The sequence below is a fragment of the Salmo salar genome, chromosome ssa19 (genome assembly GCF_905237065.1).
Source record: "Salmo salar chromosome ssa19, Ssal_v3.1, whole genome shotgun sequence".
NCBI classification, from domain to species: domain Eukaryota; kingdom Metazoa; phylum Chordata; class Actinopteri; order Salmoniformes; family Salmonidae; genus Salmo; species Salmo salar.
Genome location: NC_059460.1, coordinates 53,525,679 through 53,596,542, shown reverse-complemented (window position 1 = coordinate 53,596,542; position 70,864 = coordinate 53,525,679). Strand labels below are relative to the sequence as shown.

The 70,864-nt window shown below is 42.7% G+C and overlaps 5 protein-coding genes and 1 long non-coding RNA gene across 15 annotated transcripts in view; 2 read left to right on the top strand and 4 right to left on the bottom strand.

Annotated features, from left to right (window-relative positions):
• Positions 1-8,101, bottom strand: part of dusp3a (dual specificity phosphatase 3a) — a 14,592-nt gene extending 6,491 nt beyond the window's left edge. The window contains exon 1 of the mRNA XM_014159162.2: positions 7,656-8,101. Within this exon, the coding sequence (XP_014014637.1) occupies positions 7,656-7,831 (176 nt within the window). The 5' untranslated portion in view covers positions 7,832-8,101. The remainder of the gene's footprint in view (positions 1-7,655) is intronic.
• A 33,613-nt stretch (positions 8,102-41,714) lies between these two features.
• LOC106579387 (ADP-ribosylation factor-like protein 4D) lies at positions 41,715-45,973 on the bottom strand. Of its 2 annotated transcripts, none has more exons than XM_014159230.2 (2): positions 45,304-45,973; positions 41,715-43,016 (listed from the first exon to the last, which is right to left on the bottom strand). In XM_014159230.2, the coding sequence occupies exon 2, from the start codon at positions 42,888-42,890 to the stop codon at positions 42,285-42,287; it is 606 nt and encodes a 201-aa protein (XP_014014705.1). In that variant the 5' UTR covers positions 42,891-43,016; positions 45,304-45,973; the 3' UTR covers positions 41,715-42,284. The 2 variants fall into 2 exon arrangements, with proteins under 2 accessions (XP_014014705.1, XP_014014704.1); XM_014159229.2 differs by lacking the exon at positions 45,304-45,973 and adding an exon at positions 43,962-44,275.
• On the top strand, positions 44,216-45,925 carry LOC123729014 (uncharacterized). Its single transcript, XR_006760736.1, has 3 exons — positions 44,216-44,284; positions 45,670-45,763; positions 45,860-45,925. It is a non-coding gene; the product is annotated as an uncharacterized lncRNA (long non-coding RNA).
• Positions 45,974-46,184: 211 nt separating the features above from the next.
• Positions 46,185-52,470, bottom strand: LOC106579335 (transmembrane protein 106B). 4 transcript variants are annotated; one of them, XR_001322628.2, is made up of 9 exons: positions 52,266-52,465; positions 51,228-51,434; positions 50,917-50,977; positions 50,527-50,680; positions 50,276-50,416; positions 49,900-49,943; positions 49,402-49,455; positions 46,851-47,139; positions 46,185-46,788 (listed from the first exon to the last, which is right to left on the bottom strand). XR_001322628.2 is itself a non-coding variant. In XM_014159165.2 (8 exons), exons 2-8 carry the CDS (start codon positions 51,409-51,411, stop codon positions 47,013-47,015), a joined length of 765 nt encoding a protein of 254 aa, XP_014014640.1. In that variant the 5' UTR covers positions 51,412-51,431; positions 52,266-52,470; the 3' UTR covers positions 46,185-47,012. The 4 variants fall into 4 exon arrangements, 3 of the variants coding, with proteins under 3 accessions (XP_014014640.1, XP_014014639.1, XP_014014642.1); XM_014159165.2 differs by having other exon boundaries at positions 46,185-47,139; positions 51,228-51,431; positions 52,266-52,470; XM_014159164.2 differs by having other exon boundaries at positions 46,185-47,139; positions 51,228-51,431; positions 52,327-52,420.
• A 2,399-nt stretch (positions 52,471-54,869) lies between these two features.
• On the bottom strand, positions 54,870-64,214 carry LOC106579336 (next to BRCA1 gene 1 protein). 3 transcript variants are annotated; one of them, XM_014159171.2, is made up of 21 exons: positions 63,936-64,214; positions 63,145-63,207; positions 62,922-62,940; positions 62,711-62,733; positions 62,405-62,593; positions 62,107-62,184; positions 61,735-61,982; positions 61,465-61,584; positions 61,062-61,331; positions 60,598-60,757; positions 60,061-60,309; positions 59,672-59,806; positions 59,447-59,522; positions 59,198-59,308; positions 58,765-58,932; positions 58,395-58,562; positions 57,672-58,221; positions 57,318-57,403; positions 56,917-56,998; positions 56,461-56,560; positions 54,870-56,215 (listed from the first exon to the last, which is right to left on the bottom strand). In XM_014159171.2, exons 5-21 carry the CDS (start codon positions 62,561-62,563, stop codon positions 56,036-56,038), a joined length of 2,940 nt encoding a protein of 979 aa, XP_014014646.1. In that variant the 5' UTR covers positions 62,564-62,593; positions 62,711-62,733; positions 62,922-62,940; positions 63,145-63,207; positions 63,936-64,214; the 3' UTR covers positions 54,870-56,035. The 3 variants fall into 3 exon arrangements, with proteins under 3 accessions (XP_014014646.1, XP_014014644.1, XP_014014645.1); XM_014159169.2 differs by lacking the exon at positions 63,936-64,214 and adding an exon at positions 63,446-63,728; XM_014159170.2 differs by lacking the exon at positions 63,936-64,214 and adding an exon at positions 63,446-63,728 and having other exon boundaries at positions 62,426-62,593.
• On the top strand, positions 63,808-67,169 carry LOC100195835 (proteasome activator subunit 3). Of its 4 annotated transcripts, none has more exons than XM_014158504.2 (11): positions 63,808-64,076; positions 64,522-64,554; positions 64,676-64,738; positions 64,863-64,937; positions 65,029-65,077; positions 65,312-65,430; positions 65,563-65,631; positions 65,905-65,972; positions 66,053-66,107; positions 66,291-66,377; positions 66,484-67,169. In XM_014158504.2, the coding sequence occupies exons 1-11, from the start codon at positions 64,035-64,037 to the stop codon at positions 66,562-66,564; spliced, it is 741 nt and encodes a 246-aa protein (XP_014013979.1). In that variant the 5' UTR covers positions 63,808-64,034; the 3' UTR covers positions 66,565-67,169.
• Positions 67,170-70,864: the final 3,695 nt, after the last annotated feature.

Below are 70,864 nucleotides of genomic sequence, written 5' to 3'. Positions count from 1 at the left end.
CTGTTTTCCGCTAGACACTGGGAGATTAATTCACCTTTCAGCAGGACAAAAACCTAAAACACAAGGCCATATCTACAATGTAGTTGCTTAGGAAGAAGACAGTGAATGTTCCTGAGTGGCTGTGTGACAGTTTAATATAAATATATTTTTTTATATTGCAGATAGATTGTGGCTTCCCTCAATGTAATTGTCAGCATCATTTCCAATCCCCCATATATTTTTTCATATATATTACACACACATACACACACAGTACCAGTCAAACGTTTGGACACAGCTACTCATTCAATGGTTTTTCTATATTTCTTCAAGTGCAGTCGCAAACACCATCAAGCGCTATGATGAAACTGGTTCTTATGAGGACCACCAGATGAAAGGAAGACCCAGAGTTACCTCTGCTGCAGAGGATAAGTTCAATTGTTACCAGCCTCAGAAATTGAAGCCCAAATAAATGCTTCAAAAATCAAGTAACAGACATCTCAACATCAATTGTTCAGAGGAGACTGCGTGAATCAGGACTTGTGCGAATTGCTGCAAAGAAACCACTACTAAAGGACATAAATAATAAGAAGAGACTTGCTTGGTCCAAGAAATACGAGCAATTGATATTAGACTGGTTGAAATCTGTCCTTAGGTCTGATGAGTCCAAATTTCAGATTTTTGGTTCCAACCGCTGTGTCTTTGTGAGATGCAGAGTAGGTGAACGGAGGACCTCGGCATGTGTGGTTCCCACCGTGAAGCATGGAGGAGGTGGGATGGTGTGGGGGTGCTTTGCTGGTGACACGGTCTGTGATTTATTTAGAATTCAAGGCACACTTAACCAGCATGGCTACCACAGCATTCTGCAGCGATTCACCATCCCATCTGGGTTGCGCTTAGTGGGACTATCATTTGTTTTCAACAGAACAATGACCCAACACACCTCCAGGCTGTGTAAGGACTATTTGACCAAAAAGGAGAGACTTTTTTTCCACCTTTATTTAACCAGGTAGGCTAGTTGAGAACAAGTTCTCATTTACAACTGCGACCTGGCCAAGATAAAGCAAAGCAGTGTGATACAAACAACAGAGTTACACATGGAATAAACAAACGTACAGTCAAAAATACAATAGAGAAAGTCTATATACAGTGTGTGCAAATGAGGTAGGATAAGGGGGGTGAGGCAATAAATAGGCCATAGTGGCGAAATTATTACAGTATGGAAAATTAAACACTGGGGTGATAAATGTGCAGAAGATGGGTGTGCAAGTAGCGGTACTGGGGTGCAAATGAGCAAAAATAAAATAACAAAATAATATGTTGATGAGGTAGTTGGATGGGCTATTTACAGATTGGCTATGTACAGGTGCAGTGATCTGTGAGCTGCTCTGACAGCTGGTGCTTAAAGTGTGATGGAGTGCTGCATCATATGACCTGGCAATCCACAATCACCCAACCTCAACCCAATTGAGATGGTTTGGGATGAGTTGGACTGTAGGAAAAGTAGCCAAGAAGTGCTCAGCATATGTGGGAACTCCTTCAAGACTGTTGGAAAAGCATTCCAGGTGAAGCTGGTTGAGAGAATGCCAAGCGTGTGCAAAGCTATCATCAAGGCCAGGGGTGGCTATTTAAAGAATCTCAAATATAAAATATATTTTGATTTGTTTAACACTTTTTTGGTTACTACATGATTCCAAATGTGGTATTTCATAGTGTTGATGTCTTCACTATTATTCTACAACATAGAAAATAGTAAAAATAAAGAAAAACCCCTCCAAACTTTTGACTGGTACTGTATATATTTTTACAAACGTTCACATTATTCTTACACTTTGACAGAGTATTTTTTATTTTTTTTACAATTAAATCCATTTTAATCCCACTTTGTAACACAACAAAATGTCAAGGGGTCTGAATACTTTCTGAAGGCACTGTACCTACCTACCTAATTGAATACAGTTTCTGTTAATTGTACTTACTATGCTCTACATCATCTCCCCCCCGAGTGCTCTACAGTTGGATAAGCATATCATCCGGCTCCAGGCAGGGATGTGGAGAGGCTGAGTGACCCTGGATGGGTCCCCTGAGACAGAGGGTCAACACACCCACGCTGCCGGGCTGACTAATAAAGATCCAGTCTGCCACCATCTTTCTTTATGACTGGGGATGAGGCAGCCCATCTGTCTGCCTGCCTGTAGGCCAAGGCTCCTCCGAGGTGCTGGAGCGATGGCTTCTGTACATGGGGCTCAGCCACTCAGATCTGTCCACAGAGACCCATAACTCACACACTCTCTCACTCTCCCCCTTGCGCTCACTCGCTTTTTCTCTCCCCACTGTGTCTATCCATCTCTCTCCCTACTGTGTCTACCCTTTTTTCTTCTCTCTCTCTCTCTCTCTCTCTCTCTTCCTGCTGTGAGGCTTTGTCTATCTTGGTGGAGCCATGGAAGATTGTGGTGATATTTCTCCTGTAATGACGATGACTGTGTGAGAGGAAGGTGTGTGTGTGTGTGTCACATTGAGCATGTGTTTCAGAGTAAGTGCCTGTAAGCTCCTGAGTCTACAGATATAGCCAATATTATTTGAGCATCTATATGCGAGTGTGTACACCAGTGCCTGCCCGCATGTGTATGCATACCTGCTTGTGTGTGTGTGTGTTTACATGTCCTCCACTCATACTCCTCCTCTCTGCAGTCCCAGTCTATCCATTATTAATACAAGCCCTTACAAAGAGCCAAAGTGTGCCATCAACCAGGGGCTGCCCAGCGCTTTTATATTAAAGCCTGAGTGGGCGTCGACGAAAGCATTTTAGCACACCTTACATCATGGCTTCCATCAACATCCGGGTTCCATGGATGGTGGTTTCTTTCGGAGAGCAACTCACTACTCAAGTTTGTGTTACGAGCCTACTAGACTTTTCAAGCAGAGAGTGTTTTAACATGATAGCTTTAGAAGCTAACGGAGATCTGTTGGCAAATATTACGAGTATTTTGGTGTCAAGGTCCCACATGTACAATGAAACTTAACTCATAATTAAATAATGCCAATTATAGGTTAAAATAAAAAATCTTCTATAATATATATATTTATTTTTTTTACAGTGAAAATGTATCAATCTGCCCCCTCAGACTTAATGGGCATGACACTGTGTGTGTGTGTGTGTGTTTGTCTGTCCATTGTTTTAAATTAACAGCAGCCAGCTACTTATCAGCTTGAGCTATGAGGCAACAGTGGTCTAATCATCACACAGATTCTGTTGCAAAACGTTTAGTCTGTTTCAATTGGACAAATTCAGGTAGGTCCCACCCCGTTTCGTTACGTTACGTTTGCCCTGTTTGCTTCCGCTTGGTTCTTAGAAACGGTAAACGGTTTCTGTAGTGAATACACCCCTTCTCTGGCTGACCTTCAACATAGAACATGTGAGAAGCCACTGGTTCCTGTGGAACAGACAGTGGTGTGAGTGGTCAGTGTGTAGACCTTAATCAATAGGCAATCCATACATATTCCTGGTACCTCTGCCATAAACCCTTTACTCTACATTGGACGATGATGCTCTTCAAGATATAGGAGGTCATTTTAAGCATCTGTTGTTTTCTCACAAATACAATGAATATGACAGTGAAATGTTTTGTCATGAAATTTACTGTAAGCAGAAAGGATATACACATATTCTATTTACTGTGTTGTCTCCAATATCCAAGGGTCTTCTTTACACATTTCAAAATAAAGGTAAAAAACCCCAGACGACATTTAACCACTTAGAACAATGACCATTGTGTAAACTTAGTCGAAGACAAGATGTCTTGTCAATGTGTCAAGTTGTATCTTGGCCCGAGAGAGTGGCACAATCAAATTGATTTTGTTGTAACACAGAGGTAATGTGCTTGCTTTCTATCCAGCTCACCCTCTTAATACTCTCTTGGCAATGACTGGAGCCAAGTGATGGATATCATTAGACAAGAGGGAGAGACTTAGGAGCTTCCTGTACATGGGTAAAGGAAAACTATACAATCTACTATTGATTGTCAAATTCTGTATATTAAAGTTGCACTATTCAGAAATTGTTCCTCTATTTCCTGGTTACTAAAACTCGAATAGTTCGCCTAATTTCAGTTTATGTGACAAAATAAGCTGGTATAGTGTAGAGAATCATTGTACAATCTAAACCGCTGTGAAATACATTTTCCATAACCAAATATATTGTTGTTTCAGCTGTTTGAAGCTGGTGTACATTTTGGTCAGGTCACCCAAAAAGTTACATATTGCCACTTTAAGACTGAGCTATTTCAAGTTACTGTGCATGTCCTCAATGTGGATTTCTTTCACCCAAGTACATGTAAAACACAGGCCATGCATGGACTTTATTCATGACATCATCTCGACTAGGTATGTGCAGCGTATGTGTGCTGGACTTTACATATACATTGGGACCAACACACATCCTACATGCGCACAGCATAAGGGATTACTAGGTACTGACCTTACTGGAATGGTGGGCTGTAAATTGTGGGGAAGACACGGCACCCTCATTACATAGTACTCAGTCAACCAACCACATTGCATTTATAGCTGGGTCGTTCCACGAAATGTGTGCCTTTTGCCTGCCTTGGATATTGTAGCCCTTTACACTCGTACCTGTACAAGGGTCGAAAATGGCAGCGTAGTGGCTGTACAGTAACATGCTATTCATGATGTCAGAGCTCTGGCTCTGCACTTTAAAGCGCTGTATGGGTTTTGACTGACAGCCATTCTGAATTTGAGCACCGCACGCGACAAGAAGTTGCCCCCATCCCTTCCCCTAACTGGGCAGCTTTTGCACATTTTTTGTTGTCAGAGTGAGGGAAATTCTGTACATTAAGAGGACTATATATTTTTAAAGATGAAACGTTGAGGATTATAATATATAACGCTTTGACGTCATACAAGCAAGCCAAACACAGAGAGTCCAAATGTGCAATTCACATTTCCAAATCATAAAACTCATGTCATAATGTGTCAACGTTTCTGATCACTATGCTTGATGTACAGTTACAAGATGACATGGCATCACACCCTGGGTTGTTCTGAACAGAATGAGCCTGTTCGTTTATTGGGAAGAAAAGTCACCACGGCATATGCACCTGAATGCACTCATGACTTTCTATGCGCACCAAAATTACCATCTGTTTCTCTGAATTGCGTTGTGAAAGCATAACACTAAGATCGTATACAGTGTATTCGGAAAGTATTCAGACCCCTTGACTTTTTCCACATTTTGTTACGATACATCCTCATTCTAAAATGTATTAACTTGGTTTTTTCCTCATCAATCTACATACAATAACCCATAATGAGAAATAAACAGGTTTAGAATTGTATCATAAAGGCCTGATTGGTGGAGTGCTGCAGAGATGGTTGTCCTTCTGGAAGGTTCTCCCATCTCCACAGAGGAACTCTAGAGCTCTGTCAGAGTGACCATCAGGTTCTTGTTCACCTCAATGACCAAGGCCCTTATCCCCCGATTGCTAAGTTTGGCCCGGTGGCCAGCTGTAGGAAGAGTCTTGTTGGTTCCAAACTTCTTCCATTTAAGAATGATGGAGGCCACTGTGTTCTTGGGGACCTTCAATGCTGCAGAAATGTTTTGGTACCCTTCCCTAGATCTGTGCCTTGACACAATCCTGTCTCGGCGCTCCACGAACAACTCCATCAACCTCATGGCTTGGTTTTTGCTCTGTCATACACGGTCAATTGTGGGACCTTATACAGACAGGTGTATGCCTTTCCAAATCATGTCCAATCAATTGAACTTACTACAGGTGAACGCCAACCAAGTTGTAGAAACATCTCAATGATGATCCATGGGTAACCGGATGCACCTGAGCTCAATATCGAGTCTCATAGCACAGGGTCTGAACACTTATGTAAATGTGATATTTCAGTTTTTCCATTTTAGAACAAGGCTGAAAAAGACACAGGGTCTGAATACTTTATGCACTGTAGAACACTTTGAAAATTCTATTTTTTATCAGATTTCTATTTTAATAAAGACTTGGTAATGTGCCAAAATTCTGCATTTTGACATGTCCCTCTGTGCACCCTCTGAATTCTAAGAAGATTTTAACCCACTTAACCCCAACATTTCTCCAAGTATTTAACATTATTTTAAATACCGAGTTATTTTGTTACTTTGACAAAGTTATTTCTGAAGGTTATTATTTATTTCATGTGATTAGTGATTCATTCAATATTATTTTTAAATTAGTCAAATCATAATGTAAAAGCAGGGGGGGGCTGGTTCTACTCTTTTCGCCAATTTTCTGGTGTTTTGTGGTGGAAATCTGAGCGGGTTAAGCTAAACACATCAACCCTGTCACCCATACTGTTGCTGGACAGGCTAGAATTGTTTTAACAAATGCAATTTTCTTGTTAAGCTTGCATTCAATTGCCCCTCCCTGTTGCACACAAGCTTCCTGTTCCAAGGGAAGTGATGGCTGATTATGCATTATTCTGACACTACTCAAAAGACACCTAATGGGTGGTACGACCCAGTTAAGGGAACAGCATGAGAGACTGGTCTAGCCCTCCACCCCCCTTTGAGAAAGAGTGTATGTGTGTGTGTGTGTGTGTGTAAAGGTAAGTAAGAGATGAAGGTGTGTAGAGGGGTGTTATCAATTGAAAGGTGTTTCAATATCGGAAACAATATTGAAAACCCCAGTGGAGCCTTGGGGACCAGTGTGCATATGTCAGCATTATTTACACAGGTGGAATTAAACTGGATTGAAGAGCGAGTGTATTCGTTAAATATATATAATAATGAAAATGTTGTCTCGTCTGCTTCATTCATTTAGGTTGCACGATGTCTAGTTCCCTGATCAATATTGCCTACATTGACACTCACAATCCAACAGTTTGAGAAAATTGTGTGTATGGATTCCATATCCGATTCTTTGTTTCGTACAAACATTTAAAACCAGATTATTTCAGCACTGCTGTATATGTAAATGTCTAATAGAATAGAATAGGGGCGTTGAATGAAACCGCGGGAGATCATCCACAGACTAGATGGTACCGATAATATAATGGAGTCGTTTCAAATAAAATCGGGCGTTTTGTATCGCCCTTCAAATACGAACGTTCGAAAGGGAACATGTGCCTGTAGAATATTCACTATTTCCTTCATCTATTCAGAGCGATGTGACTCTAGAAAATACACTATTTTCTTAATCTATTCTGAACGAGAGAACAGCCTCCTTCCATGCTCGTGACAAATATTATGAATGAAGAGATTGCATATCAACACCAACCCCCTTCATACTGTTAGTAGTCAAATCCATTTGAATCCTAAAACACTTTTTATTGATGATGGTAGATTGCTATAGCCTTTGTTGCTGGAATTCTGCAATTTGTTAAATTGGAAAATATTCGTTTACAGTAGGGTTTTAATTCATGGGTGTCAACAATGAAATTCTATAGCCTGCAAATATTGTTATATATTATTCTGACATTTTCTGTGCTCAATATTGTCATGAACGTGTCTGTCTGAACAGATAGGGATGCGTTGCTAGGGACGATGAAGCAAAGAATACCCTACCTGTCGGTGCCATCTGATAAATATCGTAGGTTACTGTTTGTTTAAAGGGAAACGAATTAACTAACGTGCACATATTCCTCTGAATGTTGGTCAAATAAAAATAACTTACGCGTTACCAACGTATATTCTAGGGAAGACCTCGTTGAAATGCTGTGTTGGTAAACTGTAAAATCCGCTGCTGTTTGACAACAGCTCGTTCAGTTGTTGCACAGTAACCTCGTTATCTGGCACGGTGACTTCAGCCGGTGGCGGTGGTAGTTGCTTCGCCGGGCTCGATTTCTTCATGGTTCCAGGCAGTCTCTCTCCGAACTGGCGAACAAACAAGTGTCAGATTACCGCTAGACTCCGAGTCGTGTCAATTTCAGATTTTGCAGCATTTTATTCTCACTCGAGTCGTGTTGTGTACAAGGAGTCTGAACCGCAAGCTCTCTCCGCTCGCAGACACACCCCACTCGCCCACCGGCGGTCAGACACTCCAGACAGGAATCGGTTGACGACAGTGGCACGCGCGCGCAAGGCTGGTAAACGAAGACACTATAAACAAGGCAGAGAGGGCGCCATTGGAGAGACCTCTCAATTACGTTTGTTTTGCTTTTCGAATGGCATCTCTTATGCTCTTGCTGAAGCTGGGAAGAGGTAACGCCCGAGAAACTACTGGAAAATACTGGTGACCATAATGAATGATGATGATATGAAGCATCCCAAAACAGCATCACTGTCATTCAGTTACAGTAGACTGATTCACGATGCAGGTTTTTTTTTTCAATCTCAGCCTACCTAATTGAGTCAATTAGCTAATTAGGGCTGCTACTGATGTCTAAGGGATATTTTTTGCCTGCATACATTTTGATAAGCCTAGTAACATTTAGTCAGTATTCAGCAGTTCTATAGGCCTAATGCAAAAGCTTTATATTAGCTTAAGATTATATTGGTTGTTAGTGGAGAGGTCCATTGTATTTCCATTGCTGATCCAACAAGTAGCAATAACCAACAGGATAATGAACATAGCATATTCTCTCTCAAACAATATTTTACATGTTTGGAATATAGCCCTTTGTCTACTTTTTTCAAATAATATAATGTTCTTATGATTCCACGGAAAGGTTGCAGTGCATCGTTGACTTTGCAGAAGTTTATTAAGACTTAAATAGCACCTTCATAAGCAATGAATAACGCAACATTAGTCTACACAGTAACACTATTGCAAAATGCGCAGACCTGCTGCTGTTGTCCTTGTAACGTTTAATGAATCATTGCACATATAGCCTGCAGTGCATTCACCTATTCAGTCATGATAACCCATGTCCATGCATTTTTACTTAAAGGTCCAATGCAGCCATTTTTTATTTATTTAACAACTAAATACCTTACTGTGATTGTTTTTGACCATTTTAATTGAAAACAAACAAAAATAGCTTCTTAGAAAAGTTCAATTTCACAAGCAAGAATTTTGCTTGGACTGTCTGGGAGTGGTCTGAGTGGGGAGGGGGAAACTGGAAATTAGCTGTTATTGGCAGAGATTTGGAACTCTTTCTTATTGGTCTATTAACTAATTTACCACCTGGTGATGTCTCCATGGAAGGCCAAATCTGTCCCACCAAAACAGGCAGTCTTTTCAAACAGCTCTTACACTAAAAGGGCATTATCATAATTTTCACAGTATAATTCCAACCTCATAGTGTGTAAATATATATATGTGGAAATATGTATAAAACACAGAAAAATCTAGTTTTTGACTGCACTGGGCCTTTAAGTTGGGACATTGGGTCTTATGGGTCTTTAAGTAAGACATTGGGTCTTATGACTCCAGTATAATATCATTGGTGCCTTAAAGATTTTACTAAGTTACACAACCCTGTTGCATCACAGCCAGTCTTGCATTCCTGGGACTTATAGTTTCTGCAGTCTCCACGAATAGTGACCGAAACTACATTGATCGCACCAGACAGTGAGGTCACACTAGAGCTATAGTTATATAGACATATAGGCCTTTCTATGGCTCTGCATCACACAGCATGGATAAGCACGTTGCCAATGGATGGGGAAAATGGAATGTGATTGATATTTCCAGATTATGTAAGTGCCAAGATAGATACAAGTAATTGCGAAAATAAAGGAAACACCAACACAAAGTGTCTTAATAGGGCGTTGGGCCCACCACGAGCCGTCAGAACAGCTTCAATGCGCCTTGTCATAGATTCTACAAGTGTCTGGCACACTATTAGAGGGATGGATGTGTTTTGTTGATGGTGGTGGAAAACGTTGTCTCAGGCGCCGCAACAGAATCTCCCATAAGTGTTCAGTTGGGTTGAGATCTTGGCCAAGTTTTTCACAAGTTATCTGGATTTTGCCTGTCGGATAGGATTAAATGCATAAAAATAGAATGAATAGAACGGACAAGTCACAGACCTGAATGGGGAGTCCTGTTCTATTCATTCGATTTCTATGCATTTAATCTCATCCGATAGCCGGAATCCAGATAGATAACTTTTGAAAAGCTGGACTGAGACACACACACACACACACACACACCCTTTGAACCCGCTATGCTCCTTTGAGACCCCTCTTTCAAAGTCACTGAGATCTCTTTTTCTAGCCATGGTTGCCAAAATAATGGGCAACTGGGCATTTTTATACATGATAGGATGTTAATTGCTTAAAATGAATGAATGAAATCCTCTTGAAACTTTACACATTTGATCCAGAGTGAAGTTAAATGTTTAGGACATTTTGTGTGGATGACTTGACAGCTTGTGGAGAGCTATCCAGAAACCTTAAAGCCCGATAGAAAAGACCCAGAGGTGGTCGAATGAGGACAGCAAGACGTCTGTCCAAGCATCACGTCCTAGCCTAACTGTAGGACTTGTCAGTGGAGATGCCATGACCCCAGATTTACTGGCCTGCCCAACTGGGATGAATGGGCAGTGGGAGAAACAGGGGGCCTTACCCCAGAAACTACACAGGCACCATTGGGATGGAGTCTTCATTGAGGTACAGATAAACCACTACACTGATTTTGGGGTCATGTTCAATTGGAACGAAATGGGATAAAACATTGAATTAACTCAGGAACCACACCTGTGTGGAAGCACCTGTTTTCAATATACTTTGTATCCCTCATTTACTCAAGTGTTTCCTTTATTTTGTCAGTTACCTGTATATTCTAACATAATCTACCAAAATGATGGACAACATGTTCATGCATACATGTGCAGGTCAATATTCAACACAGGAGTTTCCATAGTAGCGTGTTCTATGACAGGTGTATGCACCTGCTGTAGCTTACAGTGAAGCTCTCTGATTTTTGAGTCCATATTCTTCCCCACAAGGGGTCAGTGTACCCCATTCTTGGCATACTGAAACCTCCAGAAATGTAGTTTACCCCTACAAAAAGATATTGCATCTAAAAATTGTGTCTATTACATCATAACTTTCTCTTTCCACTTTGCCCCATCAATGATATTTCAACTTAATTAACATAGTAGACTGTAACGAAGTACTTTCGATAAATAAGTTATTAGTGCCGATATAGTATACAGTAGGTCCCTCAAAATACATATTTTTTTGTGGTCGGTATCATGAGTTCCAGTCTCTTCTGGGTCTGGCTGTAGTCATGGCTTTTGGCCAGTCTATGCATCTTCCCATATCACCACAAGATGGAGTTGCAACATCATTATTCCATGAAATGCCGTCATCTCTCTCTCTCTCACTCCAACACTAACATACAGGGCTCATACTGATTAAGCTCTAGCTGTACATCCGAAACGCCAGTAAGATAAGATTTCAATCTTATTGTGTAATAATGGTCCATTTACACTGAGTGTACAACACATTAGGTACTTCCTAATATTGAGTTGCACCCCCCCACCCCGAAAGCATTCCACAGGGCTGCTGGCCCATGTTGACTCCAATGCTTCCCACAGTTATGACAAGTTGGCTGGATGGCCTTTGGGTGGTGGACCATTCTTGATACACATGGGAAACTGTTGAGCGTGAAAAACCCAGCAGCGTTGTAGTTCTTGACACAAACTGGTGCACCTTGCACCTACTACCATACCCTGTTCAAAGACATTAAAATAGTTTGTCTTGCCCATTCACCCTCTGAATGGCACATATACATAATCCATGCCTCAATTGTCTCAAGGCTTAAAAATCCTTCTTTAACCTGTCTCCTCCCCTTCATCTACACTGATTGAAGTGGATTTAACAAGTGACATCAATAAGGGATCGTAGCGTTCACCTGGATTTACCTGGTCAGTCTATGTCATGGAATAAGCCTGTGTTCCTAATGTTTTGTACACTCAGTGTATGCTATTGGGCATAAGCCATCAGGTAAATTAATCTATGACTTCATTCTTTAAGTGAGTCCATCTAAGATGATTTTTCTAGATGAGTGATATTTCTAGCTGAGAGGGAAGGGCCCATAGAATAATGAATTAGAATACTAATTTAATAGGATCTATATGGAAGATCCCATCTGGCTGATAGGATACTGGCAGGGCATTGATTTAATAGCATCTCTATTGACAGTTTCCTCCGGGTCATTCCTCATACTGACCAGCTGATTGGAACGTTCACCACCTGGGTCCAAGCTGTAAATCTAAGAGTCCATCCAAATTCTATTCAGGGTAAATCATGTTAGCTGCTGCATGAGTTTGATAAGCTAACATGAAATGTGAACAGCACGTTTACAGGTACCATCCATTAGATTCCCCAATCATGTCACATAGGCCTCTGTCTCTCCACCTTGCCCTCTGATCGGCTGGATGGAATATGCGCATACCAGTCCAATCCTTTCAGAGCTGCAGTACACAAGTGCCTAGGGGATCGGTAGGGGCTAGGGATAGTTTCTGTTCCAGGGCATACTCTTGCCCTTCATTGTCCTTGACTTGGTCCCAGGCAGGGACAGTACATGTCAGTTAATCATGAATAAAGACCTTTCCCACAGGGAGGGATATAATCTCAGCACACACCAGCAGGGTCTCTGTCTGACTTTGGAGGAGGGGGTGGGCTTGATTGATAGGAAACGTTTTAGTGACAGCAAAAGGAGTATCTCTTGTAATGTTCATACTGCTTTGTTCAACCATACCATTCAAGGATACAGTAAATGCGGCACAGCTGTGTCTGTCTTATACCGTTTTTGCCTTTGAATGCATGTGCATTCCGGACTAAATTCTCAACACTTAAGCTCCTGACATTGACTAACCAATAGGGGTCTCTCTTATGAAAACAAAACAACAACAAAAAACAACCCAAACTACACTTGATTCTAAAGACCTTAAATGCAATCATCAAGTTGGTCTCTGCATGTGCAGTACTCTATCGTTGTATGCACCCCCTCTATGTGTTATTATTCCATTGTGATGCACTAAGCATGGGATGTTTTTTAGCTTATACTCCATTCATATCAGTGGAGACTGCTGAGAGGAGGACGGCTCATAATAATGGCTGGAACGGAGGGAATGTAATGGCATCTAACACATGGACACCATGTGTTTGATACCCTTTCACTGGTTCCACTCCAGCCATTACCTCCCCAATTAAGGTGTCACCAACCTCCTGTGATTCATATTAAAATAAGTGCATCCCAACTGCCATGTGCACACATAGGGCTCTACCTGTGCAGAGCACATGGCACTTTGCCCTTCCAGTCTCTAAATTGCCCTTTTATTTTGGGTAAAAACCATGTACAGTACCAGTCAAAAGTTTGGACACACCTACTCATTCAAGGGTTTTTCTTTATTTTTTATAATTTCTACATTGTAGAATACTAGCAAAGACATGAAAACACTCATATGGAATCATGTAGTAACCAAAAAAGTGTTTTATATTTTAGATTCTTCAAAGTAGTCACCTATTGCCTTGATGACAGCTTTGCACACTCTTGGCATTCTCTCAACCAGCTTTATGAGGAATGTTTTTCCAACAGTCTTGAAAAAGTTCCCACATATGCTCAGCACTTGTTGGCTGCTTTTCCTTCACTCTGCGGTCCAACTCATCCCAAACCATCTCAATTGGGTTGAGGTTGGGTGATTGTGGAGGCCAGGTCATCTGATGTAGCACTCCATCACCTCTCCTTCTTGGTCAAATAGCCCTTACACAGCCTGGAGGTGTGTTGGGTCATTGTCCTGTTGAAAAACAAATGATAGTCCCACTAAGCGCAAACCATATGGGATGGTGTATCGCAGCAGAATGCTGTTGTAGCCATGCTGGTTAAGTGTGCCTTGAATTCTAAATAAATCACAGACAGTGTCACCAGTAAAGCACCCCCACACCATCATACTTCCTCTTCCATGCTTCACGGTGGGAACCACACATCACCTACTCTGCATCTCACAAAGACACAGCGGTTGGAACCAAAAATCTCACATTTGGACTCATCAGACCAAAGGACAGATTTCCACCGGTCTAATGTCCATTGCTCGTGTTTCTTGGCCCAAGCAAGTCTCTTATTTTTTAATTTTTATTTCACCTTTATTTAACCAGGTAGGCTAGTTGAGAACAAGTTCTCATTTAAAACTGCGACCTGGCCAAGATAAAGCAAAGCAGTGCGACACAAACAACAACACAGAGTTACACATGGAATAAACAAGCGTACAGTCAATAATACAATAGAAAAAAATAAAGTCTATATACAGTGTGTGCAAATGGCGTGAGGAGGTAAGGCAATAAATAGGCCATAGTAGCGTAGTAATTACAATTTAGCAAATTAACACTGGAGTGATAGATGTGCAGATGATGAAATACTGGTGTGCAAAAGATCAGAAAAGTAAATAAAAACAATATGGGGATGAGGTAGGTAGATTGGATGGGCTATTTACAGATGGGCTATTTACAGCTGCAGTGATCGGTTAGCTGCTCAGATAGCTGATGTTTAAAGTTAGTGAGTGAAATATAAGTCTCCAGCTTCAGCGATTTTTGCAATTCGTTCCAGTCATTGGCAGCAGAGACCTGGAAGGAAAGGCAGTTCCTTCCCAAACTAAACAGTAACTTGACAGACATGAATATTTACGATAGAAAAGGAAACAAACTCCACCCCCCCCACAACAATTATTACAAGAAGAAAAAAAGAGACCCTACCAGTCATCTATGTATGTCTGTAGTCTATCAGTTCATTCCTCTTTTTATCTCTGAGAGAAAGGGTTCCCTGATGGGCCAAAAAGCTAGCAAATTTACCATTCATTTTACAAGTCAATCTTTCATATGAAGCTGTTTCTGCCAGAGCTATGTACCATTCCTTATATGAGGGAGGGTCCTTCTCCCTCCAGTGTCTCAATGTGAATCATTTGGCTGTAGTTAGAGCAACTTGTAGCCAGTTTAAACATTAGCTTCTCAGTCTATCACTATCCTTAGTGATATGCAGTAATAGACAAGCAGGATTTGGGGTATCACCAATCTTTTCCATTACCCTCTGCCAAAAGGTACCCACATTTGGACAGTTACCGAACATATGGATTATGTCACCTGTACTCTCCAGCATAGATTGGATTCTATCAAACCTATTATGTTCAGCCTCAGAGGAGTCCAATAAATCCTATTGAATACTTTAAATTGAATCAGCTTGGACAGGGCATCTCTCATAGAGAGGAGCATCTGTTGTACTTTTTTGTTCCATTCCTCCTCTCCAAATGTTACCTCTAGGTCTTTTTCCCATGTGTCCTTTAGAAGTTCCATTAAATCCACCTTTAAGGACTCTATATAAAAGCCCTGCGGTATGTGGTAATTTTCAGAGGATTTCTATCTTAACACTTATATCAGAATGTACAGGGAATTTGTTAAACATGTAAGCTGCACTCTTTGAAAAAAAGGTGCTATCTAAAACTTAAAAGGGTTCTTTGGCTGTCCCCATAGGAGAACCCTTTGAAGAACCCCTGAGGGTTCTACATGGAACCCAAAAGGGTTATACTTGAAACCAAAAAGGGTTCTACCTGGAACCAAAAAAGGTTCTCCTATGGGGACAGCCAAAGAACCCTTTTGGAACCCGTTTTTTCTAAGAGTGTGGAGATATCTCAAAAAGACTAGTTTCTGTAAATTCTACTCTGACCTAAGTTCTTCAAAAGAGGTAATGTGCTTGGTTGATATAGACAACAGGTGTATGTTTTTTATTAGGTCGACGATTGGTTTACTGTTTCGTCTCGTCTTCTTCAAGATATGCTATCAAAGCCTTTTACCGATAGAAAACTAGTCATTTTGAAAGAAAAATAGACAATGAAGGAACCTATTTTTCTTTCAAAATGACTGGTGTTCTATCCTTAAAAGGATTATAAAATGGAAATAGATTTAACAAAAATAGAAAAAGTGAGAGAAAAAACAGCTACCAGGATGTGTATCCTGTAGATAGGGTGGGGACAATCAGAGCCTGACATCACAGCAAGATGAGATGACGTCTACTATTACTCAGACCTTGTCCCGTTCAAAATGTTGCATGCAGAAATCTGCTGTGACAGTGTTGTCAATAGCAGTGAGGCATGTGTGCAGCCACTGGACCTGCTCGTACCTTGCTTTGCCCAGTGGCTCATACCAGTTCACCACAAGTGGCTGCTAGATTCATAGGGGTTAATCAATGTTGTCTTGTACTACAGACACAGGAGGAATTGGCCTCCAGTTAATGGCTTTTGATTCTATGAGAGAGGAATTATTCTGGCTGTATATAGCCACCCACACGACTCGGTTGACTGAGGATAATATTATTCCCTGCAATAAAGCAAAATTAATTAAAACCATTATTAGTCATACACGCCATATTCTTTTGTCTGCCGTTCTTTTTTATAGGCTAGATTTTGTATTATTTTATAATACGGAACAAGGTTTTTGTGTCATATGAGCTAATATCTAGCTAGTGCCTAAAAGGATGACTCATTTTGGGCTTTTGACATTGACATTTGTGTGGAGTTACAGCATTCGCTAGGCAACCAAGCGAATAAATGGCATCAGCAAACGAGCTTGTTTGTGGAAAGGATTTCTAGCATTTTCTGCCATCTAATTTACAACCCCTGTGTCAACGTGGCTGAACAATGGCCCTGTTTTCAACCCCTGATTAATTCTAATCCTATTTCAACTATCAGGTGGTTATCAAAGCAACCCAGCGTTGAGCCAAGTCGTATCTGTGTTTGTGGGTAATCAAATATTGATTGCAGCAAAAGTGTTTGTGGGAGTGTGGGTAGTAAGTAACAAGGCAGGCCGTCATTGTAAATAAGAATTTGTTCTTAACTGACTTGCCTAGTTAAATAAAGGTTAAATAAAACAATGGAATCTCTTTTTCTAGGCCGACAATGGGTTGCTGTCAGATCATAGTGGAATCAGTGCTTGACTTGGGCAGAAGTGCACCGCAGCTGAATACAGGCACCTCGAGTTTTCTACTGCTTGAGCCTCTGTTCCTCTTATAGAATATTAGCTCAGAACTATTGTGGAGCTCCAGCACCTAAATATAAACAGTACCAGCACCCAAAATGAGTCCAAGTCAAACACTGCATGGAGTGGACTTAAATAACATCATGCAGGCATGTATTTTTCCACATTATCAATCCACTGTACGGACTGGTCAATATGTACATTTTGCCTCCTACACATGCTAATAGCATCTTGTTGTTTTCCAGAATTTTATAACGTATGTAACTGGATTTTACATAGAATGGATGAGTGCATTGTTTTCACTCAACATCTACTGGGTAATTTATTTTCTGTGTCAGACATCCAAATCCACAGCTGAGCATGAACATTTGTCATTGCTTTTATAAGAGCCTAATGCTGTATTTGCATGTTGTTCTATTTGTTGTATGTCTTAAAGAAAATGCATTGCATGGTGTGCCAATAGGTTTTCTAACTTCCATAGAATTTTATCTTGGACTGGCTGATTACGTCCCAGCCCAATATTTCATTGATTTTAGTTATATGTTTTCTCTTTCCGTACGGGTTTCCTCGTGATTGTCAGTCATTTTGAAAATGAGCTGGCCATGTTCCAATGTTCTGTGATCCACTCTATGTAAAGATATGAAGATATGATTACAAATCTATTTATTTTTAACACTGGACTGACTTTGAGCAAATCACTGTCGAGCCATTTGTTAAATATAGGCTATCCCACCAGAGCCGGTCCTGACCTCCCCGGGGCCCTAAGAAAAATTCTGCTAAGGGGCCCTCCTACCTGACCCGTGAGCCATGTAAACCATTTGCCATTGCCACACACTTACACCTGACTGTCACGCCTTGACCTTAGAGATCTTATTTATTCTCCATGTTTGGTTAGGTCAGGGTGTGACTCGGGTGGGAATATCTATGTTTTCTATTTCTTTGTTTTTGAGCCAGTGTGGTTCCCAATCAGAGGCAGCTGTCTATCGTCGTCTCTGATTAGGAATCATACTTAGGCAGCCTGTTTTCCAGGAGTTTTGTGGGAGGTTATTTTCTGTTTAGCGTATGTGCCTGACAGAACTGTGCGTTTTCCCTTTTGTTATTTTGTTTGAGTGTTTCTTGAAAATAAATAATCATGAGCACTTACCACGCTGCGCTTTGGTCCACTTCTTCAACTACAAACGACGAGCGTTACACTGACACTCAAAGCTTCCACTACAATCCTCCCTCCTTTAAAACAGTTTGGTCCATCTGTCGGTCTAAGAATAAGTAGACCTGTACAGAACAGAATGAGGTATAAACAAACAATATTTATTGAATACAATATTTTCTATAGAATCTTAAGATAAGTGAATATTAACATAAATAACAAATTGTAGAAAATATAAAATGTAGAACATAATCAAATATAACCCTGAGCTTTGGCTCTGCTGCCTGGTAATTAGTCCAGTCCTCACAATAGTATACAGTTAGCTTTGTCTATACAATGTAAACATAAGCCTATAGACTATGGCTGCAGCTATATGTCTCAAAATAGTCAAATAAAACCTATACATCTGTGTGATTAACTTTGGTTCCCTCTACAGCCTGGGCATTTTCAGCATCAGTATGGGCACCAGTCTATCTGCACTGTCTTGAAGAAATTGAGAAAGTATGTCACATAGTTAGTTAAGCAGTCATTTACACAAATGCACTTCTGCCATACAATCTTAAATGTTATTAAGTGTGTAAACATTTGAATGTTTGAATTAAAATCTTAGCATCAAAATGTTCCTCTTCTGCACTTTCTTGAGGTAAAATCATCAATGATGTCATCATAGGACATGTGTTTCCCCATGTCATGATTTATGCTCATGATGGCCAGACCACTCAAACGTTCCTGTGACATGGAAGACCTCAGGCAGCTTGTGATGAACTTTCATTTTGAAAAGCTCCTCTCTGACGATGCTACTGTTACTGGTAGGGGGACTGCAATTCTTAGGGCTATCCTAAGGTTAGGATAGAGTTCCTCCAGGTTTTTCTCATAGAGAAAAGAAAGCAGCTCAAAGGCAGTCATCTTGTCTGATGGCAGATCAGGTAAATTCTGAATCTCGTGTGCCAGATCCATTCCACTGATGTCACAGTCATCTCTGAAGGTTAGAGTGTTTTCAACTTCCATGCAGTGAGCCTTTAAAGATTCACTGGACATCTGAGAGGCAGTGCTGAAGTTCAGCAGCACTCCATATTTGGCTTTCACCTGGTTGAGTGTTTCAAATCTCTCATCCATGGATGTCACAGCAGAGTTGACCACAATGTTGAAGTAGTTGACTTCAAGGTTTTTCAGTGCATCAGTCACTGGTTCATCAAGAGCCTCATAGCTGAAATGCTTCTTGCTGTTTCTCAGTCTCTTCTCTTTCAGAACAGCCTCCACATTCATTTCTTCACAAATGCTTTTGGCTGTTGTCTGGGCCTCAGAGAATCCACTTTCCCGGTATGTAGTGAGGGAGGCCTTTGCATTTGAGATTCAATTCACTGCATTGAGGCAGATTAGAGGAGCATGTTCACCTTGTTTGTCATTATCAGTATCTCACACCATACGACACAGCAAATCAAGAGGTGGTAGGACCCAACTTCCTCTGCAAGTGCTTGTGCCTCCACTTTGGCCACAGGATCGTTGATCATCTGTCTAGCTTCCAGTAATACCTCCCGAATCTCAGAATCCTGATACCTGATTGCATGAACACTTTGGAGCCTACTCTCCCATCTTGTGTCACTCCATGACTTCACGGTTATGTTCACGTGTTGAAAAGCTGAAAAGAAGGTGAAGAGCTTTTGCACATGCCCGAAAAACCCAACTGCATCTTTAGAAAATTTGGCAGCATCTGCAATGGCAATGTTTAGAGTATGTGCTCCACACACGAACACAGCTCTGGGATTTCTTTGGAGCAGGGCTGGCTTGTACTCCTAGGTGCTTGTCCTTCATGTTGGCCCCATTATCATAAGCTTGCCCTCTGCAATCTTGAAATGGAATCTTCAGCTCGTTCAGTTTATCTAAGATGACAGTGGACAAATTCAAGCCTGTTGTAACCTCAACATTTACAAAGCTGAGGAAGTGCTCCTTGATCTCTGGCTTTCCCTTTAAAGCCACGCTTCTCAGAATAATGGACATTTGCTCCTGGTGACTAATGTCAGGTGTACAGTCCAAGTTAATGGAGAAGTACTTTGAGTCACTATTGCTTCCAGAATCTTGTCACTCACAATCTGTATCACCTCTTTGCCAGTAATTCAACCTCTTTTAGGAAGTTTCCATTATCTGGTTGGAAGAGTTTGTCTGATGAACCCCTGAATGCTACGTTTCTTTCAGCCAGAGACTGGGTGATACTTATTAAATGTGTAAGGACATCCCGCCATCTCTTTCTTTCAGCCTCCAAAATTGTCATATCTATCTGGTCAAGAGTCTGTCCCCGACTTAGGCACAGATCAAGTTCTCTCCACTTAATCATATTGCTTGTGTGTTCAGGACTACCCTCATGGTGTTTCAGAATGGCGTTGACATTTGACCAGTCATTCACGACTTCCTTTATTATTTTGTAGTCTTTTGTAGAAAAGAGCTTACAGCAAAAACAATACACAGTGTTGTTTTTGATTGAGTATGAAAGCCAGCTCCTGGTAATCTTTTCCCCATTTGACAGCTGTCTCTGTAATAAGCCTGAATGGAAACCTGTTCTAGTGTCACGGATCCCTCTGGAACTTTCATTGCGCACACCTGGCCCCTATTCCCACGGATTGTATTTGTATATATGTGCCCTTTGTTCACCATGGTGCTGTTGATTATTGTTACAATGTCCGTTGGTGCACGTGAGTACCTGTGCTGTGTGTTTTGGGCTTCCGTGCCCTTGTGGATTGCGCAGATGATTACGGGTCTCGTCGTGTGCGTTAATCATTGTGGGCTGGTGTTATTTATCCGAGGTACTCCTCGCTCTTTTGTTTGGGTTTCAACCCTGTGTTTTTGTTAAGTGTTTGTTTGGTCTTCGTCCCCGTGCCTTTACACGGCACGCCGTCATTTGGGTGAGAAAAAAATATATATATATTACGCATTCCTGCATCTGTCTCCCGAATCATTCATACCAACGTGACATCTAGACTTGTCTTTAGGGTAAGAAAAATCCAGTCCTGGTTTGAATGGACCTCAGCGCACTAACTCAGTCCTCATAAAGTCTGTTAAGACTGGGGGCTAATCTGCTGGGTCATTTGGTGGAGCAGCAACTGTTCTATTAGGGTCTGAGCTGCTTGTATCTGATGCTGGCTGTACACCTCTGGTTGTGCTAGTACTGGCTGAGGCTGTCTGTACTTCACCTGGGTCTGTGTTAGTACTTGCTGAAGATGGCTGTATTGTGTCTGTGTTAGTATTTGCTGAAGCCAGCTGTACTGGGTCTGTGTTAGTGTAACAGTATAGCTTCCGTCCCTCTCCTCGCCCCTACCTGGGCTCGAACCAGAGAACCCTCTGCACACATAGCGTCTGCACACATACACACCCTCGAAGCATCGTTACCCATCGCGCCACAAAAGCCACGGCCCTTGCAGAGCAAGGGGAACAACTACTTCAAGGTCTCAGAGCGAGTGACGTCACTGATTGAAACGCTATTAGCGCGTACCACCGTTAACTAGCTAGCCATTTCACATCGGTTACATTAGTACTTGCTGAAGCCGGCTGTACTGGGTCTGTGTTAGTATTTGCTGAAGCCGGCTGTACTGGGTCTGTGTTAGTACTTGCTGAAGCCGGCTGTACTGGGTCTGTGTTAGTACTTGCTGAAGCCGGCTGTACTGGGTCTGTGTTAGTATTTGCTGAAGCCGGGTGTACTGGGTCTGTGTTAGTATTTGCTGAAGCCGGCTGTACTGGGTCTGTGTTAGTATTTGCTGAAGCCGGCTGTACTGGGTCTGTGTTAGTATTTGCTGAAGCCGGCTGTACTGGGTCTGTGTTAGTACTGGCTGAGGATCAATTGAGTCTGTGCTTGTACTGGCTGATTCTCCAGCATCTCTTCTACTGATAAACTTAAGCATAGCACCTGTAAATTATAGATAACAATACTATTATTAATTTAATCAGCTGCATCAGGCCTATTCAAACTGGCTCCCCCAGATTTCCTTTTATACATTTTCAAATATAAAATACTATTTATTCTATGGCTTGGCTGAATACTTGATGGTTATTATTTACTGAGAGATGTGTATCCATATTGTCCAGTATGCCCAGCTAATCAACATTTGAAATTCTAAATCAATAGTCAATGTCAATCCATTGCTTTCCATCTTGCATTAGTCCAGAGTTGTAACGTAACCTTGACTGAGAGACTAGATCATCATTGTCTTGTTTTAAAATGATGTGCGCCTATGAGGAGTGCCATCACGCCCATATATTGTCTGGACTGGTCCCCACAGAGGTTGCTGCTGGAAAGCGCGAGTTTCATTTCGTGCACGCGCATATGAACGCATGTTCACGCGCGACGCGGTTATCTTTTCCGAGCTGCAGTTTATAAACACCGTTGCCTGTTGATCAAACGTAATAAATAATTGAATTTCACTCTCACTTTTGTCAGGCACAAAGTCACAGAACACATCCCTGGAAGTGACTGGCTAGCAAGCAAGACACAGACAGACCAAGAGATGCACTGCCCAGCTAGGTTAGCAAGACAGACAGACTAGAGAGAGATGCACTGCAAGCTAGCACATCAACTTAACGTTACTGTTATTGGCTGACATCAAACTTGGAGAGGAGAGAACACAAGTTTACCTGATTGCTGTTCCCGCAATACACTATCATGGTGGTTTTTTCTCTCTCTTTTCGTGACCAGAGGGATAGTTCCGCTTCATCCTCTCATCGAAGTTGTGAACATTGACACCCGCTTTGACACGAGGGGGAGGCGGGGCCTTAGCGTAATTTCTGGGGCCCTACGCAACTTGCGTAGTGAGCATATTGGGACGCCCAGCTCTGGCGGTAACAGAATAAGACTGGAGTGGGTCAAAGGGGAGGAGAGACTGCTAGACAGTTAGCTAAAACAAGGTGTCTGAGTGGTTCTAAATAAATATTAGACTACCTGGCCAACACATCACACCACCACGCACCTCAGAGGTACCCACATCATCAACAGCAGCCACAGGGCCAGACAGGTGTCAGGCTGATTATCGAAGGTTTACCACCATAGCCCTATTTTGGAGTTGTTCAGTTCTATAGCTCCACAAGCTAATCACAAGCAGGTTACATAATATTCCACACAGCCAGTATCAGTCAACCATGTATACAGTCGTGGCCAAAAGTTTTGAGAATGACACAAATATTAATTTACACAAAGTTTGCTGCTTCAGTGTCTTTAGATATTTTTGTCAGATGTTACTATGGAATACTGAAGTATAATTACAAGCATTTCATAAGTGTCAAAGGCTTTTAATGACAATTACATGAAGTTGATGCAAAGAGTCAATATTTCCAGTGTTGACCCTTCTTTTTCAAGACCTCTGCAATCCGCCCTGGCATGCGGTCAATTAACTTCTGGGCCACATCCTGACTGATGGCACCCCATTCTTGCATAATCAATGCTTGGAGTTTGTCAGAATTTGTGGGTTTTTGTTTGTCCACCCGCCTCTTGAGGATTGACCACAAGCTCTCAATTGGGATTAAGGTCTGAGGAGTTTCCTGGCCATGGACCCAAAATATCGATGTTTTGTTCCCCGAGCCACTTAGTTACCACTTTTGCCTTATGGCAAGGTGCTCCATCATGCTGGAAAAGGCATTGTTCATCACCAAACTGTTCCTGGATAGTTGGGAGAAGTTGCTCTCGGAGGATGTGTTGGTAGCATTCTTTATTCATGGCTGTGTTCTTAGGCAAAATTGTAGTGAGCCCACTCCCTTGGCTGAGAAGCAACCCCACACATGAATGGTCTCAGGATGCTTTACTGTTGGCATGACACAGGACTGATGGTAGCGCTCACCTTGTCTTCTCCGGACAAGCTTTTTTCCGGATGCCCCAAACAATTGGAAAGGGGATTCATCAGAGAAAATGACTTTACCCCAGTCCTCAGCAGTCCAATCCCTGTACCTTTTGCAAAATATCAGTCTGTCCCTGATGTTTTTCCTGGAGAGAAGTGGCTTCTTTGTGCCCTTCTTGACACCAGGCCATCCTCCAAGAGTCTTTGCCTCACTGTGCATGCAGATGCACTCCCACCTGCCTGCTGCCATTCCTGAGCAAGCTCTGTACTGGTGGTGCCCCGATCCCGCAGCTGAATCAACTTTAGGAGACGGTCCTGGCGCTTGCTGGACTTTTTTGGGCGCCCTGAAGCCTTCTTCACAACAATTGAACCACTCTCCTTGAAGTTCTTGATGATCCGATTAATGGTTGATTTAGGTGCAATCTTACTGGCAGCAATATCCTTGCCTGTGAAGCCCTTTTTGTGCAAAGCAATGATGATGGCACGTGTTTCCTTGCAGGTAACCATCGTTGACAGAGGAAGAACAATGATTCCAAGCACCACCCTCCTTTTGAAGCTTCCAGTCTGTTATTCGAACTCAATCAGCATGACAGAGTGATCTCTAGCCTTGTCCTCGTCAACACTCACACCTGTGTTAATGAGAGAATCACTGACATGATGTCAGCTGGTCCTTTTGTGGCAGGGCTGAAATGCAGTGGAAATGTTTTTTGGGGATTCAGTTCATTTGCATGGCAAAGAGGGACTTTTCAATTAATTGCAATTCATCTGATCACTCTTCATAACATTCTGGAGTATATGCAAATTGCCATCATACAAATTGAGGCAGCAGACTTTGAAAATGAATATTTGTGTCATTCTTAAAACTTTTGGCCACGACTGTACAGTACATTCATTTATATTTTAGTCATTTAGCAGACGCTCTTATCCAGAGCAACTTACAGTAGTGAATGCATACATTTCATTTCATGCATTTTTTTTGTACTGGCCCCCCGTGGGAATCAAACCCACAACCCTGGCATTGCACACACCATGCTCTACCAACTGAGCCACAGGGAAGACCATTACTGGGAGAAGTTGACATTCCTGAATTTTATACTGTAAGCCCACCATTAATTCTGTGAAGCCTACTCTCCGACCAGCAGTAGTTCTACATCAGCAATTCAATGAGGGCCCTCAATGTAGAAGTGTGTGTGTGTGTGTGTGTGTGTGTGTGTGTGTGTGTGTGTGTGTGTGTGCGCTGTAACCTTGAGAGAGCCTATGGTCAGAGTGACTGGGAGAGCATGTGCTATCTTTAGCTTTTGTAGATTGTTTTTCTACTGGCCTCTTCCTCCTGTACTTCTCTTCCTCCATCTCTTTCCCCTTTAGCCTACATCACTCACTCGCTGCGAACCAGACTAATGTGGGGAAACACGTGCCACGTTATTCTTTTTTTTTTCAGAGTGAATGACTCAGCACTCGCACTCACTGGCCTTGATTCCTGCCAGCAGGCATATGTCAGGCCTGGCCAGAAGATCCTCCAATATACAGTAGGATCTGAAATTATTGACACCTTTGATAAAGATGAGCAAAAATGTTTTTCAAATACTGACATATATTGTATAAAAAAAAGGAAATTCGATTATTTTATACTAATACAATTGTTCAGAGAAAGATAAGTTGTTTAACAAGTAATGATTTTTTCTTAAAAAGGTAGGGTTAAAAAATATTGATACCCTGTTTTCAATACCTTTCAATACCTCACCTTGATCTTAGGCCATTCCTCCATACAGAATCCTTCCAGATCCTTGACATTCTTAGTTTGCACTTATGGACTGCCCTCTTCAATTCAAACCACAGGTTTTCAATGGGTTTTAGATCCCGGAGACTGAGATGGCCATTGCAAAATGTTGATTTTAATGTGTGCTTGGTGTTATTGTCTTGCTGGAAGATCCACTTGCAGCCAAGTGTCAGCCTCCTAGCAGAGGCAACCAGGTTATGCCTAAAATATCCTGGTACTGGGTAAAGTGAATGATGCCGTTGACCTTAGCAAGATCCCAGGACCAGTGGAAGCAAAATAGCCCCATAACATCAAAGATCATGAATTATTATGCGTTTTCATTTCAATGCTAAACCCACCACTGGTGTGTGGCCACAGAACTCTATTTTAATGTCATCTGACCAATGCACTGGTTCCAGTCCAAGTGCCAACGCCTTTTTTACAAACTCCAGGTGTTTGGATAACATGAAAATACAGCTCTTGGCCACGCACACCAGTGGTGGGTTTGGCATCGAAATGAGAATGCATGAACAGAAAATAACCACATACCTACTGTAAAATATGGTGGTGTATTTTTAATGAACGAGAAAGGGAGACATGGGAAATGTCCAGCATCTCAAGGGGTACACATTATTTTACACTAGCACTACATAGCTGTTCCAACTATTTAAAGCTTGATGATGAGTTGATCATTTAAATCAGCTGTCTAGTTCTTGGGCAAAAAACAAAATGTGTAGCCCTTGGGGTCCACAGGACTGAGTTTGGAAAACGCCCATGCCCCTGTTTCTCTTTTCAGACCTGCCTATCTGATATAAGTACTGCATTTCAAGTGGTTATCAGAATGTGTGTTACGAGAGCTTGACATTCCCCTGAGCTACAGAACTTTTTTTCATGTAATGTCAATCTGATGTTGCATACAGTGCATTCAGAAAATATTTAGACCCCTTGACTTTTTCCACATTTTGTTACGTTACAGCCATGTTTTTTCCCCCTCATCAGTATATACACAATACCCGATACTGACAAAGCAAAAACAGGTTTTTAGAAATGTATATAAAAAAAAATGAAATATGACATTTACATAAGTATTCAGACGCTTTACTCAGTACTTTGTTGAAGCACCTTTGGCTGCAATTACAGCATTGCGTCTTCTTGGGTATGACGCTACAAGCTTGGCACACCTGTATTTGGGGAGTTTCTCCCATTCTTCTCTGCAGATCCTCTCAAGTTCTCTCAGGTTGGATGGGGAGCATCGCTGCACAGCTATTTTCAGGTCTCTCCAGAAATGTTTGATCAGGTTCAAGTCCGGGCTCTGGCTGGGTTACTTAAGGACATTCAGAGACTTGTCCCGAAGCCACAACTGTGTTGTCTTGGTTGTGAGCTTAGGGTCATTGTTCTGTTGGAAAGTGAACCTTCGCACCACTTTGAGGTCCTGAGCGCTCTGGAGCAGGTTTTCACCAAGGATCTTGCTGTACTTTGCTCCGTTCATCTTTCCCTCAATCCTGACTAGTCTCCCAGTCCCTGCTGCTGAAAAACATCCCCACAGCATGATGCTGCCATCACCATGCTGCACTATAGGGATGTTGCCAGGTTTCCTCTAGAAGTGATTATTAGCATTCAGTCCAAAGAGTTCAATCTTGGTTTCATCAGACCAGAGAATCTTGTTTCTCGTGGTCTGAGTTCTTTAGGTGCCTTTTGGCAAACTCCAAGCCGGCTGTCGTGCCTTTTACTGAGGAGTGGCTTCCGTCTGGCCACTCTACCATACAGGCCTGATTGGTGGAGTACTGCAGAGATGTTTGTCTTTCTGGAAGGTTCTCCTATCTCCACAAAGGAACTCTGGAGCTCTGTCAGAGTAACCATCGGATTCTTGGTCAAGGCCCTTCTCCCCCGATTGCTCAGTTTGGCCAGTCGGCCAGCTCTAGGAAGAGTCTTGGTGGTTCCAAACTTCTTCCATTTAAGAATGATGAAGCCACTGTGTTCTTGGGGACCTTCAATGCTGCAGAAATTTGCTGGTACCCTTCCCCAGATCTGTGCCTCGACACAATCCTGTGTCTAGGCACAGATCTGCACTGTCAACTGTGGGACCTTATATAGACAGATGTGTGCCTTTCCAAATCATGTCCAATCAATTTAATTTACCACAGGTGGACTCCAATCAAGTTGTAGAAACATCTCAAGGATGATCAATGGAAACAGGATGCACCTGAGCTCAAATTTGAGTCTCATAGAAAGGGTCTGAATACTTATGAAAATAAGGTATTTCTGGTTTTTGTTTTTAATAAATTAGCAAAAATGTATGAACCTGTTTTTGCTTTGTCATTATGGGGTGTTGTGTGAAGTTTGAGGGAATTCCATTTTAGAATAAGGCTGTAACATATCCAAATGTGGAGAAAGTCAAGGGGTCTGAATACTTTAGAATGTACTGTAACTAGTCGCAAACAGCTGAGCACAATATCCATTCCTAACCTAAAAATGACCCAATATCTATTTCAAGTACCTTGGTTAAGTGTCAATCATGTAGGTGTAGAATTGTATATCAGAGTTCACAGAGCAGAATAAGACCCTGTAGGTCTTCTGTATCAATTGGTAATACCTGTGATAATGTGTTCCACTTCCTGTCTCTCTTATCTCTCCTCTGCATTGTAGTAGAGTGTGGAGCTGTCAAGAGAGCATATGCGCCGGCTGTATCTGTGGCCTCTGCCTGTCATCTCTGCCCTAGCCACAGACAGCACATCAGTAATATGATACACAGACCCTTTCCTTTGTCCTTTCGCTTCACCTTTTGAGCAGTGCTCCCCTGGCACGTACTGAACTGAATTGTGAGCAGTACTACTTGCCGCAGTAGAGAAGAGAAAAGAGAGAGTCTTTTTGTTTAGCCAGTCAAATCAAATCAAATGTTATTTGTCACGTGCACCGAATACATCAGGTCTAGTAGACCTTACCGTGCTACAAATGCTTACAAGACCTTAACCAACAATGCAGAGTAAGAAAATATTTAAATAAATAAAAATGATATAAATAAATTATATAAAGTAACACAATAAAATAACAGTAATGAGGCTATATACATGGGGTACCGGTACCGAGTCAATGTGCAGGGGTACAGGTTAGTCGAGGTAATATGTACATGTAGGTAGGGGCAAAGTGACTCTGCATAGATAATAAACAGCGAGTAGCAGCCGCATGCCACAGTGGCGAAGAGAAAAGAGATATTTGTGTTTTGTTGTTTAGCCACCCAGCTACTGTATGTGTCACGGCTGTCGAAGAGAGGGGACCAAAGTGTAGCGTGGTTGTCCACATTTTATCAAATCCGTGAAACTTTGCAATACACAAATAACAAACCGTGACGCGAGAGAAACAAACACTACTCAAAATATAATAACCCACAAAACCCAGGAAGAAAAACCCCTACTTAAATATGATCTCCAATTAGAGACAACGAGGACCAGCTGCCTACAATTGGAGATCAACCCCAAAAACAACAACATAGAAATAGAAAACTAGAACTAAACATAGATATAGAAAACATAAAACAAAACACCCCCTGTTACGCCCTGACCTACTCTACCATAGAAAATAACCTCTTACTAGGGTCAGGACGTGACAGTACACCCCCCCCCCCCCCCAAAGGTGCAGACTCCGAATGCAACATAAAACAAAAAAAGAAACCACAAAACAAAAGGGAGGGTAGGGAGGGTGATAATTGTAATCCCCCACTCCACCCGCTGATCCCTCTGCTTTAGTACCACCGGACCGTGGATCGTCGTCGGAGAAACCGGACTGTAGATCATCGCTGGAGGTTCCGGGCTGCAGGCCGCCGCTGGAGGTTCCGGGCTGCAGGCCGTCTCAGGAGGTTCCGGACTGCAGGCCGTCTCAGGAGGTTCCGGACTGCAGGCCGTCTCAGGAGGTTCCGGACTGCAGGCCGTCGCAGGAGGGACCGCACAGTGGACCCGTCACTGCAGGCTCCGTGCCATGGATCATCACTACAGGTTCCGCGCCATGGATCATCACTGGAGGCTTCGTGCCATGGATCATCTCTACAGGCTCCAGGCCATGGATCATCCCTACAGGCTTCTTGCCATGAATTATCCCTACAGGCTCCGGGCCATGGATCATCCCTACAGGCTTCGGACCATAGATCATCACTGAAGGCTTCATTTGTGGAGCTGGAATAGGTCTCACCGGACTAGGGAACGTCTCTGGGAGTTCTGGACTAGGGAACGTTGCTGGAGGCTTCCTTCGTGGAGCTGGAATAGGTCTCACCGGACTAGGGAACGTCAATTCTTTTTCACGCTGCTTGGTCCTTTTATGGTGGGTTATTCTGTCACGGCTGTCGAAAGGAGCGGACCAAGGTGCAGTGTGTTTGTAGTTCCACATTTTATTAAATCCGTGAAACCTTGCAAAAACATAACTGCATTTGACAAAACAACAAACCTTGACGCAGAGCGAAATAAACACTACTCAAAAGATAATAACCCACAAAACCCAGGAAGAAAAACCCCTACTTAAATATGATCTCCAATCAGAGGCAACGAGGACCAGCTGCCTCCAATTGGAGATCAACCCAAAAAGCAACAACATAGAAATAAAAAACTAGAACTAAAACATAGAAATAGTAAACATAGAAAAACACAAAACACCCCCTGTCGCGCCCTGACCTAAACTACCATAGAAAATAACCTCTTACTAGGGTCAGGACGTGACAGTACACCCCCCCCCCCAAAGGTAGCCCTCTTTGGTAAAAGACCAAGTCCATATTATCGCAAGAACAGCTCAAATAAGCAAAGAGAAATGACAGTCCATTATTACTTTAAGACATGAAGGTCAGTCAATCCAGAAAATTTGAAGAACTTTGAAAGTTTCTTCAAGTGCAACTGCAAAATCCATCAAACGCTATGATGAAACTGTCTCTCATGAGGACCACCACAGGAAAGGAAGACCCAGAGTTACCTCTGCTACAGAGGATACGTTCATTAGAGTTAACGACACCTCAGATTGCAGCCCAAATAAATGCTTCACATAGTTTAAGTAACAGACACATCTCAACATCAACTGTTCAGAGGAGACTGTGTGAATCAGGCCTTCATGGTCGAATTGCTGCAAAGAAACCACTACTAAAGGACACCAATAAGAAGAACAGACTTGCTTGGGCCAAAAAACACGAGCAATGGATATTAGACCGGTGGAAATCTGTCCTTTGGTTTGATGAGTCCAAATTTGCGATTTTTGGTTCCAACCGCTGTGTCTTTATGAGACGCAGAGTAGGTGAACGGATGATCTCCACATGTATGGTTCCCAACCAGCGTGGCTATCACAGCATTCTGCAGCAATACGCCATCCCATCTGGTTTTCACTTAGTTGGACTATCATTTGTTTTTCAACTGGACAATGACCCAAAACACACATCCGGGCTGTCTAAGGGCTATTTCACTAAGAAGGAGAGTGATGGAGTGCTGTATCATATGACCTGGCCTTCGCAATCACCCGACCTCAACCCAATTAAGATGGTTTGGGATGAGTTGGACTGCAGGAAAAGCAGCCAACAAGTGCTCAGCATATTTGGGAACTCCTTCAAGACTGTTGGAAAAGCATTCCAGATGAAGCTGGTTGAGAGAATGCCAAGCATGCGCAAAGCTATCATCAAGGCCAGGGGTGGCTATTTGAAGAATCTCAAATATAAAATATATTTTGATTTGTTTAAAACTTTTTTGGTTGCTACATGATTCCATGTGTGTTATTTCATAGTTTTGATGTCTTGACTATTTTTCTACAATGTAGAAAATAGTCAAAATAAAGAAAAACACTTGAATAAGTAGGTGTGTCAAAACTTTTGACTGGTACTGTAGATCAGTCAACAGGAGCCCAAAAAACAGTAGAGTATGGTCCTTCTCTATTCTAGGGTAAAACGTGATGTCCATTCTCTGAACCGAACCAGCTGGCAGTCTGTTCCAAAACCCTCCAACAGTACAATCATTGATTGAACAATCAAAAAGGAGACCAAAACAGAGCTTAATGGCCTCTAAAAGACTGGAACGCAACTGTGATGAACAAAGGAAGCACTATTGATGTCTCCTTTGAGAGACAAGGGGAGACAAGGGCCCAAATACCAAATCTTCTCCGCATGGATTCCCCTTCACAGTCCGGGCCAGAAACCCTGGGTCTTACCACAAAGTCTAATCTAGTCCTGACACGCTACACTCACAGGATGTAGAGCTACTGTACCTGAACGGTTGGTTTGTCACTTGACTCAAACACTCAGTTACTCAAGGATGTGAAGGAGCAGTGCTATTGTCAAATGATGAAAAGCTAATTTCAAAGAGGATAAAACAGGACAGCATTATTCTTTGCCTATCAGCGTAAGTTAATGTGTTAAGAATTCTAATGTGCTTCTACTAGAAGTTCTGCATTATCTCCTAGTGTGTTTCCACTTGGACCTACAGTATTTGTTTAAATCGCAACAGATCCATAGAGCTGGTTTCCCCCATGTCAGGGCCCAAATATTACCAATAGTACATGTAAAAGCCGCTAGCTTACAAAACACCCCGATCGCTACTGCTACCATCCTCTGCATTTAGCTTTCATCTACAGAACACAGTGGGAGGAGAGTTAAGGTCAGAAATAGATCTAGTCCTGGGCAATGGGAGATGTTTAAGTAACAGCGAGGCGGTATTTTTAATCTAACCTGGAAAGGGTTGAGAGGTTCCCTCCAAAGTTGCTGACAGCCAGAGTTGTCCTATGAGCTCCTCGGGTCACGTGGGCGCTCCTTCACAAGTGCGCTCCCTTTTTTTAACAAGGTCTTGCTCACCCACCAGTATTCACGGCTGACGGAGCATGCAGAGGCGGAGTGTGCACTAGTACTACAGTGTGCATGGCTAGCAAGGCTGTAGCACTAATTGAAGTGACAGGATCCTGGGGGAGATGGAGAGAAGTCACGTATTTCTTCAGTCAGGGATGGTCGACACAGTACAGGAGGGATGGAGGGATCACACACGTGATACTGTGGTGAGCCTGATCTCTCAGACAGAGACCAGTGAAAACAAACGCCACGTGGAGAGGCACTGGATAGAGCCCAAGGCAGGTGCATTCATTTGGATTACATTAATTTGTCTCTGTGCAAGTCATTATGTAACTTTATTCATCGTTGTTATGCACATACAGTGCTTACCAGTATATTATATGAGTAAAATATGTGTATGTATATTCTACATTAATTTTTGTACAAATCCATGAAGTGGATTAAAAGTGATTACAGTAAGGCATACTTTCCCCACATATTCAGCAGATTTCCAAACCTGCCTGTTCCAATAACACAACAACAACAAGATAAAAATAGCAACAGATCACACCCAGTCCAGAGCAATCATCTTGTGAATCAGCCCCTACAGTTCCTCCGGTCTACATATAATTAATAGCAGAGATGAACAGTTGTGGTGTTTCTGCCAGGCAGCAGCAGTCCTACACACACCACTGTGGTAGCCAGGCAAGGCGGGTATGCTCCAGATGGGTTGTCTGTAGCCCAGTCGTGGGGAGATGAGACCTCTGGGGGGCTGGCTGGGTCTCAGCTGAATTTGGATGAATTAAAAAACATAATATCATAAACCTCACAAAACCATTATTCTAGGTAGCCTCAGCCAGACAAAGATAAATCCCAGGCTAACAGTGTCTGATGCATCACACCCAGCCAACAGTACGCAGAGGTACAAGTTGTGTTAATGAATATGAATGTCTGTGCCTTGATTTCCCGTAGCAATATCAATTATTCATATGAAAATATTTTGTGTCAGTTACCTGTGGCCAAAGACATGGAGAAGGAGACAGTTGAATCCATATGTTGTGGCTCTGGGTAGCCTATTTTCTTCTGCCGCAGGCAAAGGCAATTGGTTGACGCAAACATTCAATCTCTCGTGGAACATTGAAGTACCAACATTGTGTTAAAGCTCGTTTTTCAAGACCAATAAATATGGGCTTGGGTGCTTTCTCTTGACTTCCTGAATAGACACTGAGACAAAACAAGTCATACGGAACCTATAGTGAATACGCTCATGGTGAATGTATGACCCAAGATCCCAAGCACCTTTGGGACTCTTTTTTCCCCCCATCACTCCTTCCCATACTAGCTATAGTCCCTTCACTCTTAGAAAAGAGTCCCCGTCGTAGAACCCTTTTTTGGTTCCAGGTAGAACTCTTGTGGGTTCCATGTACAGTAGAACCCTTGTGGAGAGGGTTCTACATGGAACCCAAAAGGATTCTACCTGGAACCAAAAGGGTTCTACCTGGAACCAAAAGGGGTTCTTCAAAGGGATATTCTATGGGGACAGCTTGAAGAACCCTTTTTGGTTCTAGGTAGCACCTTTTTTTCTATGAGTGTACTCTCATTGAGCCCAGAGTGGCACTTTTATGGGCCTTTGGGAAAAAAACTAGGATTAATCCAGCCTTCTAACGTCAGCCACTGAGTGATGAACCTCAGTGTCCCCCTCTCACCCTGAAAACCCTTCACTACACACAAGCCTGTCATACAAGACTACTTTCACCACCAGCTCTACTTCAGCATGCTTTCTTCAATCCCAATATCAGTGAAATCCAAGATATTTTCGCATAGATTTAGACCAATAATACCACAAGATGGAGGAGTAGGGGTTTGCGTATTGATTGGAGCTCCTTTGAAATCCTGGCGGCCCCTTGGTAACCCCGGCTAAAATGGACAATTTTGAAATCCAACCACAAAATCAATTCAACTCTTGCCTCCGCCCACCCAGATCACCGATTGGTGAGTGCCTCACAGTTGTCCCTCTTTTTGCCGTTCCAAAGAGGGGCTCCTCTGAAACTTAGCAGTCTTCGTGTGATAAAACAGTCTGGATAAAACACGGCATACCATTGAGGTGCTCAAGTTTACATGGTATTGTCTCCAGATGCACACTGCTGTCCTGAAACTTAGAAGCTGGACTTGCTGCACGGAGTAACTGCATATCCTTACAGAGCTTTTGTGCCAGAAAATGTATTTTATCTTAATTTTTTTATATTCGTTATTTACCCAGGTGAGTCCCATTGAGATTCTGATACTGCATCTTGGACAGGCTTGTAGAAGACAGCATCACAATACAATGCAGTGAAAACTAAACTTGAGGGGAGAATACAGTTGTCACGACACTCGACGGAAGGTGGCGCCCCTCCTCACCGGGCGGCGCTCGGCGGTCGTCGTCGCCGGCCTACTAGCTGCCACCGATCGATCCTCTGTTTCACTTTCTGATGGTTAGGTCTAGGTTAGGCACGCACCTGTTTTGTATTAGTTGTTAGGGGGGGGGGTATTTAGTCTAGCTAGGTAGGTTTGTGTTTTGTGCGTGATTGCTCTGTGTCAGGACTTATGTCGTTTGAGGAACGAGTGTTTCCCTCTGCCTGTGTTATTGTGGGCTGCGTCCCTGCTTAGTGTCTGAGCTGGGGTTTTGGAGCATTTGTTTTTATGCGCCCTGCCCTACCGTGTTCGTACGTTGTGGATGCTCATTAAAAGTGTATTCACGGATTTTCTGTCTCCTGCGCTTGACTCTGCCTTTCCTGCTTCCTTGAGCCAACCGTGACAACAGTAAGGCAGAGGTGGGCGATAGATGGGGAATACCAAGGTGAACCCTTTGGATATTGGATAAGCCGGTCTTCGAAGAGTACAAAATTATTTTATCGATCCACCTGTCAGCTCGTGATTCCTCTGCTTCATCTCCCATAATCCCGCAAACACTTGTGTTTGTCCTAGCAAACGAGCCAGCATTGGAAAATGAAGGAGGTTGAAGGAGAGAGAACATATTTACATCCACGACAGGATCCCTTTCTCAATAGAGGCATTAACTAAGCCAGCCATGCATATAATATTGAAATGGTGCTACTTTTTTGAAGAGGCATTCATTTCTCCTGGATTTATATTAAAACTAGTCATATCCATACATTCAAAATGCTAATATTTGCCATTTGAAGTCATTGAAGTTCCCATAGTCGAGAAATACTCTGTGTCAGTTTAGCAACTTCCTTTCTGAGGTTAGGCTAATGAATTCCAGTTACCAGCTGTTGTGTCAGGATGACTCCACAAATACCCCTCAGAAGTTTTAATGAACAGATTGTTGTGAATAACTTGGTGTGTAAGATCATGCAGGTCACAGTCATGGTTTGTGTCAATGTGCAGAGGCCCAGACTCTAGAGACTGTTGTTTGGCAGCCAACAGACTTATGCGTTGCAAATCAGCATCAGCTAAGGTTGTTATAAGGTTGTGGTACGGTTGAAATAAGGTTGTGGTACAGTTGAAATAAGGTTGTGGTAAGGTTGCTGTATCTTACTGTATATCAATGGATGGTACATACTCTAACTCCTTATCAGTCATTATCAGAGACAAATGTACAGTGTTCTATAGAAGCTGGAACACTTAGTTGGCAGAATGCACATGATCATTGCATGGGAATGTAGATTGTAGATTGGTTCATTGGTCACTGCATAACTTCATATCTGGAAATTGGCCAATCGGCTTGCAGTACATTATGGAATCTGGGACAGACCCAAATGGATTAAAAAAAGAAACCCTTTAGGAGAGAACAGTGATAGAAATGTCCAAAAATAGCAAACATTTTCAAGTGGGAGTATTGTTGAGTTTGCTGGATTTCCCTCTAGAATCTCTATCTTGAGAAAACCTTCTTTAATTTTATCAGGAAATCAACAGCTTCAACCAATGTTCCATCTGCCAAATATTTCTCTATAGTTGAGTGCACTCAAACAAAACTACATCTTCGCAATAATTAGCACTGAATAATATGAAATACTGCTGTTGTTTCTTCATTAAGGACTATTTCCAAAATTGTAGTTGGATTAAGAATAAAGCATATTTATTTGGCAGCCAGTATGTATCTGGATCTAGCACAGAAGGGGAGGGAGAGTGCATGTTTGTTTGCTCCAGGCCTTAGAGACAGTAGTGTCTCTTCTTAATTGGACTTTCTCAGCAGGTGGCTTGTGTCTTATCCGCTATAAGATAACATTCAATTAGCTGGTCAATTTAATTTTACCATGAGTTTTAAAGGTAATTTTTTGCTATTCCACACATTCTGCCATGAGGCTGAGAGAACAGTTAGCCGTTTTCAAGCTGATTTCTTACTAATCTACACATTTTGTCATGAGGCTGAGAGAACATTTAGCTGTTTTAAAACTAATTTCCTGCAATTCTACACATTTTGCCATGAGGTTGACAGAACATTTAGCAGTTGTAAAACTAATTCCTGCAATTCTACACATTTTTGCCATGAGGTTGACAGAACATTTAGTAGTTGTAAAACTAATTCCTGCAATTCTACACATTTTGCCATGAGGCTGAGAGAACATTTAGCCTTTTCAAAGCAAATTTCTTGCTATTCTACAAAAAAATGTCATGAGGCTGAGAGAACATTTTGCCTTATTTAAGCAAATTTCCTGCAATTCTACACATTTTGCCATAAGGCTGAGAGAACATTTAGCCACTTTTAAGCTAATTTCCTGCTATTCTACACATTTTGCTATCATATGCTACAGTATCTGTGGGCCCCTCGGGGCACGTGTCCTGTGTGCCCCTTTCGGTAATCTGCCCCTGTCCTTAAAGTCCTCCTTTAATACATTTTCACTATTGAATTTATAATTAAGAATACACAAGATCTAAAGTGTACACTTTCGTCTGATCAAATCCAAAGCCTCTACTTGAAGTATGCAATCTTGCATTCTATGCACATTGGTGAGTCAGATCTATAGAATGACCAATCACATTCATTACTGACTCAAGAGGTTCCCTATTGTAGCTCTGCCATAGTCGCCAAAGCCTACTGCTATCCATCTTTATTATTCCCCGAAGCTGTTTGATTCTGCCCACAAGTTGCCACAACCCCACTACTAATTTATTTAATTACAATGTAAGCAGCTGTCAGCCTAGCTGAGTGGAAATCAAAGTAAATGGATTTGGACTGGCGGTGGGTGCTTCTCTCCATAGCCCACTTTCTGACTCAGCCATTAATAGAGGAGAAGAGATACTTGAGGCAAAGAGCCCTTCATGTCATTATTACCGGTGTCTTTATGCCAAAGAATATAATGCAAATAGTGGAGAACATACTGGAGAGCAGTAGGAATGCATATGTAACGGTAAACAACAGTAGCGCTTGTTCTTTTATGCAATATTACCTATTCTTTCTATGGGATTATGGTGAACTTTGCTCTTTTAGTGCTGGCTGATTTGCAGTAGGACATTCCCTTTGCCCAGGCACTGGCAGTGAGACTATCATAAAGAGAAGCTATATGATGATTATCTATAGCACAGAAGTGAAAACTAGTCAAGTTCCGTACATCACTTTAGGGCAGGATTTGAGTTTTGAATAACCTTTCCATCATACAGCTCTCAGCACTGTGCATAAACCAAATTAGAATCATACCTGAAGGATATTTTTGCCTCAGCCTACTACACCTATTAAAATGTCTAGGGTCTAAAGTTCAGCTCTTAATTTGACCAGTTTGACCACAGCAGGAAAATAATCCTGCTGAAACAGCACATGTGAATTATTATGTGGATTATAATGAATGGACATTTTTCTAGGGGTTGATACATTTTCAGTTAGGATATATCAAGTCTGACAATTTAATGTGGCAATTACAAACTTTCAAAGCATTCTACACCTCAAAAACACTACAATTCACATTTCCACATTTCCTAATGTGTGATCAAATGAAGACAACTAAATGCCTTCTATGCTCGCTTCGAGGCAAGCAACACTGAACCATGCGTGAGAGCACAAGCTGTTCCGGACGACTGTGCAATCACTCTCTCCGGAGCCGATGTGACCAAGACCTTTAAACAGGTTAACGTTCAACAGACGGATTACCAGGAGGCGTACTCAGAGCATGCGCTGACCAGCTGGCAAGTGTCTTCACTGACATTTTTAACCACTCCCTGACCTAGTCTGTAATACCTACATATTTCAAGCAGACCACCATAGTCCCTGTGTCCAAGTACGCCAAGGTAACATTTCTGAATGACTATCACTCACATCTGTTGCCATGAAATGCTTTGAAAGGCTGGTCATGGCTCACATCAACACCATCATCCCAGAAACCATTATCCCAGACACAACTCCAGTTCACATACCACCCAAACAGATCCACAGTGACGAAATCTCTATTGCATTCCACGCTGCTCTTTTCCATTTGGACAAAAGGAACACCTACGTAAGAACGCTGTTCATTGACAACAGCAAAGCGTTCAACACCATTGCCCTCCAAGTTCATCCCTAAGCTTAGGACTGAACACCTCCCTCTGCAACTGGATCCTGGATTTCCTGACGGGACACCTCCAGGTGGTGAGGGTGGGCAACAACGCATCCGCCACGCTGGCCCTCAACACGGGGGCCCCTCAGGGGTGCGTAGTTAGTCCCCTCCTTTACTCCCTGTTCACCCACGACTGCGTGGCTGTGCACGACTCCAACAACATAATTAGGTTTGTTGACCACATGACGGTGGTAGGCCTGATCACCAACGACGATGTAACAGCCTATAGGGAGCAGGTCAGAGACCTGACACTCTCCGTAAACTTAAGCAAGACAAAGGAGCTGATGGTGGACTACAGGAAAGGGAGGGCCGAGCACGCACCCATTCACATGGACAGGGCTGTAGTGGAGCTTTGTGTTCCTTTGTGTCACATCACTAAGGATATATTATGGTCCAAACACACCAACACAGTTGTGAAGTGGGCAAGACAACGCCTCTTCCCCTTCAGGAGGCTGAAAATATTTTGCATGTGTCCTCAAAAATATATACTGCTGCACCATTGAGAGCATCTTGACTGGCTGCATCACCGCCTGGTATGGCAACTGCTTGGCATCCGACAGCAAGGCGCTAAAGAGGGTAGTGCGTACGGACCAGTACATCAGTAGGGCCGAGCTCCCTGCCATCCAAGACCTCTATACCAGGCGGTGTCAGAGGAAGCCCTAAAAATGGTCAAAGACTCCAGCCATAGACTGTTCTTTCTGCTACCGCACAGAAAGCGGTACAGATGAACAAAGTCTGGAACCAACATGACCCTGAACAGTTTTTATCCCCAAGCCATAAGAGTGCTACATACTTACATATCAGTCAAAAGTTTGGACACACCTACTCATTACAGGGTTTTTCTATATTTGTACTATTTTCTACATTGTAGAATAATAGTGAAGACATCAAAACTATGTAATAACACATATGGAATCATCTAGTAACCAAAAAAGTGTTACACAAATCAAAATATATTTTATATTTGAGATTCTTCAATTTGCCTTTGCACACTCTTGGTGTTCTCTGAACTGGCTTCATGAGGTAGTCACCTGGATTGCATTTCAATTAACAGGTGTGCCTTGTTAAAAGTTAATTTGTGGAATTTCTTTCCTTCTTAATGCGTTTGAGCCAATCAGTTGTGTTGTGACAAGGTAGGGTTGGTATACAGAAGATATCCCTATTCGGTAAAAGACCAAGTTCATATTATGGCAAAAACAGCTCAAATATTACTTTAAGACATGAAGGTCAGTCAATCCGTAAAATGTCAAGAATTTAAAAAACCATCAAGTGCTATGATGAAACTGGCTCTCATGAGGACCGCCACGGGAAAGGAAGACCCAGAGTTACCTTTGCTGCAGAGGATAAATTCATTAAAGTTAACGGCATCTCAGATTGCAGCCCAAATAAATGCTTCACAGAATTCAAGTAACAGACACATCTCAACATCAACTGTTCAGATGAGACTGCGTGAGTCAGGCCTTCATGGTCAAATTTCTGCAAAGAAACCACGACTAAAGGACACCAATAATAAGAATAGACTCGCTTGAGCCAAGAAACACAAGCAATTGACATTAGACCGGTGGAAATCTGTCCTTTGGTCTGATGAGTCCAAATTTGAGATTTTTGGATCCAACCGCCGTGTCTTTGTGAGACGCAGAGTAGGTGAACGGATGATCTCCGCATGTGTGGTTCCCACGTGAAGCATGAAGGAGGAGGTGTGATGGTGTGGCGGCTCTTTGCTGGTGACACTGTCTGTGATTTATTTAGAATTCAAGGTACACTTAACCAGCATGGCTACAACAGCATTCTGCAGTGATATGCCATCCCATCTGGTTTGTGCTTAGTGGTACTCTCATTTGTTTTTTAACATGACAATAACCCAAAGCTCACCTCCAGGGTGTGTAAGGGCTATTTGACCAAGAAGGAGATTGATGGAGTGCTGCATCAGTTGACCTGTCCTCCACAATCACCCAACCTCAACCCAATTGAGATGGTTTGGGATGAGTTGGATCGCAGAGTGAAGGAAAAGAACCAACAAGTGCTCAGCATATGTGGGAACTCCTTCAAGACTATTGGAAGAGCATTCCAGGTGAAGCTGGTTGAGAGAATGCTAAGAGTGTGCAAAGCTGTCATCAAGGCAATGGGTGGCTACTTTGAAGAATCTAAAATCTAAAATCTATTTTGATTTGTTTAACACTTTTTTGGTTACTACATGATTCCATATGTGTTATTTCATAGCTTTGATGTCTTCGCTATTATTCTGCAATGTAGAAAATAGTCAAAATAAACAAAAACCCTTGAATGAGTAGGTTTTCTCCAAACTTTTGACTGGTACTGTATGTAGTTAAATAGTTAACCAAATAGCTACCTGGACTATGTGAATTGACCATTTTTGCACTAACTTTTTTTGACTCATCACATACGCTGCTGCTACTGTTATATGTACATATCTACCTCAAATACCTCCTACCCCTGCACATCAACTCGGCACTGATACCCCTTGTAGATAACCAAGTTATCGTTACTCATTGTGTATCTATTATTACTTTCATTATTACGTATTATTACTTTTCTATTATTCATTTATTTTCTTTCTCTCTGCATTGTAAGTAAGCGTTTCACTGTTAGTCGTCATCTGTTATTTACAAAGCATGTGACGAATAAAATTTGATTTGAAGATGGCTTCCTTTTGCCATCCTTTAACAACATACAGCTAAATAAAAAGTGTCTTTGGTATCTTTCTAAGTCCAAGCCCCATTAAAATGCATGCTGTGTTAGCTTTACACTATGATATTGTCTCAACAGATATCAACATATATTTAATACAGTTTGCTGATTTATTAATTATTCAGGGTTACAAACATTTTACAACTTCTGAAAACAGTCTGTGAATCCAACTGAAACTCTGTGGCGGAAGTGCAATGCACTTGGAATTAATTTTTTTAAATAATACTGTAATAGCCTTGGTGTCCCATTTGATATCTATACCATTTAGCTTCATATCATATAAATGTGTCTTTGTTCAAATCCAGAGTACAGAGTTCAAAGTTCAGTATCATATTTCTAAAGTGTTGTGGTGTAAACAAGTGAGTCCAACTTTGTGTGATAAAATATGTCATAGGCAGCTACATCCTGTCGTGGCTATTACGTATTTCTTGCATCTAAATGGCAGCTGCGTGGCTAATACAAGGTATGAAAGACACAGTGTATCAATACTGCATGTCACATAAAGGCCAAATCCATTTCTCCTGACCCCTGGGCCATCTGGAATTGGTCCTTTGTTGGCCAAAAAGCCCTCCTTTTTATTTAAAGGAGCGGGACTTCCGCTCAAAGAGTCACATAGTCAGTACATAAATATCCCTGTAACTCAGGACAACCAAAGGCTTATCTCTTTCTATGTTTGTTGTGTTTCACCATCTTCTTCCTCATCAGGATCATCTCGTAGAGTTTCTCTAGGCCTTGTTGTAAGCCCTGTCCATCCACGGCGCTGCAGCTCTGTACGTGGTGCAGGGTGGAGGCATTCAGTTCATGGACAGCCAGGGCCTTCTCCACCTCGCTCACAGACAGAGCCGAGGCCAGGTCCTGCTTGTTGGCCAGCACCAGGACGGGCACCCCCTGGTTCTCCGAGGTACGGGTGATCTTGTGAAGCTCCACCTTGGCCTCCTCCATACGTTCGGTCTCGGTGGAGTCCACCACAAACACCATGCCATCGGTCCGCCTCGTGTACGACTTCCACAGGGGCCGTAGCTTCTCCTGGCCCCCTACGTCCCAGACCTGGAAGGTGATGGCACGCGAGCTGCCCACCGCTACCTTGATCTTCTCCGTGTTAAAGCCCTTGGTCGGGATGGTCTTGACAAACTCCTTGAGTTTCAGTCTGTAGAGCAGAGAGGTTTTGCCAGCCGCATCCAGGCCAATCACCACCACATGCAAGGACTGGAAGTTTTGCAGGAAAGGGGTGTTGGGGGCTATCTCGGTCAGCTGGTTCCCCATGGCAATGGGATGTTCTCACCTCTTTATGTGAGGTGGCAAATTCTAGTTAATCCTTTCTAATAGGTTGGCATTGGCACCCTCTTCAAAGGTGAAGGTGGCAGACTGGATGGCTGCAGGACTGCGGACCTTATCAAAACACAAACACAATAATGAGTTACTATTTAAAGACAATGAGATTGACAGGTATCACAACAATTGAGGTGCTATTACACAATAATAAACAATGACACAGACAGGAAATGTCATTAGACACTTTAATACAACACATTAATGATTGCTTCTATGGTTAGTTGATATGTTTGCATATAATGAGACTGATCAATGATTAATGCAATTTCTTATTCAATTGAATTGCAACTAGCCAAGCAACAATTGAGACCAATTGGTTATCCTTTCTTGGAATAAAACCACAACCATAACAGCCATAACCTAAGACACGGTCAATTTAATTGTTGGTCATAGGAAATGTCCAGACAGCACAATTTGATTCTGAATTGATCAAGATAAATTATGGTTTGGGTTTAAAATTGTAAGGAGCGGTAGGGCTAACAACATTTAATTGGTGGCTGGTTGTTATAGTTGTCTTTTTTGCCACTATTCTAATCCTCATAATACAGTCAAATCCCAATGGCTGTCTTGGGGCACATTGCTTACAAGTTTAATATGAATGAGGGAATATCTATGCATTTGCACATTGAATGCAGTTAATGCTGGGATATGATTGCGATTATAATCCAATTGTTTTTATGAGGCTTTGGTTTCTAAAGAAAAACACACAACTTCAATAAACACAACCCATATTTTCTCCATAGGCTGTTATAAAAAAAGAAAACGTCTTTGCTGCCATCCCAACTCTTTAATTGGGAGAACATCAGATTGAAGAAAATAGCCTGACTGTAATTCTGGCACCATTCTGAGGAATGAAATATGTGATAATACTACAGATTTGCCTTCAATGAGTGAGACATTTTACTGGAATGAAACCGCTATAACCAACCATGTGCATAGCACATCTCTATCTGTACAAAATCGTATAATAACCTGATAAAAACTATTGTCAAATATATTTACCTTCTAGACCTCTTGAATGTACAAATATGGCATAATCCTAGCGCAGCGACCACATCCATATATTCATACATCCAAATATAGTTTATCTCTGCGCGCTCATATCTGTCCGTCTGCTCCCTGCACTGGTGGAGCAATAACAGTGGAGTGGAATAGCGCGCACAACTGCTAGAACCACAACCCGAGGTGACGTCACTCAATAATCTATTCTCCTGCTGAGTGTATGGACCATAGAGATCCTATAAAGTTGTCTAATTCCTAATTCTATGGTATGGACAGACTTTGGCGCCACCTTGTGTCAAACATAACCCCTACCCACACACTAGGTAAGAATGGAATGGAATTCGTTGAACAAAACAGTTTTGTTTAATCTTGCATTGTCATTATCATGTCATGTCATGATGCCACAACCAGAAGCACAGTCAGATCTGTCTTCAGTAAAGGCAGTTGATGTTGTCCTGTTGTTGCTGTCTGCAGAGCTCATTGGCAAGTGCATTTTTGTCTATTTAGGAAAGTAATAAATTACAATGTTGTCTTTGTTTTTAAACAGAGAAAAATATGTTTTAGCATAAACATAATCAATGCAGTTGGTGAATTGATCTTATGTATTATTGCGCAAACAGTTATTCTATTATATTCAACTCGATTCTGTGATTAGATGTAGCTAGTCTGTGAATGCAGTTTTTATGTCTCTTCAAAGGATTGCGTCATAGGGGGCGCGTTCGAGTGGATCCCTTTTGTGAAGTTCACGGCCTTTCAAAGTGTATTACATTACTAGGATAAAAATTGCCCGACTTGCACCTACATGTTGACTGCATGAATTTTACAAAGTTTATGTGATCAAAGGTCATTAAGTATTTTTACCATAAAAACGGTGGATTGGAAACGTGGTTACTGGCAACACTACTGCCATGTTGCACTGAGCCCTGCTGTTGGAAAACCACATCAGTAACTAGGTTTGCGTTCAACTGGCGACAGATTTTCATGTGAATATTCGAAAATCTGCATAAAAACAATGTGCATTTTCCTACCAGAAATGTGTTTCCATCAAATTGATTTGTTGCAGATAAAAGGCTGTGCACGATGACATAGCGCACATAAAAATTACTTTCGCAGTTCAATTTCAATGTAACGGATAAAAAAATACAAGTTAAATGGGTTTCCTCCGCCATTTCTCACATAATTAATTTTACAGGCGCAAAATGATCCCACCATGTTAAAGGAACAAATTATCTGTAGGCATTGCCCATAGCTTCCACATAATTTGAACCAATGTGGAGTTCAATTGAGGTCTGTGCCCAGTGGGTAGTGTCCGACTTTTGACAGTCGGATTCATTCGCCTTACCACTCAAATGAGGCCAGGTTCTTGAGTACTCCTCAATCAGGGTAATTACCATGCGCAGATTACGCTGTGTGGTCCACTACTCTAAACGTCCTCCTTCTTCATAGCGTGATGTACTAACATGACAGCCATGTAGCGGGAAGCACGGCGCAGGCTGAAAGCCGCGTGACTATCACTCATAAAGCAGGGAGGGCCACTGTTCTTTTCATTATCGATGACATTAATTAAAGTAGGAGACGTATAGGACAGTAGGACATTGTTGATACCGTAGCTATTTCAGTCAAGGTCACAATGTTACTCCAGCGGTAGACGAAATCACAGAGCCTTAGCAATGTGTATAAAGAGATGATTTCTCTCTTGGATTTATAGGATGTGAAGTGACCTGCTCTGATGGTAGAGAGCCAGTCTGAGGCGCTAAACATGCCAGTCCTACCCATTGTGCTGGATGTGTCGCTGGGTTAAGGTATTCTCATCCCTTGCTAGAGGTTATAAATGTCTATGCAATTAATTGAATATAACTTCTTTATAACCCTCTCTCTATATGCTTTTCTCTTTATAGCAGGTAAAACTGTGCACTGCAAGTGTGCACACTAAGACAGCTACAGTGCCCAGATTGACAACAGATAGTGAGTTCAGTTCTTGCATCACACTGTTGAGTGATGGGGACAACTTTAGCCAAACATGTCCATTCTACTGCCATAGGACCTCTAGATATCAGGGGCTCAGCTTTCATGGTTTCAATCTAAGAAATTGAGAGTAGAATATGGCCTATTTATTTTACTAATCATGTTATGATGATTGACAAGGAAATTCAATAATATAGAAACTTGATTTAACCTCCAAAGTTGGGATTCTTTCTAAAAGGACAAATCCGAAACTCTGCATTGATGACATCAGATTTATGAAGATTGTTGTTTGATGTGTTTCAGTCCATCCAGTACTCCCAGCAGTGGTTGCTAAGGACAGCATGACAGCACCACCTTATTGTTAGAGGCTCTCAATGTCAACAACAACCGCTCCTACAGTACATCAACATATGTAGCTGTAAACATCATGCACTGGGACATGCACCCCCCCACACATCTCATGTCAGTGTCTTCAAAGAAATACTTCAAAAAGCTGGTAAGGTTCTAGGTATTTCAGCCATGTCCCTCAAAAGTTCCAAGTGTGCAAATAGTCAGAGTCCACACCCTGTCCAGGAAAGTTGTCACTTCACTGCACCATTCCTCTCACAGTCAAATCATGGCAACACTTAGGAAATGTTATTTACCTTGTTATATACTGTAAGGTTAATGGAGGTTAATGGAATTACAAGCCAATTGCATACTGAATATCAATGCAGTAAACTTTAAAATACACATAACATAACTTGTGGAATTTAATTTGTATTCTGAATCATTATCACACATCTCATATATGTTCGAAATCCCTACAATTATGTTAAAACAACCAACATGTACTTTCACAGTTCACAAATCATTCACAAAACTACTTTAGAAGAATATTGCACCGCAAATAATGTGGGCACAGTTCATAAATCATTCAGAAAACTACTTTAGAAGAATATTGCACAGCAAATAATGTGGGCAGAGCAGAGGACAATACTAGAATGAATAATATTGTCTACTACAATACGTATACATTTCCCTTTGATGAGTCTATCTTGTTTATAATACATATTTTCACTTTGGGAATCCCTCGTTGCCAGGCTTTCATCGTTCAAAAATCATTTGCCCGATAGGGTGGGGAAAGGTGGTGTTGGCTCCACAGTCAATGTACTCAAAGGTGTCTTTGGACAGCTGCTCTGAGTGAGCCAGGTAGGAGACATTCATTGTCATTCTGTGAAAGACAAAGAGGGAATATTAAGGCGGACATTTTGAAATCTTCAACTGCAAGTGCACAGTCTCCTGTTTCAAAATGTGAAAAATGGTCAAAGTTCAAACATTTGTTATTCCTGACTACCTTTTTCGGTAATAACAAAGGCAACGACTGTACATTGGGTTGGTTTATGAGCTAAAAGGAATGACTATAGTTACACTGTTACTAGGTTTACAGCCTGATTAATCCCAAACAGACATGAAACAAATGAGTGACATATTTTGAACATGTGGCTTGAAAAGGGGGAATTCAGCCATGTTTTGAAAAGGCTAAAAACATTCCTATTTTGGCTCCAGTAGTATTAGTGTTGGGTCTTGAAAAGCAAAATTCTGATTTTGTCTAGGTGAAAAGAAGTTGGTCAATACATGTTTACTTCGCTAAAGGTCTTCAAGGCCACTGACAAGAATAGTCAGCAAAACTACTTTGTAAATCATTCTTAGAAGTACAGGATATGTATGTTTGAGTGCCTGGGCAGTTCCAGTCGAGATACGCTACATGACCAAAAGTATGTGGACACCTGCTCGTCGAACATCTCATTGCAAAATCATGGGCATTAAAATTGAGTCTGTCCCCCCTTTCTTGCTATAACAGCCCACACTCTTCTGGGAAGGCTTTCCACTAGATATTGGAACATTTCTGCAGGGACTTGCATCCATTCAGCCACAAGAGAATTACTGAGGTAGGGAACTGATGTTGGGCGATTAGGCCTGGATCACAGTCGGCGTTCCAATTCATCCCACAGGTGTTTGATGGAGTTCAGGTCAGGGCTCTGTGCAGGCAGGTCAAGTTCTTCCACACCGACCTCAACAAACCATTTCTGTATGGCCCTCGCTTTGTGCACGGGGGCATTGTAATGCTGAAACAGGAAAGGGCCTTCCCCAAACTGTTGCCACAAAGTTGAAAGCACAGAATTGTCTAGAATGTCATCGTATGCTGTAGCACTAAGATTTCCCTTCACTGGAACTAAGGGGCCTAGCCTGAACCATGAAAAACAGCCCCAGACCATTATTCTTCCTCCACCAAACTTTACAGTTGGCACTATGCATTTAGGCAGGTTGCTTTCTCCTGGCATCCGTCGGACTGCCAGAGGGTGAAGCGTGATTCATCACTCCAGAGAACGTTTCCACTGCTCCAGAGACCAATGGCGGCGAGCTTTACACCACTCCAGCCGACGCTTGGCATTGCACATAGTGATCTTAGGCATGTGTGCGGCTGCTCGGCCATGAAAACCCAGTTCATGAAGCTCCTGACGAACAGTTCTTGTGCTGACGTTGCTTCCAGAGGCAGTTTGGAACTTGTAGTGAGGGTTGCAACCGAGGAAAGACAATTTTTACCCGGTATGTGCTTCAGCACTCGGCGGTCCCGTTCTGTGAGCTTGTGTGGCATACCACTTCGAGGCTGAGCCGTTGTTGCTCCTAGATGTTTCCACTTCACAATAACAGCACTTAGCAGGGCAGAAATTTGACTAACTGGAATGCTGGCATCCTATGACGGTGCCACGCTGAAAGTCACTGAGCACTTCAGTAAGGCCATTCTACTGCCAATGTTTGTCCATGGAGATCGCACGGCTGTGTGTTCGATTTTATACACCTGTCAGTAACGGGTGTGGCTGAAATAGCCGAATCCACTAATTTGAATGGGTGTCCACATTCTTTTGTATATATTGTAATGAAACAGGCAGGGAGTAGGTCTCGAACCCTCAACCTTCTAGCCCGAAGTCCAGCGCGCTATCGACTGTGCCCCAAAAGCATGCTCAAGTGGCAGAGTCGATATCCTCGCTTATCAACCCAGGGTCGTTACACTACTCCCTGCTTTCAAAGAGCGCGTCCTCGCGCTAGCTTGCGACTCTACGTTTTATAGGAACGCGCTCACCGGCCAAGCACACGCACTGTTGTGGATGCAAGGTTCGATCACTTCTGACACCAATGTAATGAAACAGGCAGGGAGCAGGTCTCGAACCCTCGACCTTCTAGCCCGAAGTCCAGCGCGCTATCGACTGTGCCCAAAAGCATGCTCAGAGTCGATATCTGCGCTTATAAACCTAGGGTCGGTACACTATAGTGTATGTTGAAATAGGAAGTCAATGGGGCATACTATAGACAAGCACTGAAGCTAGGCATGCTACAGCCTAGTAGTCTGATGCTGAAGTGTATGTAGTGAGTCGGATGTGTTTATGGTTGGCCCTTTAATTAACATATCTTAAAATAAAAGTGTGATACCCACTGCAAAAGTAAGAACAAGGTGTGAATCCTTATGGAGGTTGACTTGCAGTAATTACTGAAACAGAAGAGTTACAAAGACATTTATTAGCCTATACATATAACATAAGGAAAATCATATTTTGAAAAGAAAAACCAAAAACGTACTTTAAGTTTAATTAATATACAGTGCATTCGACAAGTATTCAGACCCCTTGACTTTTTCCACTTTTTTTTGCAAACATTTCTAAAAACGTGTTTTTTTAGCTTTGTCATTATGGGGTAGTGTGTGTAGATTGATTAGGGGAAAAAACAATTTAATCCATTTTAGAATAAGGCTGTAACGTAACAAAATGTGAAAAAAGTCAAGGGGTCTGAATAGTTTCCGAATGCACTGTAAGTCCTAGCCACGAGCAGTTGATGTACCATAATGTACACAGATAATACTATATTTCATTCCTAATTTAGAAGTAGTGATGGTAATGATATTGAACATATAAGTGATAATAAACATCATGCTTACTTCAGGCCTGGGTCCTCAATTATTATGGGTATGACAACAGTATACTGTACGAACATAAAAAAGGAGACCGGAAAACTCAATTATATCGGGAATTGAGGTCAAATTGTTTCATATAGGACCTTAAAGGAAAGTGCTTTGCACGACAGTACTACAATTGTGTAATTTTACATTTTAGTCATTTAGTAGACGCTCTTATCCAGAGCGCCTTACAGGAGCAAATAGGGTTAAGTGCCTTACTCTAGGGCACATCGGCAGATTTTTCACTCAGACAGCTCGGGATTCAAACCAGCGACCTTTCAATTACTGGCCCAACGCTTTTAACCGCTAGGCTACTTGATCCATTATGATTTATATTAAACAACAATATCAAACTCACCAATTTCTCTGAACGTGATTTGACAGAGGTCATATTAAATATCTTGATTCTGCCCATCACTGTTTCATCGATCAGCACTTGCATATCAAAGTCCAAGACTTCCATCTCCGCAAAATTGTCATTGGTGAAGTTGAAAACATTCTAGAAGAGGAAACGCATAGTTTGATCACACTGACCTCATGCAATAGACCAAACAATGAGCGATCACATGTTGTCTTTGATGTCTACGGGAGTGTGGCATGTATACTTACAGTGACTTGCATTTCAACTTTGTCTGGGGTGAAGAAGACCATCACTGATTGGACGGTGACAGGGGATAGTGAGATACTCCGTGGGAAGAGGAAGAAGAGGATCAGAAAGCAGATCAGGAGACACAGCACCACCGAGATACACACGTAGAGTTTCCTGGAAAATTTGAGTAAACAACTATGAAGCAAAATATTATATTTTGATTAAATTCACAAAGAATCTTACTGTATACAGTGTCACGTATGGGTAAAACACATCACACAGTCACTCAAACACACACAATCAGACGCACAAAAACAGACACACACACACACACACACACACACACACACACACACACACACACACACACACACACACACACACACACACACACACACACACACACTTACGTGCGGCTGGGCCTCAGTCTTTTGTCTGAACATGAGATGACTGCCACTAGCTGATCATGTTCTATACAGAGAACAGTAAGGAGGGTTACTATTTCACAGTTAGAGATATGGCTCTATTGGTATGTCAGCCTTCCTGCACACAACATCACTTCTCTTAAATCAAGTGTGGGTTATCAATAGTTTAAGGAAGACACTTCCCGAATCCCATCAGCAAGTCTTAGAATACCAACATGGAAATAGTCACATTATTGAAATGTAAGTTAATCACAGGAACAACTAAGTAGTCAGTCTGGCAGAAGTGGGCCACCTACCTCTTGGAATACGCCCTATTCCCCGACAAGTCGGGCAGTTATCTCCTAAATTGCCTATGCTGTCCCCGATGGCTCCATATAGTTGGGAGTGGGACCGAAATCTTTTCTTCTGTGGTTCTTGTTCCTGAGGCATGATGGCCTCTGTGCCCTCCTTGGAGGCACTGGGGTGTCCGACAGTGACCATGGTCTGAAACACCGTCCTATCTGCTGGGAGAAGAGGAAACACAACCCCGTCTGCTGTTAAAAGGTGGCATCAGCCATACATTCTCTTACATGAACAAGTATGACTGATATTGTCTAAAGCTGTAATGCTCTTTCTATAAAGCACCTTGGTGTTGGACTGTGTGAAGCCTGAAAGAATATTGATTTGCTCTTTATAGTGCAACACTATAAACCTTCAACCTGCCTCTATAAAATAATTTCCCTGCATTTGATACACACGAGGAGACAAAGACATAGGAGGAGGCCAAAGTCCTCAACATTGCTGTAAAGATTTTGATATGCAGCGTTGATATGCAGCATCACTGTATCTTATCTCGGACTGATTGCATGTCTATGATTGCCTGCTGCTGGATTAGATAAAGCGATACCTTATTTTTATACGTTCTGTTGGATGAGATGTTTAGATGAATGAGCTTTTTTTGCCACAATATCGCTAAGGGTGTAGGCCTTTGTAATTTAATGTAACACTTTCTCCTTTATATAGATTTGGAGTACAAACCATGAATGCCACTTGATAACAGCATTTACGCATTGTATCTGTCTGTCATCCTTACTATACATTCCTTACATAAATATTGTTTCAAATTACAAATCTTCATCATTTTGAAAATATATAATATAACTCTAATTAAAATAGGCTACCTGAATTAGACAATGACAAACACATTAGATGGCCTATCAATTATTTAAGCATTGAAAACATGACATTATTAAATGATGATATACAGTATTCAATTTGAATTGAAGGAAAATGACAAAGCATTAGTTCAGCTGACAATGTGGAAAGTTGATATGCTTTTGCTTCTGCGCACTTACTTTATAATCTGATGTCCGTCAGGTTTTCAGTGCTGCTAATTGTTATATGGTAAATACTCACAGCCAAACATGTTTTATACCAGTCAACGATTAACGAATATTTGATTTTCTCCAAAATAGTTTGTCTGACGAAAAGACGAATTCACTTCCTACTTGAAGCATTTGAAAGGCGGACGTCATGTCTGAACGATGTATGCTGCCACTTGGTGGTAAATTACTAGCATTACCCACAACAACGCTTATTATAGCACCTAGATTTTGATTAAGACTTGACAAAGCAAAGCAATACATGGCAGTCGGTAGGCCTATGTCCAATTTCTAAAGATACTGAGTGAACATAACTATTTTTTTTCCGTGCAACCAACGGGCAGAATTTAAAGGGATAGTCAACCCAAATTACATATGGGTTTCCTTAAGCAGTCTATGGACAAGGAATGACAGCAATCCATGCTTTGTTTTTGTTAACCAGGCCACTGTTTCAAATGCTAACTTTTAAGCATTTGTGGCACAAATCCAAGTCAATTGTACCTAAACTCAGCAAAAAAAGAAATGTCCCATTTTCAGGATCCTGTCTTTCAAAGATAATTCGTAAAAATCCATATAACTTCACAGATATTCATTGTAAAGGGTTTAAACACTGTTTCCCATGCTTGTTCAATGACCCATAAACAATTAATGAACATGCACCTGTAACAGTGTAGGTTCCGTCCCTCTCTTCGCCCCAACCTGGGCTCGAACCAGGGACCCTTGCACACATCAACAACTGACACCCCACGAAGCATCGTTACCCATCGCGCCACAAAAGCCGCAGCCCTTGCAACGCAAGGGGCAACCCTACTTCAAGTCTCAGAGCGAGTGACGTCACCGATTGAAACGCTATTAGCGCGCACCACCGCTAACTAACTAGCCATTTCACATCGGTTACACTCACCCCCCCTTTGACCTCCTCCTTTTCCGCAGCAACCAATGATCCGGGTCACGGCACCAATGTAACAGTGTAGGTTCCGTCCCTCTCTTCGCCCCAACCTGGGCTCGAACCAGGGACCCTTGCACACATCAACAACTGACACCCCACGAAGCATCGTTACCCATCGCGCCACAAAAGCCGCGGCCCTTGCAACGCAAGGGGCAACCCTACTTCAAGTCTCAGAGCGAGTGACGTCACCGATTGAAACGCTATTAGCGCGCACCACCGCTAACTAACTAGCCATTTCACATCGGTTACACACCTGTGGAACAGTCGTGAAGACACTAACAGCTTACAGACAGTGGGCAATTAAGGGCACAGTTAAGAAAACTTAGGACACTAAAGAAGCCTTTCTACTGACTCTGAAAAACACCAAAAGAAAGATGCCCAGGGTCCCTGCCCATCTCCGTGAATGTGCCTTAGGCATGCTGCAAGGAGGCATGAGGACTGCAGATGTGGCCAGGGCAATAAATTGCAATGTCCGTACTGTGAGACGCCTAAGACAGAGCTACAGGGAGAAAGGACAGACAGCTGATCGTCCTTGCGGTGGCAGACCACATGTAACAATACCTGCACAGGATCGGTACATCAGAACATCACACCTGCGGGACAGGTACAGGATGGCAACAACAACTGCCCGAGTTACACCAGGAACGCACAATCCCTCCATCAGTGCTGACTGTCCACAATAGGCTGATAGAGGCTGGACTGAGGGCTTGTAGGCCTGTTGTAAGGCAGGTCCTCACCAGACATCACCGGCAACAACGTCACCTATTGGCACAAACCCACCGTCGCTGGACCAGACAGTACTGGCAAAAAGTGCTCTTCACTGACGAGTCGCGGTTTTGTCTCAGCAGGGGTGATGGTCGGATTTGCGTTTATCGTCAAAGGAATGAGCGTTACACCGAGGCCTGTACTCTGGAGCGGGATCGATTTGGAGGTGGAGGGTCCGTCATGGTCTGGGGCAGTGTGTCACAGCATCATCGGACTGAGCTTGTCATTACAGGCAATCTCAACGCTGTGTGTTACAGGGAAGACATCCTCCTCCCTCATGTGGTACCCTTCCTGCAGGCTCATCCTGACATGACCCTCCAGCATGACAATGCCACGAGCCATACTGCTCGTTCTGTGCATGATTTCCTGCAAGACAGGAATGTCAGTGTTCTGCCTTGGCCAGCGAAGAGCCCGGATCTCAATCCCATTAGGACCTGTTGGATCGGAAGGGTGAGGGCTAGGGCCATTCCCCCCAGAAATGTCCGGAAACATGCAGGTGCCATGAGGAGATGCACTGCAGTACTTAATGCAGCTGGTGGCCACACCAGATACTAACTGTTTTGATTTTGACCCCTTTGTTCAGGAACACATAATTCCATTTCTGTGGTAGTTTCTCAGTTGTTGAATCTTGTTATGTTCATACAAATATTTACACATTAAGTTTGAGGAAATAAACACAGTTGACAGGCAGAGGACATTTATATTAGAACATTTTTGTTCTTCATGTCCAAATCATCTAAAGTATCTTAAAGGTATTGCGAAGTTAATGAAGATTACCTCCAGAACAAGACTCATTACAAAAAATGCTGACCTGCCATTCAAACAGCCATGTTGAAAATACAACATTTCAGCCACTTAAGGAGAATTGTGCAAGTTGTTTATTGGCTAACTGACAATTGCATGGTACTTACTTACATGCTGAATGAGAGGAAAGCCCTTAACCAAGCACAAGAAAAATATTCAGCATTTCTTTCAAAGCATGCTCCTTTAAAGGGTGAGTATTTGAACAAATATCACAATGTGTCCGGTTACAAATCTAATTTTTCTTTAAATGAAAAAATACAGATTGAAAACTATCAAACGTAATGGGATTATACAATGATTAAAACCTACGCACTCACATGACCATCCATGTAAAACCACCATAGCGACACAGGAACCAGTCACTACCGATACGCAGAAAAACGATGAGAAACTCAGTTCCGTGAACAAACTTAGGAATGTCTCTTATAGATGTTACAGTTGGATATACGTACTGTTGTACGATGTAAATATATGAACAAGGATGATTCTTACAGGGTGAAAAGTTTGAACATGAGGATGTGTGTGACGCAGAGCCAACATTTATAGCTGTGGTTCCTATGGTACAGCTACATGACTAATATATACCTAAACCTGACATGCAGGCGTCTCTTAAAAAGAAACAGCTTATTTCCTTAATATGCAGTGCCTGTTCATAACACAATCCACAGGTCAAAATGTTGCTTGTTGCGTAACATCTAAAATAACAGTACTTTTGATACATACAAGATTGCATTGTTAAGGCCGATTCACTACTATATCTAACAGAAATCAACAGGAATCTGACATCTGCGTTCTTTAGCATTCCTATGTAATTGAATTCCCCTGTGAATCAACCCTGTAAGTCCTTCAAAACAACAAGAGTAGTCCCAATACAATCCGCGAAGGATAAAAGTGGACTTTTAATTCTGGTTACATTCAATACCAACACCCTCCATTCTCTTTGGACAGAGAACCTACCCTAGCCCTGTCAATATGTTGCATTCAGCAGCTAGTCGGAACTAGGAATCTGACATGCTAACTGTTAGTAGTTATACACGTGCCGCGTTCAACGAATCAGGAAGTTGGAAATCTCAGAGTTTCCTAGTTCCGAGTAGCATATGAACATGGCAATAGGTATGGCCCATTACCTAACATGTCAGTGACAGCAGTGCCATAATGAAAACCCCTCTCTCATTGGGTGTCACAGAGGTCAGGGGTTGCGTAGAGGCCCGGCTTATTTGGCCCATCAGTAGCGTGTGGCGGCGCCCCATTCGTAGTCGGCCTTGGCGACCAGCTCATTGACAGTGTGCAGCAGGTTGTGTTTGTGCTTCCTCAGCAGCTGCTGATTGAGCCGCTGGTCCCCGAAGCCCATCTCCAGCAGCACAGCCATCATGGAGGCGTCCTGGCTGGCCGGGTCCACACCACGCTGCAGGGGTGAAGGGGTAGGGGAGCCAGGTCAAAGGTTAGTTCTGGTTTGTCATTTTAAAAGTGCACCGGAAGTCAAGAAGATATGCCAAAATGTAAAGACGCTTTAAAATGGATAACTCAACAATTGTATGTAATAATCACTTCATGATATAATAACCATTTATCATACAGCATATTCAAAGCTGAGTCAGGTTTATCTCATGGCAGTGTGCGACAAGGTGTTTGAATGTGCTGTATGTGTACCTTTGTGGAGCAGCTCTGTCCAGTGAAGAGAGCCTTATAGGCAGACGCTGCCACTGACAAAGCCCCCTTGACAAGTCCCTCTGTCATACCGCCTTGGCCCCTATAGAACAGGAAGGATGTGGTCAGCCACTATACTTATGGGGAACAATCTGTTCCAAAAAAATGTGTATCAACAAGAGTTGTTATATCACCGATGAGATCACTCAAAAGGTCTTTAAATATCTTCTATTTAAAGCGGTTTTAAAATGTAGTTTTGTATCATACTGTAGGGCCTATTACCAATGAATGACCAGTAGATTTTAAAACTTTGCATTCAAATACTCATTTGTTGGTAGAAAACCAAGCGTCCCATCTAGCACAAATGAGGACATTTAAAAAAAAAAAAAAACGGCAATAGATGTGTAGATCATTTCTAAAACTAAACTAGGCTTAATATTGTGTAGGAAGTCGTTTCACCTTCGGTGGGGGTAGCTGCGGGGTCTGGAGTTGTACGTCTTCAAGACACTGTCTGAGCCTGCCAGTCTGGTTTGACTAGATACTGAAATATAGATTGGGGGGAGGAGAACACATACTGGATGAGAGAGCTATACATTAAGTCAGATGTTTTGCTGATGTAAGAAGCCTTGAAATAACATCTAGTTCCCCGTTCTCCAAAGAGAGACGCATGTTGTTTCCTTTCTGGCCAGTGGCCACAGATGGTAAAGTGGTCCACAAGACCAGCTAAAAAGCTGCCAAGACTCATGCATGTCAAATGAGTCCTTTGTGTGATCAGAGCTTCCAAAACATTGTGTCTGCTTCATGCAAGGAAAAGGCTGTATTTTGCAGACACTTCCCGGCCCGCCATGTCTAACACCCACCATTTAAATGGACCGCTGGTTCGCATGGTTCTACTGGTCCAGAAGCTTGTTGACTCGTTGGCTCTGCAACATGGACCGCTTCAGACCTGGGAAACAGAACAAAAACATCCTAATATACTAATCGAAGAGAAGGGAGAGTGGACAACAGTATATTATAATTACAATAGACCTACTAGAGTAGATACTGAACAATTTGCACACTTCACTTCAAAATAAAACAAATTGCAAACGTGCGTGATAGAACTGTAACGTATCATCTGTCATAATATAATTTTCCCCTGTTCACCTATATGTGTGTTGAGCCCTGTAATATCTAAGCTAATAGATTACTGTTGCATCAGAGAGCCCTCTCACCTGTGTCTGTACAGGGCCTGTGGGGACAGGAGAGGGACGGGCGGGGGCACCACCTCAGGGATGAGGGGCACGGTGTCCAGTGTCTGGGAGGCACACAGCATCTGGTTGACACTGCTGTGGATTGGAGCCTCCGTGACTAAGGCTGCAGCCCCGGCCCCTTCTTGCCTCTCCCCCTCTGGGGTGGCCCTGTCCAGTTCCTCATGCTCCGAGTCGGAATCCTCCTCCTGCTCCGCGGCTGCAGCAGTGACAGGCTCCGAGAGGGCGGAGCTGTACATGGACTCGCCCAGCGGCCGACTGGTGTCGAAGCAGTCGGGCAGGACGATGACGTAGTCCTCGCAGGAGGACGAGGACAATGTGGATATCTGGCTGCTCACCTCGTCCCAGTCTGCTGTCTCGTCTTCTTCCACCTCATCGTAGTTCTCATTCTTTTCATCTTCTTCTTCATCCTCCTCGTTCACATCATTTCTGGCTTTGTTGTCTTCCTTGTCCTCCTCCTTCAGTTCATGCAGCTCCATGTACACATTTTCAACCTCTGGGGCCAGAAGCACCTCTGAGGACAATGCAATGAGGAAGAAAATATGCATTAACCAAAACAAATTCTGATTATGTCTCATGATAATTTACAATTGCCAATGTGTAACTGGTGCATTTTGACTTGAGAGTTACCCCTAGTTACTGAGTGTAAACAAAAGCAGACTGACTGTATTGAGAGTTATTTCTTACCTGTGACGGTATCCTCCTCTGACAGTGTGATCTGGGGAAGGCCTGAAGGTGAACCTTGACCTCTCATAACCCCCATCATCAGCACATCTGGTCCTGCCACTCTTACTGCAGTGTCAAGTACTTTCCTCTCATAGTCAAAGACAGGTCCCAGGGCTACAGCTGGGAGTGCTTCAAACATTTAAAAAAACAACTGGTGTTACTTTAGTTTTTAACTTCCCCCATTTACACAGTCAGATAACAAGACCAAGAGCACAGCTAGTGAGTGGACAGAACAGTCATACTATCGTTCAACTGAGTCTCATATCATGGTCACTCAGTCATTCTTTCCCATTTTGCTGGGAAATTCAACCAAACAAGATGGCCGCCTCACCTTTGGGCTTGCAGTAGCTGGGTTGATGTCTGCGCGGGGGCTTGTGGTCGGGAGCCTCCTCCAGGGCGAGGGAGCGGATCACCGTCTCACACACAAACTGGGACCCGCTGATGTCCCCCTCGTCCCCATCCTCGTGGCCAAGGGGGTCCGAGTTCTCCCTCTTCACACCTGACCACGACACACACAATACAAAGATTAGGACTGTGTATGATATGGGGTCAACACTGATCAAAGATTTTTTTCTCAACTTCTTTTACTCAAGCTGACACTTGCCTTAGAGCCTGTGATAAAGCCTCAGGTCTAGCATATTTAAATTCTTAAATCCATAGTTGTTAATCATAAACAACAAAACTCACAATTTGATATAGACTTGTCACTTATTTACTGGATAAAAGAGTAAAGTGAAAGACCACAACATTGGCCTCTGCCTTACCCAGCAGGTTATTGACCCTGTTCATCTCAGTGATGTCTTGGAACAGAGCGGGGTCTGGGTTCTCCAGAAGAGGGCCGTCGTGGGGCAGAGGGGACATACAGGGGGTCAGATCTACCAATGGAACAAAAACAAACTCATCTCAGTCATCAACACACAAGCATTATGTCTTGCAATTCTCGGAATATCTGAAAAAAGTCCCACAAAAATCTATCTTGCCATGCGTTGTGGTGGTATCATATCGTTTCTTACCAACTGGAGTGTTGTTGGGAACTTTCTCCAACTCTTGTACAATGTTCATATCCAGCAATTCAAAGGACAACAGATCCTAAAAAAACACAAATAATACAAATATTGTTGAGTCATTGAGTAAAGCAGGAAGTTGCCCTGTGGTGTATGGCGATATCATACTACTGAGTCTACCTTTGTGGCAAAGCCAACATGCGTTGACTTGCCAGGACCTTATTCTTTCCCCACCTGTGCAGTGAGCAGGTCTACAGAGGGTAAGTAGTAGTCTCTGTGGCAGTAGTCTACAGACATGGCCAGACCATTGTCCTTGGAGCTGGACCTCCCCTCCATCTTCTCCACAACCACAGGCCTGGGCTCGTCCTTCTGAAGCACCGTAGGAGGAGAACGTAAATCACAAGATATAATGACACTAATAGTGGTGGAAATAGGCTGGATTTTGATGTTTTATTCCTGTAACTTTTACCTGATGCTTAGTAAATCCATCCCTGTATCAGGGTCTGCAATCGCAAAATATTCTTGCTTTGTACCTGATGTCAAATTTGCTTAGTAGATCTGGCCCTGTACTAGTGTGTATCTTGGCTAAACAAATGTGAATGGGACAGAGCTGGTTGACTTGCCAGGCATTTGCTCTGAGGATAGTTGGTGTTTTGGCTGGTGCTGGGGGCCACCACGATGCTGCACCACACGCGGGGGCCAAACTGCTCTCCGCAGTGCGCCAGGCGCCAGTGGGAGGTGTAGGGGCCCTCCATCACCGGGGCAACTAAGGCCACACTGACCACGCCCACCTGGCCCGGCTGCAGCAGGGGCACGGCCACCTCGCGCTTTTCCTCCGACGCAAGGGCCAGGTTACCCCACATGCACTTCAGCTAGGGACACACACACAGGCATGCAAAGAAGACACACATACATTGACACAAGCACAAGGACCCAGACAAAAACACTTCAACAGAAAACTTAACACTGTATTCACACAGAGAATTTACACTGAATTCACAAAGGGCTGTAGCACTGGTTGGGTTAATCAGACAGTAAGTACTAATTACACATAATTAATAGTTACAATTATGTGTAGTTAGTTCTAGTATTCAGGTTAGGGACTGAGATCGTTCTAGTATGCAGGTTAGGGGCTGAGATGGGTCCTCTTGGGGGGGTACCTTGGTCTCTGAGGTCCAGTTGATGGTGCCCGAGTTCCTCATCTTCCAGTACTTGATGAACTTGGTGCCGGGCTCTAGGCAGGTCCCATCAGGCAGATTTTCATCCAGAAACAAGGCAGCCATAGTGGGCACCAAGGTGGTGTGGGAGACCTCGGGACCCCTAGTGTTTCAAGTGTACAGAGCATTGTTGAAAACAGCCCCGGCTTTTGACCCATCCCTCTTTTTTTTCTATGAATCATAAAAGCAGCAGGATCCTTTTTGCAGCTCAAAGCTATTTATTGTTTAGAAATCTATGAAGCAGCAGCAGCAGTTTCACAAGTGGGGTAGTTCCATCATCCACCAGCGATAAATTCTATTACAACTATTACAAAGATGGCCTATTTCTTGAGAAAATATTAGATTTTTTCTCCATGCTGGGCCTAGAGACACCCAGCACTCTGACGCCCTCCCAGGGTGGCGCTTACTCTGGACTGGAGGCCTGGGGGTCTGGGGCAGGACCTGGGGATGGTTCTGGGGCCTGGGTAGCAGCAGGATCAGGGGCCAGGGCTGGAGCCTGGGTGGCGGCCATATTGGATCTGGCGAAGGTAGTGGCAGGGCCGCTCCATTGCAGGCCCCTCTTTTCCAGCCTCAGCTTCTTCTTGATCTCCTTCACCTCGGCCTTGAGATGCCTACTCTCAGCTTTGAGGCGCTGACGCTCAGCCTTGCGCACCGTCCTGTCTCCTCGCCTTGGGAACCTGAGTACAAACAAAATTCAGAAGTTGAAAATAAATAAAAAATACAGTGGGAGGTGTGAAAGCTGAACATCTGACAATACAAGTAACAGACAACATCACAGTAAGGGCAGGCTTCTACATCCAGCAGACTAACCTTAATTCTCCTGACATGCCATGCTCAGGGATGGAGAGGGGCGTTTTAGTTCTCACCAGGTTGTGGCTGGGGTCGTGGCTGTGTCGACACAGCTCACATAAGATGCAGGATGGACACACACTGGAGAAAAACAGGACACCAAAAAGAAGGTAAGGACACTAATTGAAAGTGACATTTTATGAGAAATCAGCAAAATAAACCTTTTATTTCAACTCATGAGCTCATTAATAACGTAATAATATTGATCTATTATTGTTGTGATGGGTCTACCTGCACTGATACGCTCCATCAGAGGCTGGTCTCTTGCATTTGCTGCAGTCGGGAGTATAGCCCAATGAAGTGTAGGCAGGGGGCCCGGTGGAGGAGGAGCTGATCTTTGGCCCCTTGACATTGACTCCACCTACAGCTCCAAGGGCCTCGAGGGGCCCGTCGGGGTCAGGAGCCTTGTGGGTGCAGCACTGGCCAGAGAAGTCGTTACACATTTTCTCCACTACCTCCTTTACCACCTCATCCTTGAACTGACAGGAGAGAGGGATCCCGTTAAAACGGGTTCTACATTTAAAAAAATTTAAGTCGATTTTGGGGTTTATTATTCTGAAATATAAAGAAACAATGAAGAATCTAATTTCAATATGGACTTACTTTTTCCATGTAAGATCTGAACCAAGCTGGGGGAGGCTTATCCTCTGGTTTGGTCAATTTGTTGTCCTTCACAACCACCTATAAAATCAATTGATTGACATTAAACTCATATTATGATTTGTCAAAGTCATACTATGAAACCAAAGAGTGTGTATTTTATTATTACATTTTCACAACCTTTCCTGAAGAAAGTGATTGTATCACTCATGCAAAACTATACCAACCTGACAATGATATAACTTCTCTTACATTCAGACAACATTGCATCAACATTGAAAGCCGTGTGTGGTGCTCTTACAACATCTCGCTCAGGGGTGACCTGTGTGCCTTTGTCCACAGTCTTGACCCTGGAGGGGTACGGAGGGGCCGGCCGGAGGTCACCCTTCAGCTCCTTCACATCTTGGGCCTTGACCGGCCCAGCGCCAGCCTGACCCTGCTTTGCCTTGTAAACGTTCATGTGCAACTGGTTCCCCTGCTTCTCTGCACTCTGGAGGAAATAGCACGTTCAGAAATTCCATATAGCATTTAACAGACTGGAAAAACTAGTTCACAGAATGTTCATTTAGCCTTTGAAATACATAAAAAAAACATTAAGTTTGAATACCTTCACCGCCTCCTCATATTCCTCTGAAAAACATAGACAAACAAAACAGATCAGAGAATACATTTGTGTTGGTGTGACCTCTCAATTATGAATGGGAAAGCTTTAACTAATAACCATCACATTAAAGATGGAGAAAAGTAATGGCATATCATTGTGATTTAGCTGAGAATAATTTCCCCCCTATATTAGGATTATCCCTTAATTTACATACCTTGACTGTTAATGGAAACCTGAAACAAAGAGAGTCATTAGTGTTACAGAATGCCTTCTGAAAAAAACATACTTTGAATCTGCTAATGTATCCCTTGTCCCATACTATTGTTGCTGTAACGTTACATCAGAAATGTTGGAACCATGTGAATGATCGAGCAGAGTGAGGACTTTGCCCTACATTCGAAATAATACACAAAATAATAAAATACTTTTTAACTCACCTCCTCATTGTCCTCATCAAAATATTTCACTTGGAAATGGCTTATGCCAAACGATGCTTTTATCTGCAGATTCAATTCAAAGAAGACAGCATGATGATTCAGGATCAGCAGAACAGGATCACATCACATATAATAATAATACTCTAATTTGTTGCTAGAAAGATAATTTGCAGACAAATGTCTAAATGGTCCAACGTTTGTGGTAACTAGGCCATGGCTAGGCCTGCTAGGCTCGAAGAATGCAGCCAACTTGTCTTTAGCTAAACTGCGCCAGCGCTAGATAGCTAAACTAGCTACTTGCCCAGGCTTCAACCGACTCCCATTCCGATTTATCCAAATCTGGAGCCACAAATTTCTTTACATTCCCCCTGAAATTCACTTTAATCGTAACAGGTAGCCCCATGGCTGCGTTTTGTGATTAAATAAGGAGAATCATTGAAGATTATTGTGGACAAAACAAGTTCTTGCATTCGCCAATCCTCTTGTTTACATCGTCAGCTCAAAACTACGATTGCGCGATCAGTGCATAAATATGCCGCGTTCAAAACAACTGGGAACTCGGAAATATCTTCAGTATGTTCAAGATAACTGGGAACTCGGAGAAAAAAAACCGAGCTCCGACTGGAAACAGGTGTTTGAACGGTCATCCAGCTCGGAATTCCAAGTCGAAAACTCGGGTATCTTTCTAGAAATCGATCGCCGACGTCACGATCTGACTTAGTTTTTTTCCTTGTTCCAATTTGTCTTGAAAGCATGCGTGTTCGTATGTCATGTTGTCTCATGTTGAATACCTAATTTTTAAGACAACAATTGTGGCAGACAGGAGTGGGAAAGCTGCACGTTTAGTCCCAAATTGAGGACAATCGTATTTCCTCCATTTGTGGTTAAAGATGAATTCACTCCTCAAGCTGGACAATGAACTTAATATTAAGGTAAAACGTAATTTACGTCCACAATTCATGCGACATCTTGGGAGAAGTTGCTTGTAATGTTAGCTAGCTAGCAATTATTAGTCAGTGAGGCAAAGTGCTGAAGCTAACTTGCTTTCTTCCCATGCCTGGCATAACGGACAAGGGAAACTGTCTAGCAGGTGCACTTGCTTCTATAAAAGGGTTATTGCTTGTGCCGCATGTTTCATACGGGGCGAGTATTGGTAGCTAATTAACTAGTTAATAACTAACGGTGTCAAGGTAACCCGGTAACTCAATTCAACACCATTTTTAGACGTAGACAGATAGCATATTGAATTGACGTTGACTGATGATTAGCAATGTCTTGCAGACAGTATCCTAATCATATGTTGTATTCAAACAATCCTGCTGGTTATTGAATATTTAATTATTTTCCTGTAATATGACAGTTGTTGTTTTTGTACAGGTCGATGCTTTCAGACAACGAATTACTGGGGAGGTGAGTTTCCTTTCAGTTGTTTACTGTATTCAGTGGGGGACCAAAGTATCTAGATATTGTAACTAGCTACCTGTAGGTAGCTCTGAATGCAATTTTTCCAACTAAACTCCTTGTTTCACAGGCGGAGAACCTAGTTGCGAGTTTTTTCCCAAATAAGTTATTGGAACTTGACCATTTTCTCAAGGTAAGCTTATTTATGTAATCAAAATGTAAATGATTAGTCAAATGTCCTCCAATTTCCCTTTTAGAGTACATGTGTTGTGGGCCATCGTTTGCAGGATCCCATTTTAAACATCTGTGAACTTAAGGAGATACACTCAGAAATCAACTTGACAGTGCCAGACCCCATTCTACTCTCAAACCTCCACGGTGGACTTGAAGCGGTGAGACTTGGAATGGAATTAAACACCCTGTGATGACCAAATGCAATCTGTAATTGTAACAGATGTAAGCAACTTGATATCCTCTTCGCAGCAAAATGCCAAAAAGAGGAAAATGGAAGATGGTACTGGGGAGGACAAGGGTGAGTAACACTACATGCATATTTTGAGTGTTTTCTTTATTTTCTGGTGTTTACTTCTGGTCAAGCCTACAGTGGTAAGAGGTATGTTCTCTTGTTCGGAGCGAATTACAGTAGTGAGTGCATACTTTCTTGTACTGGTCCCCCGTGGGAATTGAACCAACAACCCTGGTGTTGTAAGTGCCATGCTCTACCAACTGAGCCACACGGGAACAATCTTCTCTTCCTGTCCTACAGTGGCTGGCACCAAGGTCTTTATCATGCCTAGTGGGATGATGAAGAGCAACGCCAAGCTGGTGGACTTGATCGAGAAGGTCAAGCCAGAGATCAGGACACTCATAGAGAAATGTAACACGGTACATCACGCTTTCCCACACTCTTCCATAATTTATCCCATAGGCTTTGCCTTAATCTATACCATAAGTTTAAGTGAATACATATCACCCATTATCTGCAGTCCCTAATAATTTGTCTGTCTTGTTCTTCAGGTCAAAATGTGGGTTCAGTTGCTTATCCCAAGAATAGAAGATGGCAACAACTTCGGGGTTTCAATTCAGGTGCCACGTTTACTTTATATGTATTAAAGACGACGAGTAGGCGGCCAGTACGTTGCAGTAAACTTCAGTGAACTATTAACAGAGTACATTTACAAAATAATATATGCAGGAGCGGTCAGCATAGTACATCAGGATGCACAACTGAAATGGATTTAGACTACTAGAGTATATGTATTAAAAGGTGCACCATTTTTATTGCTGTCTGTACCTAAGGTCTCATCTAAGTGTATGCTACATTGAACCATGGCTCCACCACTGATTTGTTGTCTGCAGGAGGAGACAGTAGCTGAACTCCGAACAGTGGAGGGGGAAGCAGCATCGTACCTCGACCAGATATCTGGGTACTAACCTCAACCCGGTCTTTACACTTAGTCTTACTGTGGTAGGCTATATAACCATCTTGTATCCTATCTGCCCATAGATACTACATCACAAGAGCAAAGCTAGTGTCCAAAATAGCAAAATACCCACATGTGGTAAGTGTGATTGCTAACTGCAGGTCTGGTTGGCAAGCTTTTTCCAGACAGAAACCTGTCACTACACTGAGCATTTATTGAGGGCAAAGCAGCATTATGAAAATGTGATATTGTCCAACCCTAGTATGCATTATTTACATGCACCTACATTACTATTTACCTTAAGTCTCTTTCTCTAAACAGGAGGACTACCGGCGCACAGTGACGGAGATTGATGAGAAGAAATACATCAGTCTCAAGGTCATAGTTTCAGAGCTGAGAAATCAATACGTGAGTGAAATATCCTGTTATGCACAGGAATAGTTTTCCTCACCATCCATTTCTACCCACAAGATAAGACATTGCGTTTTTTTATCCTGAATCTGCTCTGCTACAGGTAACTCTACACGACATGATCTTGAAGAACATTGACAAGATCAAGAAGCCTAGGAGCAGTAATGCTGAAGCATTGTACTGAGTCTGACCCAGCCACCCTTCCCGTTCCCCTGCCAGCTGTCGAAGTAGCGGAAGGAGTAGAGCTAGACCATCACTACCAGATCAGTACAATCCAGGAAACCATGGTCCCGGTATCTTTTCGTTTGATTTGTAAAATATGGTCATTGTTTTAAAATCCTTCGAAGAGTATGTTATGAGGTTTCTCGACGAACCGTGAGCAATGGCTCCGGGAAAAGAACGCTATGTATTTTTTTATTAAATGAAAACCATTTTGTCCATGCATCTCGCTGTCTTTTCTGAAATTTATGAAACGGTCCAAGACCACTTTTACCGTTTTGTCTAATGCTATATTGAATGTTCTATGGCGCGATGGGAGACAGTCCTATGTAGGTCACTGCTGAAGTGCTTTTTAGTGGCTGGGTTTTCAGTTTCCCTGGTGATGGTGGTAACGGCTTACTGACTTTATGCTGAATATTATGGACTCAAATCAGAACAGTTATTTCAGAATGTCTGTAAAATTGTTTAGATTGTTCATTGATAATGAGACATGACATTTTAATGCTGCCAACTCCGGAAAGTGTTTCTTCAACTCATTTTACTGAATAAAATGTTTGTTTTTTAAGAAGACATTTTGGAGTGGTTTTACTTCTAAGGACTATTTAATGTTTCATCATGCTTGATATTCTTCAGAGGTAATACAGACTTCATTACACTCATATCTGCTCACACAAACCATTGACGTAACCTTTTGGTCTGATTTGTGCTGACAGATATGGCAGCTCTGCTTCTAGCTCCTAAGCAACTTTGAAATATTTCATTTTTTTGTGTTTCTTACATTATTAGCCCAGAATTTTTTTGTGTTATTACATACAGCCGGAAATAACTTTTGGATATCAGGGTGGCGGTATTACGACCAGGAATATGACTTTCTTGAATTGGATCCTTTGTTTGTATCCCCCAAGAAAATGTAACTTCCAGAGTCTGCTCCAAAACACAGCCGGCGAGAAGAGGTATTCGGTGTGGACTTCTAGTCTGACTCAGGAGGCATTCACACCATCCACCATTTCTGAGTATATTACTCACTGATGTCCAGTCTCTGGACAACAAAGTAGATGAGCTCAGGGCGAGGATCTCCTTCCAGAGAGACATCAGGGATTGTAACATACTGTGTTTCATGGAAACATGAATCTCGGGATATACTGTGTCCGTCCATACAGCCAGCTGGGTTCTCAGTACATTGTGCAGACAGGAATAAAGAACTCTCTGGGAAGAAGAAAGGTGGGGGTGTATGTTTCATGATTGATTACTCATGGTGTGATTGTGATAACATACAGGAACTCAAGTCCTTTTGTTCACCCGGCCTAGAATTCGTCACAATCAAATGCCGACCGTATTACCTCCAAAGAGAATTCTCTTCGGTTATAGTCACAGCCGTGTATATTCCCCCTCAAGCCGATACCATGACGGCCCTTAAAGAACTACACTGGACTTTATACAAACTGGAAACCACATATCCTGAGGCCGCATTTATTGTAGATGGGTATTTTAACGAAGCAAATTTGAGGAAAACGCTACCGAAGTTCTATCAACACATTGACTATAGTACTTGCGCTGGAAAAACATTGGACCACTGTTACTCAACTTTTTGAAATGCCTACAATGCCCTCCCCCGCCCTTTGGCAAATTTGATCACGACTCCATTTTGCTCCTCCCTTCCTATAGGCAGAAAGTCAAACAGGAAGTACCCATGCTAAGGTCTATTCAACGCTAGTCTGACCAATCGGAATCCATGCTTCAAGATTGTTTTGATCACGCGGACTGGGATATGTTCCGGGTAGCCTCTGAGAATAACATTGATGAATACACTGATACGGTGACTTGAGTTCATCAGGAAGTGTATAGGGGATGTCGTACCCACTGTGACTAATTAAACCTAACCAACCAGAAACCGTGGATAGATGGCAGCATTCGTGCAAAACTGAAAGCGCGAACCACTGCATTTAAACATGGCAAGGTGACTGGGAATATGGCTGAATACAAACAGTGTAGTTATTCCCTCCGTAAGGCAATCAAACAGGCAAAACATCAGTACAGAGACAAAGTGGAGTCGCAATTCAACGGCTCAGACACGAGACGTGGCAGGGTCTACAGACAATCACGCACTACAAAGGGAAAACCAGTCGTGTCGCGGACACCTGACATCTTGCTTCCGGACACGCTAAACACCTTCGCCCGCTTTGAGGATAACACAATTCCACCGATGCGGCCTGCTACCAAGGACTGTGGGCTCACCTTCTCCGTGGCCGACGTAAGACATTTAAGCGTGTTAACCCTTGCAAGGCTGCCGCCCAGACAGCATCCCTAGCTGCGTCCTCAGAGCATGCGCAGACCAGCTGGCTGGAGTGTTTACGGACATATTCAATCTCTCCCTATCTCAGTCTGCTGTCCCCACTTGCTTCAAGATGTCCACCATTGTTCCTGTACCCAAGAAGGCAAAGGTAACAACTAAATTACTATCACCCCGTAGCACTCACTTCTGTCATCATGAAGTGCTTTGAGAGGCTAGTTAAGGGTCATATCACTTCTACATTACCGGACACCCTAGATTCCCACTTAAATTTGCTTACCGCCCCAATAGTTCCACAGACGATGCAATCGCCATCGCACTGCACACTGCCCTATCCCATCTGGTCAAGAGGAATACCTTTGTAAGAATGCTGTTCATTGGCTATAGCTCAGCATTCAACAACACCAGTACGCTCCAAGCTCATCATTAAGCTCGGGGGCCTGAGTCTGAACCCCTGCCCTGTGCAACTGGGTCCTGGACTTCCTGACGGGCCACCCCCAGGTGGTGAAGGTAGGAAACAACACCTCCACTTCGCTGATCCTCAACACTGGCTCCACAATGGTGCGCGCTCAGCCCCCTCCTGTACTCCCTGTTCATGACTGCATGGCCACGCATGCCTCCAACTCAATCAAGTTCGCAGACGACACAACAGTAGTAGGCCTGATTACCAACAATGACGAGACAGCCTACAGGGAGAAGGTGAGGGCCCTGGGAGAGTGGTGCTAGGAAAATAACCTCTCACTCAACATCAACAAAACAAAGGAGCTGATCGTGGACTTCAGGAAACAGCAGAGGGAGCACACCCCTATCCACATCGACGGGACTGCAGTGGAGAAGGTGGAAAGCTTCAAGTTCCTCGGCGTATACATCACTGACAATCTGAAATGGTCCACCCACACAGACAGTGTGGTGAAGAAGGCACAACAGCGCCTCTTCAACCTCAGGAGGCTGAAGAAATTTGTCTTGGCCCCTAAAACCCTCACAAACTTTTACAGATGCACAATTGAGAGCATCCTGTCGGGCTGTATCACCACCTGGTATGGCAACTGCACCGCCCGCAACCGCAGGGCTCTCCAGACGCATCACCAGGGACAAACTACCAGCCCTCCAGGACACCTACAGCACCCGATGTCACAGGAAGGCCAAAAAGATTATCAAGGTCATCAACCACCCGAGCCACGGCCTGTATACCCCACTATCATCCAGATGGCGAGGTCAGTACAGGTGCATCAAAGCTGGGGCCGAGAGACTGAAAAACAGCTTCTATCTCAAGGCCATCAGACTGTTAAATAGCCGGCTTCTACCCGGTTACGCAAACCTGCACCTTAGAGGCTGCTGCCCTATATACATAGACTTGGAATCACTGGCCACTTGAATAATGTTTACATACTGCTTTACTCATCTCATATGTATATTCTGTATTCTATTCTACTGTATTTTAGTCAATGCCACTCTGACATTGCTCAAACTAATATTTATATATTTCTTAATTCCATTCTTTTACTTTTAGATTTGTGTGTATTGTTGTGAACTGTTAGATACTACTGCACTGTTGGAGCTAGGAACACAAGCATTTCGCTACACCCGCAATAACAATTGCTAAATATGTGTATGTGGCCAATAAAATTTGATTTGATTTGTGACTGATGTAAAGCTGTTTCAGCAATGCTCTTGTCACCCAGTAGATGGAGCTAAATGGTACATGTAAGGCTGATTTTCAATGAAGGTCCACTGCAGTGTAACAGTCAATTACACATCTGATTCCACTGAACTGCATCTTGATCACTTAACATAATAAGCTGTGCAACTGACACATCATTTTCAAGGAAGTAGTCTTGACGTTTTTGCATTTTTGTAGGCTTTTTGAATGGTATTCAATGGAGAAAAACGTAGCGCAATGGTCTTCAGCGCAAAAACTTCATAAAGGGCATGTGTCACTGGGCAGTAAATTAATTGAGTAAATTAATCCACAAAC

Coding starts and splice junctions, on each gene's coding strand:
- LOC106579387 (XM_014159230.2), bottom strand. CDS start 42,890: ATGGGGAACCAGCTGACCGAGATAGCCCCCAACACCCCTTTCCTGCAA.
- LOC106579335 (XM_014159164.2), bottom strand. Junction 50,681..50,916: donor AGACTGAGGCCCAGCCGCAC/GTAAGTGTGTGT, acceptor CAAATTTTCCAG/GAAACTCTACGTGTGTATCT. Junction 49,944..50,275: donor AATCACGTTCAGAGAAATTG/GTGAGTTTGATA, acceptor ATGTTCGTACAG/TATACTGTTGTCATACCCAT.
- LOC106579336 (XM_014159169.2), bottom strand. CDS start 63,547: ATGGGGCTACCTGTTACGATTAAAGTGAATTTCAGGGGGAATGTAAAG. Junction 62,594..62,710: donor AATATGAGGAGGCGGTGAAG/GTATTCAAACTT, acceptor TATTTCCTCCAG/AGTGCAGAGAAGCAGGGGAA. Junction 58,222..58,394: donor AGAGGAGGATACCGTCACAG/GTAAGAAATAAC, acceptor CATTGTCCTCAG/AGGTGCTTCTGGCCCCAGAG.
- LOC100195835 (XM_014158502.2), top strand. CDS start 64,035: ATGAATTCACTCCTCAAGCTGGACAATGAACTTAATATTAAG. Junction 65,078..65,311: donor TGGTACTGGGGAGGACAAGG/GTGAGTAACACT, acceptor CCTGTCCTACAG/TGGCTGGCACCAAGGTCTTT. Junction 65,632..65,904: donor ACTTCGGGGTTTCAATTCAG/GTGCCACGTTTA, acceptor TGTTGTCTGCAG/GAGGAGACAGTAGCTGAACT.